The sequence below is a fragment of the Coptis chinensis genome, chromosome 5 (assembly GCF_015680905.1).
Source record: "Coptis chinensis isolate HL-2020 chromosome 5, ASM1568090v1, whole genome shotgun sequence".
Taxonomy (NCBI): Eukaryota; Viridiplantae; Streptophyta; class Magnoliopsida; order Ranunculales; family Ranunculaceae; genus Coptis; species Coptis chinensis.
This window is the reverse complement of record NC_141460.1, coordinates 40,744,397-40,816,485: the sequence shown is the minus strand read 5'-3', so window position 1 is coordinate 40,816,485 and position 72,089 is coordinate 40,744,397. Positions and strand designations below refer to the sequence as shown.

Here is a 72,089-nt window from a genome sequence, read left to right as displayed (position 1 = left end):
CATTCACGACCTGAGCGTACTTTGCCAGGTTTGCTCCATTTGTGACATATTCTTTGGTGATCTGCTTGACGATTAGCTGGGAGTCGCTATAAGCCTTAAGCTTTAGGACTTGTAGCTACTTTGACATGCGGAGTCCTGTGATCAATGCTTCGTATTCCGCTTTATTGTTGGATGTTGCGAAATCGATCTTGATTGATTTTTGTAGCTTGCTTCCTTCTGGTAAAGTTTACACAGCCTCTAGTCCACTGCCATTGTTGTTGCATGCTCCATTTACGTAGAGGTGCCATGTGTCTGGGGTGGCTTGTTGATGGAGTGAAATGACTGGCTCAAGCTCCTAGTTTGTATCTTCGACAGGGAAATCTGCGAAGAAATTAGCAATGACCTGACCTTTTCAAGAAGTTCTAGGAATGAACTTGATGTGATGTTCTCTGAGTTCTTCAGCCCATTTGGCTATGCGGGCTATTTTATTGTTAGAACTCAATACTTGTTTGATGGGTATATCTGTGATGACCTTGACGTTGTGAGATTGGAAGTAAGGTCAGAACTTCCGAGCTGAGTAGAGTAAAGAAATCATTGTTTTCTCTATCGGAGAGTAGTGCTTTTTTGAATCTGCCAATGTCTTGCTGGTGAAGTAGACCTGCTTTACGACTCCATCATGTTCGCGAAAGAGAACTGAGCTGATTGCGAAGTCGGTAGTTGCAAGGTACAACCCGAGTGTTTCTCCTTCTTCTGGCTTGGATAGGACGGGTGGAGTTGATAAATAAGCTTTTAGGTCATTGAAGGCTTTATGGAACTCGTCTATCCAAGTGAAAGTTGCTCCCTTTTTGAGTATCTGCAGGAATGGTCTGCACTTGTTAGATGCTCTTGAGATGAACCTATTGAAGGCTGAAACCATGCCAGATAACTTGTGGATTTGTTGCTTTGTAGTTGGTTCTGGCATTTCAAGGGGAGCTCGTATCTGTTCTGGGTTTGCTTCAATGCGTCTTTGTGAAACGAGGTAACCTAAGAATTTCCCTGATGCTACTCCGAATATGCATTTGGCTGGGTTGAGCTTCATCTTGTTTTGGCAAAGTCGTTCAAAGGCTTCTTGTAGGTGGGAGATATGATCGCCCACCTTTTCGCTTTTGACCACCATGTCGTCTATGTAGACTTCCATAGTGTCTCCTAGCAAGTCTTTGAATATTTTGGTGACCAGTCTTTGGTAGGTCGCACCTGCATTCTTCAAGCTGAATGGTAGGACGTTGTAAAGAACATACCTTGCTCGGTTATGAAGGACGTCTTTTCCTAATCTTCTTCTGCAAGCAGTATTTGGTTGTACCCACTGTATGCGTCCATAAATGACAAAAGCTCATGGCCGCAAGTTTGATCTACCAGCATGTCGATCCTTGGTAGGGGGAAGTTGTCCTTTGGGTAGTGCTTGTTGATGTTGGTGAAGTTTATGCAAAGTCGTACCTGACCGTTCTTCTTTGGAACGGCTAGTATGTTGGCTAGCCAGGTCGGGTACTCGACTTCTCTGATGAATGCAATATTTTTGAGCTTTGCTATCTCTTCGTTGATGGCCTTTTAAAACTTGATTGCTAATTTCATAGGTCATAGGCTTGACAGTTAGATTTACATTTAACATGTGGCAAGCGACCTGAGGGTCGATTCCTGGCATATCGATATACGACCAGACAAAAACATCTTTATTGAGAGATAGAAATTTGACAAGTTGCTCCTTGAGCTTGGGGTCTAAATCAGCCCCTACATAGACAATTTTTGGGTCATCAGTTGTGCCTAAATTGACTTTTTCTCCTGGTTTTGTTTGAGCTTGCTTTCCTTTGAACTTGTCTGATGTAGTTGCTGGAGGGCTGGATGTTTGAGGATCTAGCCTCTTTGGGATGTCTTTGGCTTTAACGACCTGAGGCTTGGGTGAGGTCGTTGTGCTAACCTGATTGTATCGGTGAGCTTCCAGTTGGTTGCTTCTGAGCTCCATGATGCCTCTGGGACCGGGAAATCGCAGGACCTGGTGTATGGTTGATGGAATAGCTTGGATCTTGTGAATCCAACGGCGTCCTAGAATGGCGGTGTAGGACGACCTGACATCGATCACACTGAAGCATGCTAAAGTTTTGACCATGTCTTCCTTCTCTCCAATGGAGACTGGCAGGATGACATCTCCAATGGCGTCTGTGCGATCTCCATTGAACCTGTAGTGTGGTGCGTTTAATTCTATCATCACCAAGTCTGGCAGGTGCATGTCCTTATAAGTTTGATAGAAAAGTATATCACACAAGCTGCCTGGATCGATGAGGACTCTTTTGACTGTCCACCCATTGATTTTTACGTGCACTACCAAGGCATCATTGTGGGGTAGGCACACCTTGTCTAGGTCTTCTTCAGTGAATGAAATTGATGTTGTTGTTTGTGAATTGGTGGGGTTGATCATCTCAGCTTTGTGTAAGAGGTGGTAGATCTCTTGAAGCGCTCCTACTCTTCTGCACGCTTCTCTCAACCTAAGGTTTTGTCGTTTGAGGTGTATGTAATCATGTTAATTACTTTGTCCTCATCGTGGTCGGAGGAGTGATGTCTCCTGTTGTGCCTCGACCGATCTGGAGATTTAGATCGTCGGGTTGATCTGCTACTGCTTTTGTTTCTGTTGCTCGCAGGTCGTTCATTGCTGCAGCTCCTGCTTCTGTGGCGTTTGGCATCCAGCTTGTGCCTCAAGTCCCTTTCTGGCAGGAACTCTTTTTATTTGCCTTCCTCCACTAAGTCTTGGAGGTAGTGCTTTAGGCTCCAACAATCATTTGTGTCGTGGTGGTGGAGTTTGTGGAAATGGCAGTATGGATGTTCTGGTATAGTGATTACCTTGTTGATGTTGGGTTTGAAGTATGTTAATGTATATATCTTCTTCAGGATCTGACTCGGCGTCCTGGAGAAGTTGGAGAATTCCCTCTTCGTGTAAGAAGTCTTGCTGGAGCTGGATCTCTTGTTATTGTTATTGTTGTTGTTGTTATTGTTGGCTGAATATTGCTTGCTCCCCTTAGGGTCTTCCTCGTTGCTAACTGTGAGGACCTATTTGCCTTTGTGCTGGGCCATCCATTTTTCGTACTTGATATATTTGTCGACTCTGTGATATAGGTCGGTTGAGGTTTCTGGTTTGTTGTGCAAGAGGGACCCTGCTAGGTCGGAGTCGTCTAATAGGGCGTTTGTGAACGCAGAAATTGCAAAGCCATCACTGAGTCCTGATTCCAGCGAGAGGAGGTTCTTCTTGAAACATCCTAGGAAGACGCAAATCATTTTGCCATGAGCTTGCTTGAGCTGGAACAAAGAGTCTAGGTCGGGTCGCTTCTTTCTATTGTGGACGAATTCTGCCTCGAACGTGTCAGCCAGCTTGTCTATTGCTCCGTCCTTCAAACTAGCTGGAAAAAGTTTGCACTTCAGGTAGTCGTAGTCTGGATGGCTGTAGAGTGCAAGGATTTGATTGAAGTGAGCTACATGCTCGCCTAGGTAGGAGATACCGTCGTATAACGAGAACTTTGGCTGGATGAACTCTGAAGGAGGCTACTTGTCTCTGATTTCTGTGGTGAATGGTGATGCCTTGTACGTTTCTAGCATCTTCTGAGCGATCTGGATCGTGCTGGCTCTTTCGTTTTACTTCTCTAATTTTTGGGAGAAGTCATTTAAGCGTTGATTGGTGGTGTTGGTGAAGGATGCAACGGCGTTGTGCTCCACTGCTTCTGTCGTGCCGTTGTTTGCGTTGGAGGTGGCCTGGTCACACATCGTCTAATTCTCTTGTTGTAAAGTGACGAAAGCGTCTTGTAGCGTCTTCATTTGTTCTGCCAACATCTGAAGAGAGGTATCCATGGTGGGTTTTTACCAGTTTCGTGGGCTTGAGAAAAGAGTAAGTGTGCTTTTCTTAAGGAAACGAACTGGCAAATGGCGCCAATGTAGATGTTGCATGTGTTTACTGGGCAACGACCTGATGATCTGGAGAATTGGGAATGGCTGCACTCTTCTTGGGATAAGAGTTGCCTACGTATCAAGTTTCTCGGTCTAAACATGAATCAAGCCTTATGATAAAAGTAAAAACAGTAAAATCCTAAATATTAATGCTACAAGAACACTAATACGTAATCCTACCGTTCTTACGTTTAAATCAATTCTTCTTACTCTCAAAACATAATCATGCAATACAACGAGTAAGGATTTCGTTCCACTCTTAAACCTTCAAGACTTAAATAGAATTCAATTGATCCAACACAAGGAACAATGGTGAGAGTGATGTGTTTGGTGTTTAAACTAAAACTAATTATAAATTTAAGACAACTAAATCTAAAGATTCTAACTTTATGAAATTTAACAAATAATAATTAAAATCTAACATCAATAACTACGAAATGACTAACAACCAAGAAATGAAATTAGATCTAAGCAATAGATAAATGACAAAATCAAATTTGATCAATAATAAACTACTTTATTTATCTAATGAAGCAATAACAATATTTTAATACTTTAAATTAAAACAAGGGAAATGAAAACTAATTAAAATGAAGATTTAATTCTAGATCTAAAAATTATTCTAACCCTAAACTCCATTAACATTAGCTTCCTAACCTAACTGCCATTAACAAAGAGTCAAGCTTTTGTTTTTATACTTCTAGATCCAAAAATCGTGCATGGGCTTGGAGCCATGTTTTGGGCCGGAAAATCGGGCCCAAAACCCAATTTCTTTAGTCCAAAATGGGCTCCTCAGCTGCAGTTGGCTTCGACAGATGTTTCGTCCACTTCTGCTCCTCTGATTGGGTCAAGGCTTGGTCCATTGGAAAGCTCTTTCCGAGCCGGTCGTTTTGACATAAGGTAGGCCCAATTCCAAGGTCTGAGTCCAAAGATATGGTCTTGGAAGTTCTGGCTGTCTTTGTGCTTGTTGTTTACTGCGTGGACTTTTGACTTTTCATCTTTTGACCGGGCTTTACAAAGGCTTTGTCTTCTTGAATCTTGGCCTTTAATCACCCGAACTCCTTAGTAACCAACCATTGCTCCTTTATCTCATCAAAGTGGCACATTCCTGCACATAATTGACTTTGAAGCCCGAAATACATAAAAACACGTGTCGGTATTAACTCTTACTTATTACTCACATAATTGGTCTAAAAGTATGATGATTATAAGGGGTTAAAACTACAGTTTTGGGCTCTTATCAACCACCCCAAAACAGTATTTTGCTTGTCCTCAAGCAAAGATGAAAAATAGAATAAGTGACCAAAAATGGAGTTCTATCTACTCTCGCGTTTCATTGAGTCGCGATTGCATTGACCATATCTGACAAGGCCTTAAACCACTAGGAATTCCCTAGTAGGCGAGTTATGACCTCGTGAGAGTTTTTTCGATGAAGGTACTCACAAACTTCTTCTATACTACAACGACTAAGAAATAAAACTATTGTTTTCTCATTCATGTCTCAACTATCTATACATCTCACTAGCAAATGAATAAGAATAACCAAGTCAAAACCTAAAGCTAATATATGCATAATAATCAATCATCTATAATACAAATATATATACTATGAGTAATACTATGAAATGCCTAGCAGGTTCGTTTAAAAAACTTCGGAATAAGCGTCCTTAAGTAGGTCCTCACATAAATGTCAAGACAAAACCACTCGATTTTTCCACTCAAGTTTAAGCTACTCCGATTAATGCGCGGTTGGCACACTTTACCTTACAATCTCAATGACAAACAGGGGAAGCGAGTCGATCAAACACATCTGCCACTTACTATCACACTAACCTATTCCTAATTGAGCTAGAGGTCTTTATTAGGTGTTGCGGGGATTAGGAGATGGTTTAAGAAGGAAGGAAATGGATATACAAAAGGACAAGTCTGAGATAATAGAGTCTTCATATTATATAACTTAGAAAACCTTGTTATTTTCTTTTGCTTCTATACTTTGTTTCCATCATTAGCCATATTTTTCTTTTTCTTTCTTTGGCTTTTGACTCCCTTTTATTCTATTTTTGGAGTTTTTATTTATTTCTATTTTTTTTTTTTTTTCTTTTCTTTTGGATGGAAACTTCTTTTCTTTTTCTGAAGCAACTAACTAATTTTTGTTTACACAGGTTTTTCTCTTCTTCTTTCTTCACTCATTCTATTCTCCGGACTTATTCTAGATTGGGTAAGTTGAATTTTTTATTTTGTTTTGTTTTTGTAACGAGGGTAAAGGAATTGTGGTTTATGGAAGGCTAAAGAAAGGCTCGAGAGAGGCGACTAGCGGAAAATAATTCATAGGTTTGAATTTTTGGCTATATCGATCCAAAGAGGGCCTAAATTCTCGCTTAGGATATGGTTTAGTGATCAGCAAGTGGGCGTGTGATATCTCTATCCGTTTTACTTCTCCCTTGTGTCATTTCTCAAATGTTTAGCTCATATAAGGCTTTAGGCTATATTCTCCGGGATTTGTAGAATAAGTACTCTAGCCTAGATTTGAAAACTTACTACTAACAATCATCGATACTCATGTAATATATTTATAGATAGATGCAAAGATTATTACCTACATATTAACCTAAGTTTCTAACAATTATTACGATGCAAAAGCTACATTGAGACTTCTAGATTGTTAAGAGCATAGAGAAAGAAAACAATACCAATATTCCTAAGTGTATAGCATAAACTTATTTATTTATATTTTTGAAATTTTTAACTTGAAAACAAATGCATATTATACATATCTATATCCTAACGGATGCCTTAATTACACGTGTTTCTATGCCCCCCACAAGAAAGCATGCTTTGTCCTCAAAGCATTTAAATAAAGAGGGTAGAAAAATACTATGAAAATCGTGAAATTGCGGAACATCTGCAAAACAAGGTTAGAACATACTAATATAGAAATAAAAAAAGCGACGAACTTTATAAGAGTTCCACCCATTATGGGGTTAGCAATTAAATTGCTTGGGACATAAGCGGACACTAACGAAACTAAAACTTACCTCCACTCCAGCGTTTACGTCATCCTCCTCTTCTATAAAGAAGTGAGGTTCCTTTGCATCTGCCATGCCATTATAATTTTCCAAGCTTGCCGCCATTTATCATCTACGGATCCCTAACCTTTGTTAAAGCCACTTGGTGGGATGGGGTGTAAGGTGCAACCTGATGAGGTTGTATCCTCCACCCTTGCCAAGTCATTACGCGGAAAAGATCGAATAATAGAATTGGTGGGTCTCACAATGTCGACCCCAACCTAGTCCGTGAAACGGGCACAAAAAGCGAGGGAAGAAACATAGTATAATCTGACAAACTAATATAGGCATAAGAAGATACTTATGCCTCATGCTATGGGCTCGTGCTAAACTAGACATTAAGGTCTTAGGAAGGTCATATAGTAGGCGTTCCTCAGCTAAAGCAAGGAAAACATCGCAAGTGGCATCATTCACGGAAGAAAAATGCCACTCCCTAATATGTTTAGCATGATAAAGAACATTACCGTATCACATTAAGGGACAAGCTACCAAGGGCTCGTTATATGTCCCTTGGTCCTCTACACGGAAAATGCGGGACCCATAAGCCTCATGCAAAAAGTCATAAGTGTAGACATGCATATTATCTACCCAATAGCATCATGGGTCTTGTATTTCAGCCGGCATGGCAAGTCCAAGAACAAATGCTTGCAAGAACCATAAAGCGGTTCCCAGCCTACGTGTGTGATCACCTCATGAAACCAAGCACCATAAGTAGTGCTTTGAAACAAATCTTTGAAAGATTGTTTTAGGTATCAATGTAGGAGATGTCATCTCAAAATTACGCTCTGGAATAGCTGTGAATGATCCGAAACTACCCGTAGAAAACTGGAATTTTTGGTCCACGGAAGTCGAGGCCTTGAACAAGCGCTCGATAGAGAAGCGCCTCTACTCAGTTTTTAAATTCCAATGTTTGGCCGGCGGTCGCTCATTCAGCTTGAGCCTGGGTCGATAGGTCGATAGATGAGAGGGGGGTCGCACTCGATTATGAGGGCGGTCATGCTCTGAATAAATTTTCCAAAATGTGAAGCGGCGAAGCGCTTCGATGAAGAATGGCGGCGCTCTGAAGAAATGAAACCGGAGTTTAGATGAAAAAAGAAAGTAAAACTTGGAGTGGATGGTGCGGGATGATGGTGGAATGTATTGTGGTTTGTTAGTGTAGAAAGAAGGGAGTTTTATAGGTTTTAATTGTTAAAACGAATCGGTAAGTTGCCAAAAGTTTTAAGGCAATTTCGGAAACAATAAAATTTCCAAACCCGCGGAAACAACTCATATTCTTGATTCTAAAACAACCCTAGTATCTTTTATCTTTGGATTTAGACTAGTAACTTCTAAACTCTCTTATATTTCATCCTACCACCACATCTAATTATAGGTATGCCAATTCGACAATATTCTCAACCTTCACTCCAAAACAAACTCTAAAATGGAGGATCTTCTACAAATCATGATAGAATAAATAATACCACCCCAAACAATTCGGGAAGGTGGGATTAACAATAAAATCTATGCACAATTTGAAAATAACCACATTATATTAAAATTGAAATTCAAACAACATTTAACTACCAAATTCAAAGTTAACTACTGAATTTAACAACGTAACATCCTATCTACTAAAAATAATAAAAAACAACATCAAAACGACAAACAAGAAGAAATCTAACTACTCTTCAAGGGAGTGAGGTGGGGGTAAGAATAGGAATTTGAGTGATCAAGAATGGAAAAACCAAACACCCCACCCCCAAACAAATTTTTGAAAACAGGTTTGTAAAATTTGTTTTAAAACGTCAGGTCTTTTAAAAGTCGATTCCCTAGACTTAAAGTGATATATATGTATTTACATGCAGTTTCCCATATATCAATAATCTAAAAAGTTGTGGGTCTTTCCACAAATAATTAACATGGAATGCACCATCAAACAGAATTAAGCACCAAGATTTCCTATGATGTAGCTTAGTGGAATGAGAGTAAAGCCTTATAGATCTAAAACCTAATCGAAAGCATCTGGTTTCTTCTTTGTCCTCCCTACGAAGGGAATGCCAAGTAAATGAACATGAGAAAATTGATGGTTGTGGAAGATCGTGGGATGTGGATAATTTTGAGAAGGGAAAATGGAAAAATGAAAAAAAAGTGTCGGTGGCTTATCCTTGGGTGTTACTTCTTCACTAGTTGGTTTTAGATAGTTATGAAGCATAGGAGAAACACCAAGGTCAAGTACAAACTCAATGGTTCTTTGAAAAGGTAGAGGGCGAGGAACATTCAGTGATGGAAGGTGAATGAGTGACATGAGGATGTGAGGTGGGTGAATGGTGTTCAACTAGTGTTCTTAGGTCTATATCATCAGAGGCTTTGAGATATGCAAGACATTCCTCAATAGGTGGGTAAGAAGAATCACTGGGATAGAGGGCGAAAAATTCTTCTTCCGTCATGGCGTCAAGAGATGAATGGATGTCAATAGGAGAGAACTCAAGGAGTCGAAGGAAATCTTCCTCGATGTTATCTACGTCTAGGGAGTAGAAATTGTGATCCTTGTCTTCTTCCATAAGAGGGGTATCTACTAGTGTGGGGACTAAAGTGTCAGCCGCACTAATGTGAGGTACAAAACTCTCAATGGACTTCACTTCTCCTTCTATAGGCAAACCTAGTTGTCCCTGTTTTTGTCTAAACATGTTAACTTCTACAGAAAGAGTCATTGAGCCATCCCGACAATTGATTTGGGCATTGGCAGTTGCCAAAAAGGGCATACCTAAGATGATGGGAATGGAATCATGAGCAACCACGTGTCGAGAATAACAAAGTCGGCAGGATAGTAAAAATCCTGAACTTTAACAAGAATATTTTCAACTACACCCTTGGGATACTTAATAGAACGATCGGCTAACTACAAAGTCATTTTGGTTGGTTGAAGTATTGTTAGACCCAGTTGTTTATATAAATAAAAGGGAGTAAGTTAACACTTTCGCCCCCCCGTGTCTAATAAAGCGGTTGTTATGAAGGTATCACCTAAGGTGCATTGTCTGATGCTGATAGGGCGACCATGGTCCTTGTACTTAACAATTCCGTTATGTTAGGATAAAGAGGGGATATTGTTGATTTAAGAATGCTTAAGTGGGGTATGTTGGTTTTCCTCTTCTTGGTGCACAACTCTTTTAGAAACTTAAGCGTGTCGGGTAGACTTTTTATAGCTTCTAGAAAAGGTAGGTTTATAGTCAAATTTTTTAAACACTTCCCTAATCTCATCAAAATTCTCGTCATTTTTAAACACAACTAGTCTTTGGGGATATGGTGCTTTATCGCTATTTTTAGCGAAGGGATAAAAGTATTATTAGGCTTTGCTTTATCTCTATCCGTTTTCCATCTAGGTATCTATATTGGAACCTCTACAAGTGTAGGGTCTTCACTTTCTATTATTGGATCTTGTAATGTTTTCCCTTTTGGTTGTGGTTTAAGCGGCTTCTTACGGTTGTAGGGTCTTGAGTTTCTATTATAGTATGTGGTATGGTATCATTTTTAGTTTGTGGGTAATCTTTAGGCATAGTCACTTGGTTATCAACTACTACATACCCTGAGCGAAGGGTAGTGACTACACATAGGTCCCCTTGGTTTATATTACCATTACACAATACTTTTTATTTGGGCGGTGTTTGTTGACTTAGGATTAGGCATTGCTTGACTTGGAAACACGCCCGGTTTGGTTATTATTTTGGTTAGAAGACATGTCATTAACCTTTTGGCACAAAGACTGCATCATTTGCATTGTTTGTTTCATCATATTAGAGTTTTGATCATCTTTGATCTTTCATCAAGTTGGAGTTTTGTTGCATAATTTGATTTTGTTTCTCCAACAAGGTCACTACTACTTTGTCGTAGATGGTTGTATTGGAATTAAAAAGCTTGTTGGCGTTCATGTCTTGATGTTGATAGTTAAGGTTATGGGTACTAAACCTCTATTCTGGTCACCTAAGTTCCCTTGTCCTTGATGTTGAGTTAACCTGGTTGAAGTGTGATGGTTGTGGTGGTGTTTGTGCATAGACAAGAGGACAATAGAAGTCGGAATGCTCAAGACTACAACAGAGACATTACAACGAGTAGAGTTAATGTTCATGGTAGAGTGGGTTGTTGTTGAGCAGAGATGGCATCTACCTTTTTAGTGAGGGCATCGATAAGAGTTTTAAGCTTCGGGATCATGTTTAACCTCAAGAGAAGAAGGAGAGGGCGGGAGGGAGGAATCGTTACCTCCCCAATTGTTGTTCCTCTTAGATTGATCTTCTAAGAATGTATAAGCCTCCAAGGCTCCTTTACTAAGAAAACTACCCCGGACATGATATCTAGAACCTCCTTATGATAATGTAAAAGCCCTTGAAGAAGGCACGAACAAAGCGTGTCTTTCGCAAGATTATGATGTGGGCATTCAATGAGAAGATCGATTGAAACGATTCCGTGCCTCTGAAAAGGATTCATGAGGATTACGGCGGAAGAAATGAATCTTTTGAAGCATTTCATCTGTCTTTAGTGGTGGGTAAAATTGTTCCATGAACAATTGAACAAGTTGAGCCCATGAGTCCACGAGTTTGGCGTTTGGGCAGTTAACCAAGACGCCTTGTGTCGGCTAGGGTGAAAGGAAACACCCTAAGTTTAACTTGATCTGGACTTACGCTAGGATGATGGAATGTAGTGAGAACTTGGTCTATCCCACGCGTCTGCTGGTAAGGCTTCGTGGTCTAAACCATGAAAAACCGGTAACAAGTTAAATATATTAGGGGGATTCGAAAATCCCCACTAGGTCTGCAAGAACGATGCGACTTAGGGCCATCGTTTAGGGCTTTATAAAAATCGAGAGAGGAGTCTCTTGTTCTTTAGCCATTGATGCAAGTGTGTAGTGTGTGAAATTCTAGATAGGCGTTTATATTTATTTCTACGAAAAACAAGCCTGATTATACTAGAATTAAAAACTCCTCGGCGAGAAGAGGCGAGGAGTGGAAGAAGAGTACTGAATGCCTCCTTTGCTTCACAGCGTTTGAATAAGCGTCTTGTATCACAGCGATTTCGGTGTATTTAACAAGTTAGAAACACTTTATAACTTTAAGGAATAAAATTTGCATTTTTCTGTGAAAATTGGGCTGTTCACACTGAATTTTCCCTTGAGGGGCGCGAGTGGGCGCGAGTTGGGCGCGAGTGCCCTCTGTTTTGTCGAATGTCTAGTGTTTTGGGCGGGTCGCGCTTCGGTTTGAAGCGCGGGTCGCTCTCCAGGGTTTTCAAGTTTTAGGCCTTTTATCGTACTCCAAAAAATCTGAAATTTTTACAGTAATTTTTTAAGACGTCTATCAAGTAGCCTGTAAAATTTCAGATCGATCGGAGTTGTGAAAGTCCCTCTACAGCCCTTCAAAGTTTGCGAAACGGTTTTCGGACACAATACAAACAACCGAATGGTTAACCCATCAAAAAAAATCCAAAAATTGCCAAATTTTTACTGGAGACTCCTGACAGATCCTACTTGTTCCTGTAAAAAATTTAGATCAATTGGAGTTCTACAACCTCTCCTTATTGGCTGGTGTTTCAGATATTAAGTGTTTGCAACACTGCAGAAACACACTGGAAACACTCTACTATTTAGGAGGTCAAAACAAATCAAAAACTCATCAAATTTTTACTACAAACTCCTTAGTTAGGATAGATACTCCTGTAAAAATTATAGAATTTTTAGAACTCCTAAGTAACCTTACTCGTCTGTTTTCAAGAACATCGGTGTTGTGAAAACTGAAATGCAGCACTGTAAGATCGTATTTTTTTTTTCAAAGGTAAAACAACTTTGAAAAATCTGAAAATATTCCAGTAAATCAACAACACATTAAATAATATGTATGAAAATTTTCAGAATTTTCGAAAATTTAGAAATACCTTCACCGCAGTGTTTTTCTCTGTGAATCCATGACCCATGCCCTGAAGCGATTGAAACAGGTTCGAAAATTCAAGAAATAAGAATGAAAAATTAAAGGGTGGGTGGGTAGAGAATGGGGGATTGCCCTTGGATTCAAGCAATTGAATTCTTGTCATGAATTAGATTAAGATGGCGCGCCATTTGATAAAAGTAAAAACAGTAAAATCCTAAATATTAATGCTACAAGAACACTAATACGTAATCCTACCGTTCTTACGTTTAAATCAATTCTTCTTACTCTCAAAACATAATCATGCAATACAACGAGTAAGGATTTAGTTCCACTCTTAAACCTTCAAGACTTAAATAGAATTCAATTGATCCAACACAAGGAACAATGGTGAGAGTGATGTGTTTGGTGTTTAAACTAAAACTAATTATAAATTTAAGACAACTAAATCTAAAGATTCTAACTTTATGAAATTTAACAAATAATAATTAAAATCTAACATCAATAACTTCTGAAATGACTAACAACCAAGAAATGAAATTAGATCTAAGCAATAGATAAATGACAAAATCGAATTTGATCAATAATAAACTACTTTATTTATCTAATAAAGCAATAACAATATTTTAATACTTTAAATTAAAACAAGGAAATGAAAACTAATTAAAATGAAGATTTAATTCTAGATCTAAAAATTATGCTAACCCTAAACTCCATTAACATTAGCTTCCTAACCTAACTGCCATTAACAAAGAGTCAAGCTTTTGTTTTATACTTCCAGATCCAAAATCGTGCATGGGCTTGGAGCCATTTTTTGGGCGGAAAATCGGGCCCAAAACCCAATTTCTTTAGTCCAAAATGGGCTCCTCAGCTGCAGTTGGCTTCGACAGATGTTTCGTCCACTTCTGCTCCTCTGATTGGGTCAAGGCTTGGTCCATTGGAAAGCTCTTTCCGAGCGGTCGTTTTGACATAAGGTAGGCCCAATTCAAGGTCTGAGTCCAAAGATATGGTCTTCGGAAGTTCTCATTTGTCTTTGTCTTGTTGTTTACTTTCGTTGCGTGGACTTTGACTTTTCATCTTTTGACCGGGCTTTACAAAGGCTTTGTCTTCTTGAATCTTGGCCTTTAATCACCCGAACTCCTTAGTAACCAACCATTGCTCCTTTATCTCATCAAAGTGGCACATTCACGCACATAATTGACTTTGAAGCCTGAAATACATAAAAACACGTAATCAGTATTAACTCTTACTTATTACTCACATAATTGGTCTAAAAGTATGACTGCTAAGGGGTTAAAACTACAGTTTTGGGCTCTTATCACCTTACGTAGTTCATCTCTCTCTATTTATAGATATGTGAGTTGACTTTCCATATTTTCTTTGGACCGTTATGAAGTGTAGATCCACCTTGTGTGCTATCTTGATGATTCACCATTAATGTCCTGTTACAAAGTTAATATTTCCTTGATTGTGGCGTTGATTGAGCTCCGAGATTGCACTAGTTGATATCCTTCCATAAATGGATGTAACTGATGCTTTGGACGACCTGGGTGTTAGGTCGTTGGGTACGGTCTGATGGTGTTGGACGACCTGAAGGAGGACGACTTGTTATATGGACACGTGTACTGTAGTGTGGAACGGAGGGTACTTACAGGAATTGAAGAAAGGAAGGTATGATCTTTAGTTTAGGACAAATGTTTGTTTATGAAGAACAATGAAAGAAAAGCTAAAGTGGTTTTAATGATTGAAGAACATAAACTTGAAAGCAATGAATGAAAATGATTGATTGAAGAAAGAACAAAAAAAAAAGATGATTGATTGAGTGAAATATAAAATCAAATAACAAAATTGAAATGAAGAACAATAAAGCAAATGACTTGAATGAAAAAAGACTAAAAATTTAGTTCTACATGACACTAGAATAAGTCTAAGTGCATTCTCTCTCCCTAACTTTTAGTTCTTATACTCCTACTTTATGCAAATGACTGATTTGCCCTTCTTCATTACATTTGAGACACCTCACCCTTTACTTTATGCTTTTACTTTTTTATTTCTTCTTGATCAAGATAGGTTTTAGAGAAATCCATCTTTTGTGTTAAGGGCATCTATCTCTGGTCTTCTAAGTTGAGGGCTTTGACTTTCAAATCTTTAGTTATGACTCTTTGACCTTTGACCATTGACTTTGACCTTTGACTTTGACTTTTTCAGCACTTTTTCATAGCAACTTCAAGTCTTCATAATAAGTGTGATTAAGACTCCTTTTGGTGCTAAGATGCAGTTTTTATGATAAGTGGTCTGATTTCTCTGTAACCTGAAAAAGGCAATAAAAGCTGATAAGTAAGATTTAATAATGTAAAAACAGGTGTTTAAAACAGTACTAAATCATGCATATCAATATATAATACTCTCTAAACATCATAGAATAAAGAGGAGTAATCGTGTTCTCCACTCTTGCTTGCACGTACTTATAATGAATCTAGACTAATCAAACTATTAACTAATGAGAGAGTAATAAGTGACACTACTAAAAAAAAGGGTTTTGTGTCGGTTTTTGGTGTGTCGGGTATGTGGGAAACTAACACATCAACTTTTTCTATCGGTTTGTGGTTTGTTTGTATTAAAATCAGGTTTGTTGTGTCGCTTCATCGAAAACCAACACTACAAGTTCTTCAATTGTGTCAGTTCTACTCAAACCGACACTATAACAAAAGCTGTTGTGTCACTTGGATGAAAACTTTGAGTTTAGTGTTTTTGATGGTTTATGAGACCGACACATCAAAATTTCGGTAGTGAAATGTTTAGGGTTTAGGGTTTAGGGTTTAGGGTTTTTTTAGGGTTGATGTATCCCGCTCCAAAAATATTTCTGTCTCTCTCCTCTTCGTCAGAAAAAAAAAACTCTAGCTTTTTCGCACTTTCAAAATTTGAACACTACAAAACACTAACCCTAGCACACATCAAACCCTTTTCGTCCCCCACTCTTCAACGTGCCGGTTAATTTCTAGGGTTCATTGTAAATATGCATGTGCGTGAAAGGTATCAAATTTCCTTTTATCCTATTGATCTTGACTAGATTATTGCTAGTTCATTGTATATATATCTCCCTCTCTCTCTTTCAATGTAATTAGGGTACAGTTTAAGATTTTGTCTTTGAATTGATGTTTTTATGTTGTCACGGTTTAAGACTTTGGGGTTTTCTACATAGAGAGAGAGAAGAGAAGAAAAATGGCTTTGACAAATTTCATAATTACAACCATTTTTCTAATAGAATCTGCTTCTGCTTCCAAGTAAATTAAATTTTCTTTATGTTTCAAGTTATTATGTAGCTGAATTTTCATTTTTTGTGATTAGAATCAAATCGTAGGTTAAATTAGTATTAAAGGTGTGAAATTATTTTATTGTTAGATCAGTTTGTTATTTTTTAATTGATTGATCTTTTACTAACAAAAACAGATTTGGGAAAATTCATAAGTGCTATATTTGTGTGGATCTTGGAAAGTCTGTATAAATTAACTTTACAAGCATGTGAGGATGATTAAGATATATGTGGCTACTGCTAGTGTAAAAAAGATAGAATAATAACTAATCCATGTGTACTTTGTTGAATTGTTTATGATTGATTTTTTTCATGGTAAGTTCAATTCAAACTTGCCTCCTAAATATATTGGAAGGATAGAAATTTGTTTGGGGTGTTGTTAATATTTTACAACTTAATTTTCTTGTTGGGATTTGCAAAGTGTTTGTTTGTTCGCTATATATGTAGGAAATGAAGATTTGAGTCTTAATTATCCAAGCAATATCAATCTAAGGTAGAGTTTTTTATTTTTTAAATTGGTGTTTAGTTAATTCGTGCTTTTCTTGTTTCTGTGCATGTTAGAATTTCTGCATATGGACTGTTTGCTTTTATTTTGTTGTGAAATGAGACTGGAGTTCTTAAATTTCCTCATCATCTTGTTGGTTTTGGAGTGGATTAGTTGTTATTTGTTGTATAGCTCATTAGTTGCTCAATGTTGAGGTAGGTGTTTCCTATTCTTTACTTCCACCGTGTTACGAGCATGCTAGGGATTTAACTCAATACTTAATCATGCTTTCTTTGTGTTATATTACATTTGATTTTGTTTGACTTTAGTTCATGCATAGTGTTGATTTTTATAACCATGTATATAATAAACAGTCTCGCTAATAGAGTTTATGATGCATTTAGAATTGTGTAGAACTATTTTTGTGGCTTGTGGTAGATTATTTATGCTTTGCTATGGTTATTTCAACAACAGTATTAGGACTGCAACTATGTTGGAAGATCTGAATACGTATGCGAAACAAATCATAGAGGCGAGTCGGTACGGTATAATTTCGGTGTCATATGGACTAAATCTTGTTTTAGCCATATCTTTGTCGTTTCAAATCCGTTTTACAAACCGTTTTCACCGCTGTCTTTGTGATTTTAGTAAGCATCCTCTAGAACTATTGAAATGTTCAGAATTAGTTCTTTAGTACGACAAAGTGAAGCGTGATAATTCAAATTCACTTGTAGGAATTGGTTTTGCTTCTCAATTTAAGGTGAGCAGTCTATAAATTTTAATGGATTAACAATTGATTTTTTTTTCTATTTGTTAATTGTTTGACTTAGTTTATTTGGATCTATGAGATGAAAATATATTAAGTTGCTCGAAGTCACGCTTGTTATACTGCTGTCAAGTTTTTTTTAGATATGGGTTCATGGGTAAGCTTAGATTTTCGATGGTAATCTTGTGTGAAAGTCAATGTACTGCTTGAAGTGTTTATATGCCTGATTTTTATTTGTTTTGAAGTATCTTGAATAATACATATATGAGAACATGTTATTGATGTTAAGATACTTTGGTTTTCCTGGGTGTTTCTATGGTCTAGCATCGGTAAGGCTTTATTTGCTTGAAGTGTTTCATGTTAGAACCTTTGGATTTTGGGAAAAGTTGTTTATAGCTATAGGTTAAAAAGCTTGCAGATTACAATTTTAACTACATGATATTGTTTGGATTGTTAAGCATGGGATAACTACTGGTGCCAAGGTTCACTTTTTATGTGTATTAACCTAGTTTAGAAAATATTCCTAATTGTATGTTTACGTGTTAATCCCTACTCCGCCATGACTCCTTTGATATGAAAGTCATGTAATGACTGATTCTATTGTATGAAAATTCCTCCGGTGAATCTTCTGGGGTGTAGTGAGTACTAAAATTTTTTACTTGATCACTAAGGTGTGTAGGGTTAGGAAATTCCTTGGCTAGGGATATTTGTGTATAATAGTATAATGAATTCGGATATGTTAACTAGTTTCACTTGCTTAAAATATGTTTTGCAGGATGGTAAGTATGTGAACCTTCTTATAGGGGTGGATTACCATATAAAGATTTTTGGACAAGGTAAATCTATTTTATTTGTTGGATTACTTTGATAAAAGGACGCCTCACACTGTATAGAGGAACTAACAGACATGATGTAAATTATACAATGTTTTTAGTACATTTTAGACATGCTAGAGAAACTAATGCCTTGTAAGGGAAGGAACTAAATTGTCTTGAGGCGTAAGGGTTATTTAATTGTTCTGGCATTCGTCGAGACGGTTAAGTAACTGGGTTAAACAATGATATATCTATATTGTTATGATTTTCAGGTTATGATAGGATTTAAGTTTATGAAATGTTGAAAATACAGAGGAGACTCTGCCAAAAAATTTGTAAGATTTTTTTGTCTTTGTTTAGTTTTGGTTTTGGTTAGTTGGTCCGATCATGTCCCGAGTTTCATAATGACTGTAGATGCCACGTGTCTTTGGTAATCAGTCATTATGAAATTTGGGGTGTGACAATTACTTACTAGTTTCTAAACATGCAAAAGCTACATGGTTTATTTTGGATGCATGACATTCAACTAAGTCCATTGGTTTTGCTTCTTGTCTCGCAATGTGCACCTTTAAATGCTATCAGTGCTTGGGGCATATACCATATTCTATTTGTTATTGTCTGGTCTAGTGTATGAAGCTTCGTTCTTCTATCGTCCTAAGTTATCAATTTCAATGTTCAAGAATTGCGTGTGTTTGAAACTTATTTGCATTTGTTGTGTTTTAATTGTAGTTTAAGTTTGTTGATTCATTATCATGAGTTGATTCTAGGTCTAATAATTCTACCTTTCTTGGTTTTTTTCTAAAGTGTTTTCGATTGTTTTGCTTCCTAAGCATTATATCTAGCATAAAAGCTTTTTTTAAAAATCGTGGGTAAGTATTTATTGTCTACATCATTTTTACAAGTTTCTAGTTCTTGAATTTAATTTTGTTATCATGAATATATATATTAGCAACTTAATAGGCCTTATTAATTTAGTTCACGAACATTTTTTTATGAGTTCATTGACTCTAGTATTTTACGTCTAAGGATTTTTCTACTAGTGCATCACGACATAGAAGCTTTTTGTATCCTTATTTTTGTAGGCACGAAGAGAAAAGTTCTTATAGTCTAGTTCAACCTTGATAATATTCTCATAGATGAATTGTTATTATGAGGAGTCTTCTAATCTTTATTGGTTTGTCATAAACTCGGGTTTCTAAGAATTTATATGCCTAATCTTGAGGAGTCTTCTAATCGTTATTGGTTTCATAGTTTTATTGTTACCAATTAACTAGTTCTTCTTGATGTACTATATTGGATTTTGTTACTTTACGATATATTGAATCTAACTAGTTCTTTTGTTTATTTTTTTCCTTTTTGTAGATTGAACTTAATAGAACGGGGCTATGATGGCTGAATGGATGCATGGATATGCTAGACGTGAAGTCATTTTCTTGCATGGTGTTAGGCTAGGTTGAATAGATTTTATTTTGCAAGTTTTGTAAACATTTGAATTTGTATTTTGGTCGGTTGGTTGTTTGTAAACTTACGTTGGATAATGAAATTATTTTTTAATGAAATGAAATTGTTAGTTGTGTTATATTGATGTGGATGGCAATGATTTTCTACAGGTCAATTATTGTTCTCCATTTTTTTTTCGAAACAGGTGATCCATTAAAACTAACACAAGAAGGGATCCAATTTTGTGCGGTTTAAAGAAGAACCGACATAACAACTCCATTTCTTGTGTCGGTTTGTGCTTTCCCCATAGCAAATTTACAGTTGTGCAAGGCTAAAACTGACACAAGTAGTATACCTGTGTCAGTTTATACTTTAAAACTGACACAAGTACTATATCTATTGTGTCGGTTTGATATAAACTTGTTGTGTCACCACTACTTGTGTCACTTTGTAAATCAGAAAAAATTGACATCAGACTTATTGTGTCACTTAAAAACCGACACAACAAACCTTTTTTTTAGTAGTGTGATGTGAAAACAGTAAATAAGATGTCAAAACAGTAGATATAATGATGATAAAAGGGTATAAAGAAGATTCAATCCACTACGCAATTCGATTGACTATTAGGTTGATTACAGAATTGCCTATTGATCCCTAGTGAACACCAAGTCCTCTTGGATCAAGGCTTCACTAACATGAGAGTTTAGCTCCACCACAAATCTCTTTGATGGTGGCATAAAACTCTAGTTCAACTTTTATGATCTTTACCTCTAAACAATCATAAGAACCAAACTTAAAACGCTAAAACAAATCAACAACCATACTAATTACCAATCATCCTCACATGGCTTCATAAACCTCCTCTAATGGAGGTTTAGCCTTGTATCATAGGAATCATATTAACTACAGATTGAATAGAAGACATAATTTAAATAACAATAATTGAAAGTAAACTAAAGATTTTATTGATGGGGAATAAGGGACGCTATAATTAAACTAAATTATTCTAATCCTAAAACTAAACTAAACTACTATACACTAAAGAAAAGGGTGCTGGAAGAGGAATATTAAGTTTAGCTTTAACCCTCTTTATATAGGAGAGGGTTAAGGCTATATTTTTGTGCATGGGCCAAAAAGGGGGACTTTGAGCTTCTAATATGAGCCCAAAGTCCATTATGTTAAGTCTAAATAAGCCACAACCCTTTTCATCCACTTTTACAGCTTTGATTGGGGCAAGGCCATGTCTATTGGAAAGCTTATTTCGACCTGTCGTTTAGATAAAAAGTAGGCCTAATTCCGGCCCGAGTCCAAAGATACTCCCATTTGAAGTTCTATTGACTTTTATGTTCTTTTTCAACCCAAATTGACTTTGTCTTTCCAGCTTTAACTCGGTTTGAAAAAGGCGTTTCTTCATGATTCTTGGGCTTTAAACTTAGAACTTCCTCTGCAATCATCTTGACTCGTTTTCCATGCAAAATGACATATTTAAGCGCATAAACAGCTTCAAGACCTGCAATACACAAAAACACGTAAACAATACTAACTTTTATTTATTATAAACATAATTGGCTTAAATAGAATATTATTAAGGAGTTTAAACTACACTTTTGAGTGCTTATCAACCACCCCTAAATAGTAATTTGCTTGTCTTCAAGCATAGATGAGAAATAAAAACATATAAGTGACCAAAAATGTGGTCATAACTAATCTCGTTTCGCAGAGTGCGATTGCATTAACCATATGTAATAAGGCCTTAAACCACTAGAAATTCCCTAGTGGACGAGTTATAGCCTCGTGAGAGTTGTCCAGAGAAAATACTCACAAACTTCATTTATACTACAACGACTAAGAAATAAAAGTAATTGTCCCTTAATTTTATCTCAGATATCTATACATCTCACTAGGAGTTAAACATGGATCATCAATGTAATTCCTAAATTAATACATGCATAATAATCAAATTATCTTAAGATAAACAACTATACAATGAACTATTCTATGAAATGCAATGTCAGGTCCGTTTTTGAAACTTTTGGGTAGCGTGCCTAAGTAGGTTTTCACAAGGAATATGTCAAGACACATAACACTCTAATTTTTCCACTCAAGTTTGCTAACTCCAGTGTGCAGTGGGCACACGTTTTCGCATAATCTCAATGGCAATCCAAGGAAGCTGAGGTCAATCAAACACATCTACCACTTACTATCACACCAAATTAATCCTAATTGAGCTAGAGGTTTTTATTAGGTGATACGGAGCTGAGGTGATGGTTTAAGAAGAAACAAAATGGATATTCAAATAAACAAGTCTGAGATAATATGGTCTTCAATTACATGTAACTAGAGAAAACTTTGTTCTTACTTTGTTTCTATACTTAGTTTCCATCCTTAGCCTTTTTGTTTTGGCTTTTTGACTCATTTTATTATATTTTTTTGGAGTTTTTATTTTATTTTTCTTTTTCTTTTTCTTTCCTTTTCTTTTCTTTTCTTTGGATGGAAACTTCTTTTCTTTTTCTTTTGTGAAGCAACTAACTAAATTTGGTTTTCCACAAGTCTTTCTCTTTATTTTCCTTACTTATCCTATTTCTCAGACTCATTCAAGATGGGTAGGTTTATTTTTATTTGGGGTTTTTAGACATTGATCCTACTATTATTATGGAATTAGACTTTAGTCTAGAAATGCTGAAATATTAGGTTTTGGTCGTACTTCTGTTACTTGACCATCAATCAACATAGTTGATTGTGGTCATGTTGTTTGCTCTTTTGAGCGTGCGTCACACATGCTTACAAGTAGGACTAAACTCTAATATCTAACTTACAGGTAGAACTAAACTATAATATCTAACTTACAAGTATGACTAAGCTTTAATATCTAACTTATAGTAAGACTATTTTTTACTTGAGAGTTCGAATTGACCATTCAAATGTAATTTGATTCCCATATTGAGGAAAGTTTTTTTCACGTTCTACAATAAATTGCCTCAAAATTGGCTGATATGTTGCATAAACCAATTCTTTTAATGGAGAATAAATTCAAAGCACCGCCTTCAGTGGCATTTTTTGTGCTAGAAATAGTAATATGTATGATAGATAAGAAACTGAACAACATATAACCAGCATCGGATACTATAATTATTTTAAGATCTATAGGATTTTCTGCTAGAGTAAAGATTTTTCTTGTTTATTTATTTTTAATCGTGCTAAGGTTCATATTTTCAAGACATAGTTTTTGATCGATGGATGTTTTACAAGTGTATGTATTGAATCTCTGTGGGTATCAAGAATGTGTATCTGAGAAAAATATTGTGGGTATAATTCCAGAAAGTAGAATTGTCATTCAATGTTCTAGTAAAAACTTAATATGTTCTATCGTTCCACCTCATATATAATGGACCGAATATGTAAAGATTATATGAACCTTTATGTCCTTGATTTGGATAACATGTTCCAAGATCCTACTAGAAAGATGCATATTTCTTTCTTTTGTGACTACTTACTTTGTAGTGAGATACTCACGACACCATAGTGCTTCTTCTATGTTTGTGTTTTCAAAACAATTTTTCTAGTTTCCTTCTTCTATGCATGTGTTTTCTAAACAATTCTTCTGGTTTCCTTTTGTTTTTTGATTCTTTGTGAGGCATATACTATGGAACTGGAAGAAAAACTTGCAAAACTAAGAGAGCATAAGGAAGAATTACAGTAGATCAAAACAGGAGTATTGGAAGATACACATTGTCTAAACCACATTGTCTAAACTATCATCCTTTCTTACTCTTAAAGATAATTTAGGACATGGTCCTTATTATAAGTTAGATATTAGAGTTTTGCCCTACTTGTAAGCACGTGTGACGCACGCTCAAAAGAGCAAACGGCATGACCACCGTCAACTAAGTTGACTGACGGTCAAGTAACAGAAATAGGACCAAAACCTAATATTTCAGCATTTATGGACCAAAGTCTAAGGTCTGGAAATGTGCTACACACCGTACCTTGCTTTATTACAATAGTAATATGATTCAAGCAGTCAACAACAAAATGAAGGTGAACTACATGCACCATCCTCCAAATGCCTAATTCTACTACTCAACTAAATCTTCATTTCATATGGGGTGAAACAGCAATACAGACATTGGCAACCATTTTGCTTATACATTTTTTTTTTCTAGTAGGACAATTTAATATAAACTTCCTAACCCCGTATAGAATTTATTCTACAAACAAACGGCCTAGCATGCCCACAAAAAGTACTGCAAAGAAGAAGGATAGTATTCCTTGGTAGGATATAGAGAAAGGGTAAAGGTGCTCCATAGTCATATTCTGTGCTATATCCTACCGTGTATTCCAAACGAATGGCCTATTCATTTATGATGCTTTTTTAAAAAGTACGCAAAGATTTAATATAGTAGATAGTTTGTCAAAAAAAAAAAGTGTAGCATATTGCTATATCAGTTGGTTGCCTATTTTTTTCTTTTGCAAGCAACTAAGAAAAACTATTTCTTTTTTTTTTGCAAACAAAGAAGAAGTACAATTCTCAATATCTTATCAATTAAAAGGAAAGGAACTGGACATGTGCATACAAGTAGATTTAAGGTTATTTTACTCAGTACATCAAGGTATACCATGTTGATAAGATTGTAAGATGCGAAATAAAAATATAAAACCAATTTTGACACCACAAAAAAAAAAGGTAAGAAAATAATAAACAATTAATGGAACATACCTCCAGTCGTAGTACACTTGACTATAAAAACTTGTGAGTTGATCCAACGGAGGGTGCACCAAGATCCTGGAATCCTTGTTTGACAGCTTGCATTGAGTATGGAATAAATTTTAACACAGAGATTGGCAGGTAGAGTTTCTCCATGAAACGTATGCAACACTTCAACAGTCTCTAGGGAAAGCAAGTGAACTGCTCACTAATCCAAGTTGGAATCTTACATGCATTGCAAATCATGTGTTTCAAGAAACTCAAGAGTTCCTACTCTTAAGTCATTGTATATAAGAGCAAAACAGGGCCTCCTTGTTCACGCTTTGCTTCAGTTGGAGTAATTTGTTTATGACTGGGTTTTTATAGCTGGCTACTTAAATAATGTTCAGAGTTCAGACTGAAAAGTTCAAATAACAATTTACCAAGCCTATTGAACAGAATTCTGAGAATGTAGGATCATACCCGTCTTTCACCAGAATACCAGATAAACCGCACTGGTGAGGTTTCAAACCAACACTACTAATTCACATCATTAGAGTATTTCTTGGCTAACAAAACCGGAAATAAAAATGTCAAGCACATTTCACTAATTTGGAAATTATTTTGAGCAAGTAGGAATCATCACAATGGAAGTTTTGATGTATCAGGTTTATGTAGTGGTAATTGCTATCCATTCAACCACATAAGTGTAGAGCAAAAGGTACACCAGTAAAATTGATATGATGCATCGCCCAAAACATATCCTTAGCATATAGAATTAAATTGCCAAAATGATCACATACCTAGCTTTCATCAACTCCAGGTGCCTCATTGCTACTAGCTAAGAAGCTTCCCATCATTACGATAGATGCACCTAGTACTAAAGCTTTAACAATGTGACTTGATTTTATGTGACCTGAGTTTGCAATACCCCCATCAGCAATCACGGGGACGCCTTTTGTTGAAGAAATGGATGAAACCTTGTACACTGCAGTTGCCTAAAGATTTTACATTCAGCATATTAACATATTGAATGTAGCCCGGTGAAAGAAAATTTTGTCTGTTTCATATCCACAGCCAAATCCCATGATATTTCTTTGATTAAAATTTTCTGTTTTAGTAATAATGATTTTTTCTCCATGCACTTAGATAGTTAGATACATATGTCGAAATAATTAGAAGATTAGCATAATAGGTGAAACGGCTTGTGATAGAAAAGATTGGAAAAAAACAAAAAAACTAACATTACTAACCTCATATATATGTGATGAAAGCAAGGACAATCATGAGATTATAACAATGACAACTTGGAGACAACTGTTGCTGGATAAAGTATTAGTATCACTACTGCATTTGGATTCATATATTGGTTATAGAAACAACCAATTTAACACGTCAAAATACACAAACCATATTCCGATTAGAAACTCTTAATTCTCAGAGATAAACCTCTTTGCATGAAGCATGTCATTTACATAGAAAGTGTAACACATGGCATAGGGCGTACAAACCAGAACTCACGCTTTTTGTATGTAGTATTTATATGTTGCTAAAGTTCAGATCTGTCATTCTCATTTTTGAGCAACAAAATCTTGTCTAACCCGAAAAGGTCAAGTAAAAAAGTCTGTGAGATGTTCTATACAGAAGTAATATGAGGATTATAGTGGGCTTCTAGTAAAGTCTGATATGAAATCATGAAACGATCAACATAATATTTTATCAAATGCTCTGATGGTTGGCAATTCAGATGGAACTTGCCTCCGTCTGACAGAACATCCCCACTCTTTGCATACAAATTAAATCAAACAAAGGGTTACTGAATATTAGATCATATTCCAAACCACATTGTATAATCTTATCAACACCATCACAACATATTCAATTTTAATTATTATTCAATCAAATTCGTGCCACTAACATGCCCTAAGAATAGTATGGAATGAAAGTAGCAATATTAAGACATGTACCTCTGTCTGCTAAAACTCTAAAAAACAAGCCAACACTTGACAATACAATTTCTTTGTGAGAAACGAAAACAGTACGTATACAATTCAAAGAATAAACATCAAATACAAAAATGAATGAAAGATTGACTACATACCTTCGTATTTACCGTTACGTAAATAAGCCTCCATAAGCTGAGCACACAAACGACAAACTCCATCTAACCCATAAATAAAAAAAATTCCTTGATCATCATATCCAGTTTTCAGACGGAGCTATAGAAGACGTGTACTATAAAAGTTTGATTAGTAGCAAATTTATTGGCTATAAAATAGCTAAAGATAAACTAATTATTTGGCACTAAGCTTAAACCTTTGATTAGACCTCCAGTTGCCTTCCAACTGAAGAGTCTGACTCAAATTAAAAACAAAATTAAACATTGCAATCTATTCAAACAAAAATGGAGAAAAAAAGGGAAAAATATGGAATCAAGCAGATAGTTTGAGGGCTCGACGATGGGTATAAAACCCCAGCAGATAGTTTGATGGCACAACACTTATCAATCTAAAACATTTTTTCTATATATACTCTAAAATCCAAATAAAAATACATTAACAATAGAATGCTACAACTTAATTATTGAAATTTAACAAACCCCAGATAATGAGTGGGTTAGTATCAAACCTGAATAGAAGAAAGAAAAGATTATCGATTTAGTATAGTCGAGACTGAATAGAAAAAGGAATCTGAAGTTGTTGTTGTTGGTGTTGTTGGAGTTGGATTTGTGTGTGTTAGATAAACTGATTGAGGAATCTGAAGTTGAGAAATTTTATGGTATTCAGAGACGTAGAGGTGATGACGATGATTTGTTGCAGGTGAGAAGATGAGCATAAAACCCTAGCGAAAATTTGAAGAGCAATGAGAGAGAGAGAATGGAGAAAAGAGAAGTACAATTCGAAACGGAGCTAGAAGATTGAGAAGAAATGATGCAAAACTGGGGGTTGGGAAGAGAAAAAGATTTCCTAATTAAAGTCGGTATTAATGGGTAATTAAAATTTGTATTTATAGTGGCGTACAATTCAAATGATACGTGGAGTTTGTATTTTTATTAACTAACACATGAAATGACCAATTACTCTTCTTTAAAGTGTCTAAAGCAATATTTTAATTTAATGACACTATTGGTATCAGAAATTCACTTAAGCAAAAAAAAACAAAGTAATCATTCTAATTATTATTTGGTAGTTTTGATTTAATTATTAATCCAGGAGTATTATCCGTAAGAAAAATACCCGGATGAATTTAAGAGGCCACGATCATTATAGGATATGCTACTAGTATATATATATATATATATATATATATATATATATATATATATATATATTTTTTTTTTTTTTTTTTTTTTTTTTTTTTTTTCAATTAATCCCAAACGAAGTGAGTTTTGCACGACAAACCCCCCAAGGGAAAAAAAAAAAAAAAAAAAAAAATCACCTCAACACCCCCTCCATCCTTCTTCTTTTATACTTTGTTCACTCGTGAGCTACCGGTATACTATTATGAACAAAAAAACAAAGAAAGAAAAAAACCAACAACCTTCATCTCAAGCTCACTATACGCCACTTGGTCAAAGTCATCCCCACACGGCCTCATTTAATAAATGTTTAAGAAAAATAAAATCATTGCCAGTCCTAATCAAAGCTTACTAATTAATATCTTAAAACACACGAATCCCCTCCCCGGCTCCCCAAAGAAAAATGATACATAATTTTGTCGGGGCAAAAAAAATAATAAATAAAAGTGTAGAAAATATCGAAACTCAAATACTCACAGCTGTCTAATTCTCGTCCTTATCAATAACGACAAATAAAAAAAAAAAACACAAAACCATTTTACCCTCGTCGTCACGTTAAAACCAAACACGCAATCAAACCCAAAACACATTTTTTTCCTCTCCCTCATTTCTAATATATAGATAGATATATATATATATATATATATTTGGGATGAGAGAGGAAAAGATAGATGATGGGAGCATATGAAGGAAACCCTAGTTGGAATAATAATATGGAAAGAGGACGAGGAGGAATTGGGAATTTAGAAAATAAGTTTACGGGATTAACTGTTGTTAATGATAGAGATGAGTCGTCATCATCGTCTATAAATGACGATAGATTAATTCAGGTTATGAAAGCTGTTGAAGCTGCTGAAACTGCTATCAAACAACAGGTTAGTTCGTTTTAATAATAATAATTTATTCAATTATAAGTTTTATTTGTTGGATGATGTTGATGTGTACTTTTTAGGTCGAAGAGAATAATCAACTTAGAACTGAACTGCAAAAAAGAACACTGGAACTCGAAAGACGTGTAAGTGCCCTTTTCTCATTTTATTATCAACCGACTCGCTTGTAAGTTAATGGTTCTTAGGAGTTGATTATAAATAGATATTCTCACTGACTAATTGGCTGAAATGAAATTATTAACGAAAAAAGTGGGTTATAAGGTTACTAATCATTATTATATAGGGAAAAAAAGGAAAAGAAATATACTAGTTAATAATGATGAAGCGAAATTGTTCCTAATGATAATTGGAAGCAAGTGTGTTAGCTTTATATGGACTCTTATATGGGTACATCAAGCAGTTATATGTAGCTTGTACTTAAAAACAAAGTAGGGCTCAAGCACTGAAGAAGTTATGCTTGGTTAAGGTATATATTTTATTAGTATGGATAAATCAGTTGGAAGCAAAAATCTGGAGTGAAAGAGATTTGAATATGATGATAATTTATTGTGGATGATCATTGGAGAACATAAAAAATAACTGTTTCTGGACTTTGTTCGTAGTTGGGAGTTTGGAAGGTTTTTGTTTTCTTAAAACATGCATGAGAAGCTCTTAGAGTAATGTTTCTTGGTTCCGCATTGTTAAGTTTGGTAGTTGATGCTATTTTGTTGGCAGAAATCAAATGATCCAGCAGATCGATTATCTCATTTAGATGCGTTGAGGGATGGGCATATTCATGGACCTTTTGGGGCGCGTCAGCCCTTTTCTATGGTAGAAGGTCAAGAAGATAGATTCAGATGGAAGGATGAAACACCCTTAGTTGACAGAAAAGGCACACTAGTTGTTCACGAAAATGTAATGCAAAAAAATGAGGACCCTTCTTTACATACTCGTGCAGAAAGGCCGCACTACTCTGAAAACAGCAATGTCAATGGACTTCTGAAGGTACTTCCAAGTGGGCATGCAGGTGTTGATAACGGTGGTGTTTCCCAGTTCTCATCACCATCTTCAAGATCCATTTCTCCTAACAGGTATAACATATCAGCTATTATACTTGCAGTTGAAGTCAGGCTGTCGGGGTTGTATAAGTGATATGAGGCCAAGTAAAATAAAGAACTATAGGAAGTGATATTCTTAAAATCTTTTGTAAATATGGAAAATTGCAATCAATTGTTTGGAAATATGCGTGATTAGATACCAAAGAGAAGGAGAATATGATAACAAGAACAATGCATCTAACCATGGCTTGATACCGATTTCTGAAGTAGATGAGCGGAATAGCCTATGGAAGCAGGTACTATTTAGTTATGTGGAGTGTGGACAATATGATGTTATAAACCATTTTAAATAAATGCTATATTTTTCAGGACCTTGTGCTTAAGGTTAGGGAGCATGAAGAAGAGATTTTGCAGTTGCGGAAACATCTTGCTGACTATTCCATTAAGGCAAGAAAGCTTGCCTTGTTCTGATCTGTGCTTGCCTGTGTTGATGGTGTTTCTTGCGTAATTACTCTACTAATTAGAAGTTGTCCATTTTTCTAATTAATAGGAGGCACAAATACGCAATGAGAAATATGTTTTGGAGAAACGCATAGCTTACATGCGTATGGTAGGAAAGACTAACATTTCTTTTGTTTTTCTTTGTTCCCTGTTTCTTTTTTTCTTCTTTACTATGCTTATTTGGAACGGAATGCATCTTACCAGGCATTTGATCAGCAGCAGCAAGACCTAGTTGACGCGGCATCAAAATCACTCTCATACAGACAAGACATAATTGAAGAGAATATACGTCTTACATATGCGTTGCAGGTTCCTACTCCCTCCCTTTTATTTGTCAAACAAATCTTCATTGTGATTTGTATGTATAAATTTTTATTTTCTCCAGCTTTATCTTTTCAGTGTAGTCCATGAAATCCAGTTTGTATTCGGATTATTTAAGTTTCATCCAAATTTTCCATGAAAAACTTTGTACAGCATAACTGTCCCTTATTAAAGTTTGATCTACTTGTGATTACTGTATTAGGAAACAAGATTCTAAGTTCTTAGATATACAAGTAAAACAATATTATTGTTAATGAAGAAGAAAGTTTGGGAGAAAAGAGAGTACACCTTAATTGATACCAAAGTAAAATTATATTATTTTTAATAAAGAAGAAAGTTTGGAGAGAAAAGAGAGTACGGCATAATTGATTTCGGCTTTTCCTCACACTTCTTATATAGGAAAATAGTTGGTTTACAATATGGAAAACATAAAAAAATTCCGAGTTGTGGGGGCCTTCCAGGGGTGAATTGTCCCACCCAATGTCTCGGCTTAGAACTCTATCAATACATATAGCCCAACTCATTAACAGAATGAGTGCTTAATCATTTTACTTTCATTTTGTTTGGACCTTGTGAGCTGTGCAGTTAAATCGCTACTCAGTCGAGGAGCGAGTAGCGAGTAGGTCTAGTCGGTCGGGGAGTAATCAGGATTACTCGGGCAATTTTTCATAACACTATTCTTTTATAAATACCTGTTAAATGTAATTAACATTGAAATACTAACATAATATAGCAAATTAATAACTATTACCCTTATCAGCTAATTAATTGCACATTATTAATCACTTGTTTTTTCTTATTTGCACAGCACTTGAAGAGTTGTGGACACATTGTGGACATAGGCACATAGAGTTATTGAAATAATGTGTTGCCAAAACTAGTGTTGTAAACTCGTAATGCTATTGAATCGAAAAGATTATATATCATTGTAATTTCTTCAAAGATCTATTCATTTATTTCATTCAAATTCTCAAAATTTCAGAATGCTGTTGTGATATTGGTCAAAATTTCATAAAAATGCTGAAATTAGTTGAAATTTCAATGAAAGTGGTCTAATTTTTGGAAATATGGATGTGACCCAGGTCTGGCTATGTTGGGCTGGGCTGGTTGGGGTTGGTCCATATAACCCTCGTAAGAAAGAAAAAAAAAAAATGGAGTCTGAATTCCAAACCGAACCAGAAAGGAGGAGGAGGAGGTGTTTAACTCTAAATTCTAGACCGAACCAGAAAAGAGAAGGGAATGGAGACTGAAGGGGAATCTGAAGAAATAGAAATTGAAGGGGAATTAGAAGTAGAATAAGAAAGAGAAGAAGAAGTAGAAGTAGATCGAAGAAGAAAGAGAATTTTCAGACTTACCTGGCAAGTTTTTATGATCTTCAGAGTTTTTCTCTTCTTTCTTCTGTCTGCTTCTTTCTTCTTTACTCAAGTTTCACGACCTGTTGCTATTTTTTCTCTTTGTTTTTTTCACTACCTATTAGTGAAATCCACTAGCCCAATTTCCACACGACTAATCGCGCGATCCCGATCCCTTCGACCGATTACTCAGCGATTTTTGGACCCCAATCAGTCATGGGGAGTAATATGCTGGTCGGATCGGCTAGGTACCGAGTAGAGAGTACTCATCGATTACTCGGCGAGTACTTGCCGATTTTATAGCACAGCTTGGGAGCTGTATATTTAGGCTGAGCTCATTTTTGTAGTTATAGATTAAGCTTTTATTTTCAGAAATTTGTTTTATTTCCAGATTTTCTGAAATGCACTTTGGTTATATCAGGCTGCACAACAAGAAAGATCAACATTTGTTTCTTCTTTATTGCCTCTTCTGGAAGAGTATTCTCTCCAGCCACCAGTGCAAGATGCCCAATCAATTGTTAGTAATCTGAAGGTATGTGAAAACAACTTATTGAACTTATTATGTTACTTAGGTGGGTTCCTTTTGAATTTATGCCTTACTTTGAATCTCATATGTTTGTTACTTGTATTTGAACTTAGGTGATTTGAAACTGTAGCAGTATGTTTGAGGAGTACTCCTTAAGATAGTCATGGAGCCTAGATGTACTCCACGAGATAGATTTATTATACGAAACTTAAAAATCCAATAGAATAATTAATTTTGTATTCTGGGTGTACTTGTTGTAGTCTTCAAGAGTGAAATTGAGAACTGCCAAAAATACCGTGATTTGATGATAATGTCTGGTTCTTATTCAAGAATTGTTCCATGTGTTTATTTCCCTTTTCAAAATGTTTTAATTCATGGCATTGTCTCAAAGGCCTATTCCCCAGGTTCATATGTACTGTTCTAAACTAGCTACAAATGGGTCTGACGTTTCCTGAACTGGGCTAATAAACACAGTATGAAGGGGGCTTGTTTACTGCATGCTAGCAAAAGTTAGCACTTTATTTTTTGAAGTATACTGTGTTGGCCATATAAGATGTTCCCTTATTAATCTGCTAGCAGTAAATTCTTCTTAGTATGTGCTTTTTGAGGAATTACTGCCTCTGCTACTCTGAAATCCTTTAAAACATGTGACTCGTGAATCGTGATCGGCCACAGTTGTTATTTTGGTTATTGCGGAGGTAATTAGTATCCTTAAATGACTAGCTTGGATCAACTTATCAAAAAAAAAAAAAAAAAAAAAGTGCAGTTAGGCTCAATATAGGTTTAGAGCAGGGTTGTGTGTGATTGATGAAAAATTGGGTTTGAAAATTCGAGTGCAGGTAGGCTCAATATAGGTTTAGAGCAGTTATTTATGCAAAGGGCAATGGTTAAAAGATCATGCATTGCCAATTAGTTGCTGATGCAACAGGAAGGCGGAAGCAACTTTTAAATGAATTACACTATTAAATTAATTGAGATAAAGACCCAAACCTGGGGTTTCAAGAAAAAAACGAATTTCACTATTCAATTGGATAAAACTAAATCAACCATTCTGACATGGAATGCCTTTATATAATAAAACTTGTTCCTAATTCTAATTAGAAACCAAAATAGGAACTACTATAAGCCTACTTCTAAAATTTGCGACTATTATAATAGGAACTATGTTACTAATAATCAAACTAGTAACTAAATAAGACATTGGAGACATCCACCATGATTTCAGGATGACATCAGCATGATATCCATGGTTGAAGATGTTGCTGCCTAGTGGTGGTTACATCCTCCCATCGAATTGCAAGGAAGAGGGCAGCAAAGTTAATGGATGCTGGTAATCGGGAATTTTGACGGGAAGGTGGGTGAGGATGGGGGGGATACTTCGGAACCGGAAATATGTAAACTGTGGTGGAATTAGGGTTCTTTTTCCTCCTTTGTCAACACCACAGGAGCTTCAAGTTGATTGGGTCAATGGTTACTTACGAGCTTTGACAACATCTCCTTGATCTCGCACATATCCATCCTTTTGACGCATCTGTTCTACTACTCGATTCAATCTTGTTGATACTTCTGGGGTTGTCGAGTCGATGATGACCTCTTTGCTGAATTTCCATAGCAAAATCACCCAGAAAACAACTGAAATCTGATACCAATTTGATGTAACAAGAAGGCGGAAGCAACCTTTAAATGAATTATGCCTATCAAAATAATTGAGATGAAGACCCAAAACAAGGGCAACTTGTTCCTAATTCTAATTAGAAACCAAAATAGTAAGTGCTATATAGCCTACTTTCTAAAACTAATTTGCTACTATTAAAATAGAAACTAGTTACTAATAATTAAACTAGTAACTAAATAAGACATAGGAGGCATCCATAATGATTTTAGGATGTCATCATGCTCCTGCATCAGTTGCACAATGCTGACACCTTTATCTGAAAGGTGATCAAGTGCTGGAAAAAGGAGGATCCATGCCTTTTCGGTCGAGTCATTGTTCACCCACTTTGAAGCTGATCAGGTAACTGTCTTAGGCAACCTCTTTAAGGATTCTGCTGGACTCCAGGATTCATGTTAAACCATGTCCCACTTAATCTTGAAAGGTGATCTTATATCCCTCAGACATGGATAAGTGTGTATCTTCTGATATATGGTCAGCTAGCAACTACTTCCAGACGTGCTGCAATAGTGCTATCTCTAAACTCCTAGAGAAACCTCGATATAAAAACCAATGCACATTTATACATAATTCACTTTTCTACTTTAGTTACTAAACTTCTGATTATCGCTTAGGCCAAGATGTTTTTTCGTGTACTTTCCAGTTGTCCAAAGTGTTATTATGTTTTTTTTTTCCATGAGTAAATATGAGGGTCCTGGAAATGTTTGGGGGAATATATATGGGGAGAGATAGGGGACTAATAGTTACAAAGCAATAGATGACTTTGGGAAAACAGAACTGCTTTTAGATGTCAGATTTACTGCCTCAATGGTTAGACTTGGTGAAAGGCATGTGAAGCTCGTCATATAAAACATTTGGTGACCATATGAATTTTATGCTTTTTCTGTACCAGGTTTTATTGAAGCATCTGCAGGAGAAGCTCCTCGTTACTGAGGTACTTTACCTACTTTTCGAGCAATTCACAAAAAGAGTTTTGCTTTAATATGAAACATCTGTAGTAATTCAACTAATGTTAGTAACACTTATCATGACATAACAGGCGAAACTTAAGGAGTCTCAGTATCAAGTAGGCCCATGGCGTTCTGAATTGTCAAACCTCCCGAACTTTACTTCACAATCACCTTCTCCTTCCATTGGTGCAACTCTGACTACTTCTGTATGGTCATATGGTCTATCTACATATATCACTCTATTCTTGTATGGCTTTGTTAATTTTATTTGATTTTTTACATATATTTTTGTACTTGTATGCCAGAACATCATGGGGCTTGAACTGGTGCCTCAGCCAGCGTACTCCCATCGACAGACACCGTTATCTCCTTCTTCAGATGGTCAGAAGACCACCGATTGGGATCAATTGGTCCAGCATAACCCTCGTACTGGTTTTGTTGGTGTTCCTGGAAAAAGTGTGGATCCTGATAACTTTGGAAGACCTGTTCCTTCTGCAGGCAGGTAAGCCTGATTTTAAGGATATTAATCTGGAACAAAAATTAAGTACATATTACTTGTCTTTTTCAAATCCAGCAATTAATTCCTTGTAGGTACAGTTTTGGTTGGGGTGTCCATTCAGGGCATTTCTCTGGAATTGGGATGGCTATGTATATATAGATTATGCCTATGTTACATGGAAACACCATATTTTAAAAATAATTAGTGTCGGATATGTATCCATGTGTCCGTGTTGGACACACTGACACAAATATTGTATGTGATATACCTCAATTTTTGATATTTCTCCTCTGACACCTCGTTTCCGTGTTGGATTCGGACAAACGTATACATGTCAATATAACTTAGAATCTTAGATTATACCAGACTTTATCCAGCACCCCCTACAAGATTTTTTTTTTTTTTTTTAGCGGTAAAAAGTATTAATATATTCCAAATCATAATCAAAGTTACAAAAGGTTAAATCTCCATTTAGCAAGATGCTAAGTTACAAGATTGCCCACACCCTAAACATAAGATACCTTCAAGTACAAAATACAATGTTATCCCAATCACAAACAAAGTCTTGAAATCTAAAGGTCTTCAAATCGGCCACTCCCCTAGACCAATTGTAGAGTACTTCTTTGATCTCCAACAAGACTTTAAATGCTTCCTTGGTCTTTTGCTCAAATATTCTCCGATTTCTTTCATTCCATAGAATCCAAATAATTGCTCTAGGAAGGTGTTTTGCAATCCACCTTGACTTCGGCGATAGAGCATGTTTTATAATATCCCCACCAAGTGCATCCTCAATTCTAGTCAGCAGTGTCCTAGGCTTGTTGAAAGACACAAAAGGTACCTCCCACATCCTCATAGCAAAAGAACACCGGATGAAGATATGATCCACATCCTCTCCAGTCCCTCCACAAAAAGGGCATTTATTATCAATAGTCATTCCTTTAGAAATTAGCTTGTCTACGGTTTGAACCCTCCTTAGAAACGCCATCCAAGTGAAGAATGCCACCTTAAAAGGAATAGAAGGCATCCAAATCCTCCTATATGGAAAATCCACTAAAATCTCTTGAGGTTTCAACACTCTTCTCACATGATTCTTGGCGAGAACCCCATACATGGATTTCACCTTGAAAACTTTGCTTTTATCCCACCTCCAAAGGCACCCATCTTCCTCCCCAAACTTATCCCCCTCTTGATAAATAATGCCCAACAAGCTAACGAAAGCAGGTGCCTCCCAATCATTTAACCTCCTTCTCAAGGTAATTTCCCATTCCATCCCATTCACTCTTTTTAGCATAATCTACTATCTTGGCATTTTTGTTCACTACAATACCGTAGATAGCAACATATTGTTCACATAGTGGTCTCTCTCTAAGCCATGTGTCATGCCAAAAAGATATAGAACTATTCTCACTAGGTAAAAGAATTACCCCTTCAGAAAAATTCTCCCACCTTTTCATGATGTTTTTCCATAGTGTGATACCATAAGGCCCCCGAGGTTGCTTTGGCTTCCATTCACTTTCCCGTTCCCCCTACAAGATTAATGAAAGACTGATATTTTGTTATCAGTCATGGAGATCATCAATTGCATTCCTTATTTAAAAAACCTTTACTAGTATATGTGCGTCTAAGTTTTCATTGGGCTAATCTTTGGAATCCTTTTTGGAGTGGCTGCGTGCTTCATGTAAGTTTTCAGTTTTCATTAAGCTACTCTTTGGAATCCATTTTGGAGTGTCTGCATGCTTTAATATTCCATGTCGTCCTTTTTAAGGAGAGCCTTTACTTAAAATACATGGTTACAGCTAGCAACCTACCGTCTTAGAAAGTCTTTGAGCAACTCTGAATCCCTAGTGTGACTCCTTGATTGGATGATGTTGATTTGCATTGAAAGTCACGCAATTTCGTATGTTACATATACATTAAATAATAATCAATTCGGGAGTCGGTTTTTATGAGTCAGCTTATAATAATGGGACCTTTCTTATTTTTTTATATTATATTATTTTCTATTATATCCTTTTTTCTTTTATTCTTATTCTTTATGTTTTTGTTATTTGTTTGTGTGTTTTCTTTTTGCAAAGCATCCATCCTTGGCAACCCGCTCTTCCTTTCTCTCTTAAGTTAAAATGCATATAGTTTGTTTGCAAAGTCTGGGAGTTGTTAACCATTGTATCTGCTGCATGAGTTTCATGCTGGTTTTCTGTAGACCACAGAGAGAGTGGTTTTCTGTGCATGCCCACAAAATTGAACGTTTATCTAATGGTCCAAATTTTTTTTCCGATTTCATAGTAATATTTGATTAGGTTAGATATATTTGAATGAGCCGAAATTTGGTGGGCATCTTATTCATGGTGGGGATATCATATCTACAAAATATCAACCCGTAATTCAACTGTTAGGATGAGATATGACTTTGTACGTTTTGGGAGTGACTTTAATGGGAGTGGCTCTATCACTCCTCTATATATATAAGGGATAGAGCTACTCTATTGTATCGAGCAGGTTCCGTTTACCATAATTTATACCACACCCCTTACAAGATGAATTAAGTGCTAATAATTTGTGGATATGATCTACTAACCATAGATAACATCTCCACATAAATTCATCTCATTTGGAAATCTCTAACCTAGTTAAAAGTTGTTGTAAACTTTGAATTTTTTTTAACGGTTCAAATTTTTCGATTTTGCAATCATCTGTTGACATAGTACATTATCAAATGAGGTGAAATTTTATAGAGGTGATTTTCATGGTTAGTTGAACACATCTACAAAAAACTATGTTATAATTCATGTTGTAGGTAAAGTTGTGGGGCATGGTATAAACTATGGTATAAAAAGTGTGGTAAATGGAACCTGCTCGTATATATATATTTTTTTTCTTTTTGTTTTTCCTTTTGTTATTCTTTTATGTAATTCTGTACTAAAGGGTTAAAGGGTAGAGTTGAATTGAGATTATGTGGCACTTGTTTTGGCTTATACTTAAACAACATTGACAAGTTGTAGGAGGTAAATATCTATACTTAGAGTACTGTCAGCCTCAAATGCTTCTGTGATAACTCCAGGAATTCTGCAGCTCAAGATGTACCTGCTCAACTTGCCTCTCAGGGTGAGTCTCATGCGAAACGTTTCAGTGAAGAGATAACTAGGAAACAACCTTCTTTTGGCGATCTGCTTAGTGGCAGTGAGGCAGATGATACAGACGCAGCTGGGAGGGAACCTTCTGGCCCTTGGAGCTCAGGAAACTCTCCTTATATGACACCAACACACGATGATCCAAATTCTTCTTTTTCTCCTTTTTTACCACCAGTACTTGAGGAACCTTCTTCCTCATTTTCTGAAGGTAGCTCATATATATATCAACAGTTTTGGGCTTGTTTACCTTTCTGTTATGTATTTTCTGTTTGCTTCTTTTCACTGCTCAGTGCTCACCAATGTATATTGCTATTGTAGCGGGAGAGGATGATCCTTTGCCAGCTATAGATGGTCTCCAAATTTCCGGTGAAGCCTTTCCGGGGCAAGAACTTCAAGCCTGTGGATACTCCATTAATGGAACAACGAGTTGCAATTTTGAGGTTCTCAGATTCTTTCCATTTACTTTTTAAAATGCTTGAGGCACACCTTTTTATGGACTACATGCTTTCACTTAAACGTTAGATAATTTGAAGTCTTATCTTATTTCTACATTGCCAGTGGGTACGTTATTTGGAAGATGGGTCTGTAAACTACATTGATGGTAATGCATCTAATTGTTCCGGATTCTTTAACATCTATTTGTTTCGGTTTATGTCAGTCTTGACTCTTGACCTTGATTATATTAGTCTTAGTCTTTTTTTTATTTTTTATTTTTTTATTCTATTTTTTATTTTTTTATTTATTGGCTATAGGTGCGAAACAACCTAATTATCTGGTTACTGCTGATGACGTTGATACCTACCTTGCAATTGAAGTCCAACCTCTGGATAACAGGAAGCGCAAGGTATTTACTAGCTTCTAGTTGTGAATCCAATATGAATCGTTGTCACCAGTAAGTAAGCTTCCCATCTTCCAGTTCAGTGTAAGGCTAAGGTGATCAGAAGTTTGAGCATCATGTTAGTGCAGAGAGTTTACACACCCAGTCAGAGTCCATTGTTTTCCCACCTTTCTTAATATTAATACATGCAGTCCCAATAGAAGTTGTTTCTTCATGATGTCAGACCTAGGTTGTGTGATTATAATTTCTTACTTATATGTGCAATGGTTTCTGTCTATTTGACTTGTGGTTGCATTTCCGTAATCGAGATTTTTTTTCTTCTTCCATACAAATCCAGGGTGAACTTGTAAAAGTCTTCGCAAATGAGCAAAGAAAGATTAGTTGTGGTAAGCCAATCCATTTTTATCTGTTGAAACTTTCCACTGAAGATGGACTTATTGAAATTTATGAAGTCTTCCTAAATTTCCATTATTGAATTGACATTTATGTATTTTTATTTCTTGTTGAATGAATTCATTGTAGCTTGTAGGTTATTTTTTGAAAAAGTTGAAAGAAAAATTAGGGGTCAAGTGTGTTTGCGCTCACACTTTGTAGAAATTGTACCTGGGTTGATGATTACATATTTGATCTTGATGAGGGGAGAAACTGAAGGGATGCAACATGCAAGTAGTCCTTATTGCAGGTGCCGACTAGCAAAGTCGGTAAAACCTTTGGGTGATGATACCAGAGGTTTGGGGGTCGGTAAAACCTTTGGGTGATGATACCAGAGGTTTGGGGGTTGAACCCCGCCAGCATCAAAGAGTTACTGATCTCATTTAAAACAGGCTTGCCAATCAAAAAAAAAGAAAAAGAAGTAGTCCTTGTTCTTAGTATCGAGAAGGAGATCCATATGTTTTGTAAAAGAAAACAGGATGTAATGGATAGGAAACAAAATCTTTGGCGAAAGATAATTGATTCAGTAGTAAGTAGTTAACAAGATGGGGTTAGGATAACATCAAATTTATTTGACTTCTGAGTATAGATTTGATACCTGGATTAAAGAATGTTGTGAGTGAGCAGATAAGTTATGCACCTTTTATCCTTTGAAAATTTCAAGATGTTATACGAAAATGAATGCTGATAGCTGATAATGGCTGGGTTATTTTGGGTTGGTCCCGGTAGGGTGGTGGATCTCCTTACTCAGTGGCATACTATAGGGTTATTCTCCTCCAAAGGCCAGAGGATGGTACCTTTTACGATATTGTGGGGTATTTGAGTGGAATGTAACTGTTAGAATTCTAAGAGGACATCTCCCGAGGGTGGCGAGGGGATTTAAAGACATAATAGAGAACACTTAGAAACAACATCTTTCCTTTCTGTATGTTAGATTCCCCTGCCCCCCTCCCAATTTTTTAGGAAGTCTCTATTATGTAAAACTCTGTTATTTCTTTTATATATTGAGTGATACAAGGCTGAAGCTAACTCTTTTCTCTGCAAATTTTCTTCTTTATTAGCAATAATAAATTTTTACTGTAACAAATGTCATTTTGAGGGTATAGTTATGGAGATCCAGAAGCTCTTGCTAGCCATAGAAGGGCTTATTTGTTTTGAGTAAAGTATTTGTGGACTTGAGAAACATTCCCTTTGAATACTTTGTATCTAGAAGGTGGATTAGTATGTATAGTGACTATTGATTAGTGGTGTATGCGGGGATTGTTTGTTGTGGTACCTATCCTTGTACTTGTAGGCCCCCCCCCCCTATATATATAGAAATTTTATTGATAACGAGTATTACAAATAATTAGGACAAGCATGCAACAAGTTGCGCCACAAGTTCTTTCAAACCTAATATCCGGATGCGCCGCAAGTTCTTTCAAACCTAATATCCGGAGAGTGTTAGGCCTGACCGCAGCTAAGCCTAGGGCCCACATATGGTGCCCTCATGAATCTCTCACCCAAGCCCGATACTGTTCCCAACTTTAGCCACCACTGAGCCCAATCCACAGTTAGGCCTCATCTATGGTGTGGGGTATTTTTTTTCCATTATCTAATAAAATATAATTATGAGACTTTACTGGCTTGGTCAAATTTTTAGTTAATTACTTAATTTCAACTTTCGATAGATTTCTTGGACTTAATTGAAACAGTCTGAACAGATCATTGTTTTTCCTTCCTTTGTCGTATGCTTCAACTTTTTGATGGCATGAGCCCATTCTATGGGCAAATTCAATTTGCTGTTGCTGTAAACTTCTATAAAATGATTTAATAATTCAAACATCCCCAAGACCTTATGCATGTGGTAATGATAAAAAGATACAGAAATGAGAAAGGAAAAAAATGTAACTAATACCTAAATTGACCATTAGATTAAATTTTTAACAAACTTGCTTATCAGGCCATAATACCGGCTGTTGTTTCTAGATAAGCTTTGATAGGACCGTAAGATGTGGAAATCTGTGCAAGTAATATATGTTGGACTTTGATTTGATGCTACTGAACTAAGAGAAATGATCTTCACATATCTACACAATGGCAGCCTGGACCCCTTATACCATGTCGTAAGTAGGGGTGGCTGTCTTAAGTCAAAGAGGATTTTGTGGATAGTTTCATTGTTACTCAAGACCACTATCTATGAAAAAAATAAAATAAACTCACCTGTGTCCCCAAATTACTGTGGGCCTAGTGCACTAGTCATTGATGTGTTTTGGTAGATATGTATAGCATTTGGATCTGATGCTACTGAACTAAAGAAAAAGTATTTGTTATCTTAACAAAATTATAAACGAAATGACCAGAGCAGGGCAGAGAGATAGGAAGGAAAAGAAAAGGAAGAAGGAAAAGGGAGAAGGAAGAACAAGAAAGGGATGGGAACCAGCAGCTAAGAGAAATTGATTGAGGAGGAAGAGAAAAGGAAGAAAAGAGGATATTTTCAGCCAAACAGATGACACTTTTACAGATTGAGGGAGGAAGAAGAGACAGGAAGAACGAAAAAGGGGGACAGATGGATAGAGATTTAACTTTCTCTCTCCCTAAAGGAAGAATTGGCTGTGCTCGTGGAATATAGTAGTGTTCATCAGCTTAAGGGTGGCTTCTGAGACTCCACGTAACTGTACTGGTTGAGGGTCCTGCATCTTCTTTCCCTTTACATAGATCTCACAGTAAAACATTGTGATCGTACTCCTGAGCTCTTATCTAAATAAACAGTCAATTAATAGTGTTTTCTGTCTACCATTTTTTAACATTAGGTCATATGAAAACATGTTTACAGTAGCTACCCTTAATTCCATTATCACATCTTTTCCCCCTTTGTACCGTAGTTTATTATTTTAAGACATAAAGATTGAGAAAGATCCTGCAATGTTTGTATTTCATTTTTGTGAACACAGATCCTGAAATGCAAGAACAGATTGAGAAAAGCCTATACAGTGGGCATGCTTCGTATGATGTTTCCTTAGCGGTAAGACCGTAAGACTACCTCATAGACATCCTGTATCATAGAAGAATTTTTTTGGTTGTCCTCGAATGTTTCAGATATCAGCATTTTTCATTTCTGATTTCATCACCATTATTGTCACTAGCTTTTGTGCACACTCGATGAGCGTCAAATAACGTAAATAAATAGAAATTTCATCAAGGAGCTCAAAATATCGAGATTTTCTTAGGTTTTTTTAGTGTACGTAAAACATTCAAAAAAACATTGTTGGTAAGTGTCCAAAAATATCAAATAGTGTTGGATTTAGCGAAAATATGGACTTTCATTCTATCAAAATCTTCCAAAATGTTGCTATGTGTGTGTGCTCCTTTAATAGACTCATACTTCTATTATCAACTGTATTATGAAACTCAAATGTAAAATGGTTAGATTTTAGCAAAAGTTATTGCAATTTTAAATTTATGTTGGACCATTGATTATTTTTTCTTTGATTGTGGTGGAACCATGTAATATAAGCCATGGGGAGGTTTGTTTCTTTGGTGATAATTGGGCTTGCTTGTAAAATAAGACCATGAGCATTTGCACAACAGAGTGGACTGAGTGGCACTGATAGGTTATAGGTTTTGTTGTGGTCTGGTTGAGGATTGAAGGGGAGCAAAGTTATTAATGCTTATTAGTTATTACAGAATATAAGGCTGACATGTGTAGAACATGACACAATTTAATCTTGAAATTCCGCTGTTCACGTAAATGTTTTATTACAGTAGTAAGATAAGTATTTTTGATGCACAGACTTCTACTAATTCAGAATTACAATGTCATTTACTGGAGAATATATATTTCACTGTTCTTTCTTCCTTTCCTTTATTTTTCTCGTTTTTAAATAATGGGCAGGCTAGATACCTTGATATCTGGGAACCAGCTATCTTGGCCATTAAGAGAGAGGGTTATAGTATCAAGTGTATTGGAACTCGCGATGTTGTTGTTACAGAAAAATTTCTTCAAAGAACAGCTGTACAGTTTCTTCTCCTTTTCTCCTTTTCTTGATAAACATTTATGGATCAAATTTTTACTCATTTACATTAGACTGTGGGTCCTCATCAGTGGTAATCTTATTCGTTTAAAAAATTACCACCAGTGGTCATTTTCATATTGGGCATGGTTTCCTGCATTTATCTATTTTTCCTTTTAATGACTAATTGGCTTCTTGGTTTATATTCTTCAGGTAACTATACCATATGGACATCCAACAGCATTTTCAATAATTGGATCTGCGGAACATCTTCTACGAACAGAAAGCAGTTCGTAAGTCTCAGTTGTGGTCATGTGTCAATCATGAATATTTGAACCAATGTTAGCCAAACCTATAAAAGACTTGAGACGTGAAGCGTCTTAGAGGTTGAAGACAAGCCTCAGTCTCCTAAATAAAGCACTGAAAAAAAAAGAAAAAGAAAAGAAAGATAGAACATGCAAGATACTGCACATTTAACTCTTGAATTTCCAATTTTAAGTGATGTTTTCTGTTGTATGATATATCCAACCTACCTCGTTACACATAAAAACCTATCACTATCAAGTACAGAAAACTTCCGAAGAGCACCTTTATCGGTTTTGGTTTTTTTTGGTTTTGGTCTGGGTGGTATTGTTTTGTTTGATTTTTTGTTATTATTATAAATCTATATTTTTATTTTCATTCAGTTATTTGTTTTTTGAAGTTAACCAACCTATCTTACTCAAAGTACTTAAACCATGCACACTGAATAACTGGTAGTTAATTCATTCTGAGAGATATTCCTTGTGAGTTGTATACCATTTGCAAGTTGCAACTGTAATTCAAGTGTGATATCTAGGACAAATTGCTACGGGTACTTGCATCGGTGTCCAATACAGGTATGCTTCGCCCTACATGGCTTCTTGAATGCACCTGGTATCGTCTGCTTGATCAAATGAGCTACTAGACGCTGATAATCAAAAGAATCTTGGAGGAGATTTTTATTTAAATATTCTTTTTGTAGGGGAACTATTATTTATCTTGTTTATTTAATACATGTGTGTTTAGAAAGTGTAAAATGGAAAAGAAAAAAAAAACAGAGATGAAAATAAGGTTGCCATAGGTTTTTTACTTTTATTTACTTTTATTTATTTTACTACTTTACTATTTTATTTAATTTTTTGATAAAAAACGAAAACGTAAAACACCAGCGAAAACATTATTTTTGATTGTTTGACTGCTTCTGTTTGCTTTGTACTGCAGGTTAAGAGATACCATTGTGCTTACTATGAGATTGTTTATCATGAGGGTATTACTTTTCTTCAACTTTTTGTTTTCCATTTTCATTTACTGTATCAGTTCAGAGATTCTCTTTTATGCATTGAAAGTGGTACTTATCTAATGAAGAAACTATTTTTTTAAATGGGTATAAATGTAGTTCGTATACTTATTTGTCATATGCCACACATGCATCACAGTTTTTGTGGAGGAAGTCATACTTTCCTCCTTTGCGTATCTTGGCACTTGTCAACCTTCTATTGAATATTAACGTATTACAGAAGGTACCTTGTGATTTATGCAAATGTTATTTTGGTGGTTGTTTGGCATCTTAGGTGTCAGGTTTACCAAGACTATTTTATAGAAAGGAAAATGAGCTTTTGGTTTGGTACTTATGCATAGTTTGGAAAAGATAACGTGCAATCAGAAAAATATGAAAAGCATTGTTATTATAGACTCTGGGACATACTGACAGCATCTTTGTTTCCAAGTACACTTTGTTTTTGTTTTCCTATGTGATTTATTAATGAAAACTGTCGTTCAAAGGTATCACCTTTTGCTATCGTCTCTGATCCCTTGGAAGGATGTTGTACCACGTAATTGATCAGAATACATATGGAAGCGAAGAAAATAGAAGTGGGAAAATCTAATACTTGTCCAATAAATTAGCTCTTTCAATTTAATTGTGATCTCCATCTATCAATAAGATGCTTGGCTTATCAGTCAAGTCAAGTGTGCCATCTATTCTATGAAGGGCGAGAAGTGATCGGGTTCTGATGGATTCCCTTTGCTGGTATGCAAAAGGTGTTGGTACTTTATGGCGGATGACATAAGGAAGGTTGTGAAGGAATTCCAAGAAAATACTTTTCTTAACTAGGGACTTGACACTACCTTCATAACTTTGATTCCGAAAGTTGATGGTGCATTATCATTGTGATTATCGTCCTATTAGTCTTCTTGGTGGTATCTACGAACTTATTGCTAATACCCCCACTCTGTCATAAAAGAGTGGTTCTTGGTGGTGTCTTCGAACTTACCCACTGTCTTAAAAGAGTGGTGGATGCTATTGTGTCGTCCTACCACGGTGCACTTATTAACATGAGATGGTGTTCTTGTTGCAAATGAGATCATTGATTCTCGACAGAGACAAAAGGAACCGGGGTTGGTGTGTGAGATGGATTCTGCAGTGTCTGATCATGTTAATTGGGCATTCTATGATCATATTTTGGGCAGGTTTGGATTTGGGAGAAAGTGGATGATGACATGTATCTCAACGGTGCATTTTTCAATCATGGTGAATGGCTCGCCGGCTCTGGTTTCTTCAAAATTACAAAGGGTGTGAGGAAAGGTGATCCAATTTCCCCACTTCTATTTATCGTCGATACTGAAGTCTAAACTAAGATGGTAATTAGAGCGGAAGAAAATGGGTTCTTAACTGGTTTCAAGGTCCGAAATGACTGCAAATCCATCCCTATTTGGTCATTTGCAGATGACACGTTCATTGATGCGAAGGAAGAACAAAGTGCAAAATGTTAAGGCTTTGTTTATGTGGTTTGAGGCTTTGTTTATTTATCCTCGATGCTGAAGTCTTAACTAAGATGGTAATTAGAGCGGAAGAAAATGGGTTCTTGACTGGTTTCAAGGTCTGAAATGACTGCAAATCCATCCCTATTTACAATTTGCGGATGACACATTGTTCGTTTATGCGAAGGAAGAACAAAGTGCAAAATTTTAAGGCTTTGTTTATGTGGTTTGAGGCAGTGTATGATTATCAAATAGAAAAAAGGCGGTGTTGGGTATCCACATTAACTTTAGCAAAAGCATGGTATTGGGGATGAATGAGATTCCTAATATTGAAGCTCTCAGACGTGTTGGGCTGCAAAGTCGGAAAGTTTCCAGCGACATACCTTGGGTCTACAATTCGGTGCTATATATAAGTCCACTCCATACAAGCCAAGAAGGTATGAGATCTGGTTATTGAAAGAGTTAGTGAAAGGCTAGCTATGTGGAAACGGAAGTACCTTTCAAAGTGTGGCAGAATTGTTCTCATTAAAAACACACTTTCAAGTCTCCCAGTATATTAACTCTCTTTACTAACTGGTATCACAAACATTTTGGAGAGATACATGCATGGTTTCCTATGAGGTATCATCTAATTTCTTGGGAAAGGACGTGTATGCCTAGAAATGTAGGTGGTCTGGGGATTTGGCTTATAAAACCTAACTTAGCAAATGGATTTGGAGATTTGGTACTGATGGCACTAGCTTGTGGAAAGAAGTTATCAGAGACAAGTATTGCATTGAGGGTGCGGGGTGGTATACTAAACAAGTGTCTAATCCCCGTATGTTTCACTATGGAGGGGGTATTATGGGTTGTTGAGAACTAGTGACGAATGAAATCAGTTTTAAAGTTGGAAATGGATGTGGACAAATGGTGTCCAGGAAAGGCCTCCTAAAATGGACTTTGAGAACCTTTAAAAAAATCTATACTAAGAAGTTTGGGTCTGTTAGAGATCATGTTTATTTTGGTGAAGATGGTCAATCCTGGGATTTTAACTTTATGAGAGGTTATTTTGACTGCGAGATGCCTCCTATTGAAGTTTCAGCGTAAATGAAGATGAGGACCGGGAGAGTATGAGATGGTAAATCTGCTCCTTTTACTCCTAAATATTTGTACGATCTCTTGGAGACTTGAAAAGTTGCTGAACATCTCATAGGTATCCCATAAAATAGTGTGGAACTGTAAGCTGCCATCTAATGTTAATTTCTCTTCCTGGTCTTCGATATGGGGCAGAATTTTGAAGACCGATAACCTTGGGAAAAGGGGCAAAATTATAACAAATCAATGTATTATGTGCAGTAGAGATGAAGAAACACTTCAGCATCTATTCCTTGACCGTGGTTTTGCTATGGCATGATAGAATTTTTACTTCTTCGTTTAGGTGCCAAACGGTATTTATTGAGGGGGTGGGGGTGGGGTGGGGTTGTCAAAGAGGTCTTAAGCCGTTCGGTTTGCTCTATCTGTTGCTGCTGGGTAACGTGTTGTGGAAAGTTCTTTTTCACACCTTTTGTTTATGGATGGAGAGGAACAATTGCATTTTTGAAGACAAAGTGTTTACTGTTGAGCGTGAAATTTGTGATGTGAAGGCGTTAATGTGGGTGTGGTAGTTTGAGGGATTACTGCTTTGACAATCTCATGGTGAGATGAGACAGAATTGCTTTTGTTTGATTGTGTTTTTTGTGTATAATTGTTATGTGCATTGTACTGTGTCTGACTATCTCTGTCACTCTACATTTCATTAATGAAAAATTTTGTTTTATCGACAAAAAAGAAAAAAAAATGTTTGGTAACACTTGTGAAGGAAGAGGCACATAGGTCATTCGTGTTAAAACAAATTATTACCCACAAAGAAGGGGAAATCTCTGAGTTTTCTCGTGCTTTGAGAAAAAGTCGGATGGATGGTAGAAGTTTCTCTTAAAAATTTTCAAACAAGGCTTATGTCCAAGACATAAAATGATTGTGCTTACTGTTTTTTAATATCATTTGTCCTAAAAACTTGCACAATTTTTTTTTAAGCTAGTCTTGTACAAAGTATGAAAAAATAATCGTGTGTTAATTTCTTATAGTAGAAGATCGGTGCACCCAGTAAACTGATCTCCAATATAGCGCCTTCCTTTGCCCACCTTCTTTAGTCTTTCTTTTGATCTGTGGTAGCATGGTAGCAACATAGTATCCAAATCATGATGATTAGCAAAGACGCAGGAGCCCTCTCTTGATCTCTTCCTATACACAACCAAAGAAAAGCAGGTGATCAAACTATAGGCATATAGGCATATAGGTGATCAAACTGGGGCCCTTGTACCTGTTCTAGCTAACAAGTGTCCCCAAAGGTCATCATCCCAGCCCGACAGCCGAAGGTTAGTGTAGAACAGCTATCGGACTGGATTTCTCATAAAATTGAGATTACATCAATAACCTCTTTTCCTGATGTATTTGTCTGCTTTCTTGAAACTCACTTTTCATACTTGTTGGGAACAGTTTGTTGGAAATGTTCTAGGCAAATTTTTTCTCAGATGCCTATTTTCCCCCTAAGGGATGGTCGTCAGGAATTTTTGTATTAACAAGATCTCTTTCTTCGATGCAATCCAACCACTGGTGAGGTCTGTATAGCTCAAAACTTGGCCGGTTGTCTGAATCTCGACCTGTCTTGCGGGGATGTATTGAACTTTTGGTCTGATTACGAAAGGACTGGTCAGAACTTAAACTTTTGTTAGAAGTAATCATCCAGCCATTCACCTAATGAACCATTGATTCATTGGACTTGTTTCTTAAATCTTGAGCATATCCAGATTTATTTAAACTGACGTTTTATCTATACATGCTTATTTGTAATAAATAGGCACTTTAATAGTGACAGATTCAGTTATATGGAAAGTTAGTTCAATGTCCGCATTTGAAAATAGTTTTTAGTCATGGAATTCTTTCAATTAACTCCATTTGAATGTTGGTTTATGTAGCAGCAATGAAAGCCTGTAGATTGGACATTTGCAATAGTTAACGTGTGTGCCTGTGTGTGTTTCCCCCTTAGTATTAGTTGCATTAGCTTTGTACGTATTGACAATGTTTGACTCTTTTGGCAGGCTGTCGAGAAAAGAAAAGCGAGGAAGAAGGGTCTGTTTTTTTGAAAAATAGAGCGCATTTTTAAGCTCAGTGCGGAATATGTTGTAAATGGCCTTCAGTTTTAGAATTGAGTGTGTTAAGTAAATCCAGGTTTGTAGAAATTTTTCTTGCAGAGAATTTGTATTATTTTTGTAAGAATCAGAGCCAAAGTTTTCATGAAAAGTAAGAGCCAGTGTGTTTGGGTTCTTCTCTGTAATAGCCACTCTTACAAATCATTCTCAAGTTTTCCTTAAGATGTTAGTATGTTGTGTTTCTTCTGCGTTCAATTGTACTAACTTTAATCTTCTTGTTCTGTGTCAACCAATTTGATGAAGGGTTAATTTCAATATAAATGCAAGTACGGAAAATGAAAGAACGTAGTGCTGTGGCTGCTGCTTAGAGAAATCCCTGATACTTTGATTTATGGATCATTTAGTACTCGTGAGAATATATGTAAGCGTTGGAAAAAAAATCTTCTTTTCACCTAAAGCGAGCAGAAATAAAAGGTTCAAAAAAAAAAAAAAAATGAAAAGGGGGAAAAAAGATGGCTGTAGCTTGCGACGAATTAGATCAAAATGGATGCGACATGTGCGTTGCACAACATTCGTTGAACCCTGGTAAGAAATTTTAAAACTCTAAAAAGGACTCGAGCCAAATAGCACTCTTTTACCTGAAAGAAGCGAAAGTGCGCATACGTAACAGTATTGTAGTAAAAGTTGTGCAATTCACTTTAGCCTTGCCTAATTTCGGAGTTCTTGTCGTCTGTAGGAACATACTTTTAGAGTTGCTCATCGGGACAGCAATACGTAACTACAGAGGACTACTGGACTAGCAAAGTAGCAATACATTTCTTCCGCTAACAGCTCCTATACAAGGAGCGCATGAGAATGGGATTCTTCAACCCAAATTATGTGCAAATTAAATCTAAAGACACAACGAAGTTATGATTTCGGACTACCCAACGCAGGTTATTGATCTGGAACCCTCTTATGTGTATAGGGCAGTATAGACTATAATACTATATGGAGAAACACTGGGAAGTCGGAAACTGATGTTTTTTTTTCTGCTAGTAGTTGATAACAATTTTTTTTAAAACCGAAGTACTAGATGCATTCATCTTTCATGAAGTTACAAGGTGTTCATACTTCATACAGACTACTCTTGACAAGATCAAACAAACGACCTACAGACACAGGCACAACAATACCATTACAACCCAAGTCTTTCACTTTTTCCAGCCTCGCCCAAGACATGAGCATGCTGAATGCTGAGTTACACTCCTAGGACAAAACACAATTCTACAATAAATGATTTTATGATGTTCTGGATCGCCAGCTTAAGATCTTCTAACTTCCAAGAGGAACATTCGGACAGGACCATTAACAGATGGACCAAACTTTAGCAATCTGAGATGACCATCACCTTCTCAGCAGCAAGTTGCAAAGCTCTTGCTAAACCCCACAAACTGATATTTTTTTGGGGTAAAACTTTGTTAACCGAAAGTCTGATAGTGTTTGACGCATACGTTTAGAACTTCAATAACATAGTATACGTTTAGAACTTCAATCACTCCAAAACTATGTGAATGGTTACTTCATCTCATATTGCCAGATAATTAACATAATACGATTTCTATATCACTATTTGGATCTATATAAGTGGTAGCACCGGTTACATAGTGATCATTATGACTGACAAACAGTATGGGAACATCTTGTTGTAAACCCAAAGCAACATCATAGGTAATTCCTTGACAGCATACATTACGTGGTAGATTACTCTGCGACAGTTCTTAGGACAGGGGATCAATGTTAACTTTTGTCTTGGAGTTTTGTACAGTATTGGTTGCCCAATTCGCTGCTCCATAGATAACAACATTACCATCAGTTTGAACGACCAATCGGAAGCTATTCGGTCCTCGAGTTGAGCCACTAGACCAAACTACCTCAAAGCCGGAATAGAGAACCAGATTGCCATTATTCTGCATGCGCAAGTTGATAAATTAGGGTATTTGTTACTGACGGACCCTAATTTGTGTTGGGCAAACTAAAAAAAAAAACGATTATTACAAGTGTGCTATTAGTCTCAAAAAATCTAAAAAAAAGACAATTATTACAAGTATGCTATTGGTCACAAAAAATTGGATTGGAAAACCCCAAACTTAAACTACCCGGCTAGGTCGTTTGGACTAAGTCCCAAACGACTTGGCCACACCATTTGGGACTTAGTCCAAACGATGTGCCCACACCGGTCAAGAGCACAAAAAACAGAACTTTATATTTTTCAAAATCCAAATCCCAAACGACATGGCCACACCGTTTGGACTGAGTCCAAAACGATGTGGCCATGTCGTTGGGGATTTTTCTAAACGACATGGCCACACCGTTTGGACTAAGTTCAAATCCCAAACGACATGGCCATACCGTTTGGACTGGCCACACCGTTTGGACTGACGGTATGGCCATGTCGTTTGGGATTTGGACTTTGAAAAATATAAAATTCTATTTTTTGGGCTCTTGACCGGTGTGGGCACATCGTTTGGTGTGGCCAAGTCGTTTGGGACTTAGTCCAAACGACCTAGCCAGGTCGTTTAAGTTTGGGGTTTTCGAATCCAACTTTTTTTGGAGCAATAGCATATTTGTAATAATTGTTTTTTTTTTATAGATTTTTTGAAACCAATAGCACACTTGTAATAATTTTTTTTTTTGGAAGTCTGCCCAAAACAAATTGGGGTTCGGCAGTAATAGGACCCTAAATTAGAGAGAGAGAGATTTGAGAATATTTACTTGATTAATTTCTAAGGAGATTACAATGTTTATATAGAGATTACAAGTTCTAAATAGATATTACAAGTTTAAAATAGAAACAAAACAGTCCGTGTGTATTTGATTAACACGAGGTACGGGGCGCGCTCTGTTTGTATTGGAGCAGAGCGCGGAGCGTGCTATATCTACTGGACAATTGTTATGCACGAGGCGTGGGGCGCGCTCTATTTGTGTTATGTACAAGCGCGGGGCGCGCTCTGCGCTATGACGTGAAGAACAACTTCTAATACTCCCCCTCAAGTGGGAGAGTGAATGTCAAGAACTCCCAACTTGCAAATTAATCTCAGAAAGGTGTCCTTGCCGAGAGGTTTAGTGAAGGTGTCAGCCACCTGATTTGAGGATGGAACGAATGTAGGAGATAGTAACTTGGCCTGTATCTTGTTGCGTAAGAAATGACAGTCCAATTCTATGTGCTTTGTTTGTTCATGAAAAACTGGATTTTGAGAGAGATGAAGGGCAGCTTGATTGTCACAGAACATGTTCATCAGAGAAGAATGAGAAATGCCTAAGTCAGAGAAAAGATACTTCAACCATTGAAGTTCACACACCAGGGTAGCCATGGAACGAAATTCGGCTTCAGCAGAAGAATGGGATACAGTGCTCTGTTTCTTTGTCTTCCAGGATATAGGACTAGAACCAAGAAAAGTGCAATAACCACTAGTAGAACGATGAGTGGCAGGGCAGCCAGCCCAATCAGAGTCACATAAACCAGAGATGTGTAAAGAATTATTAGTGGATAAGAGAATCCCTTTGTTGATCGAACCTTTAAGGTATTGGAGTATACGATGAGCAGCATCTAGATGTGGAGTCCGTGGGGACTGCATGAAATGGCTGAGATAATTTACAGAATAAGTGATATCTAGACGTGTAACGGTGAGATATAAGAGACACCCAATCAAGCGACGATAGACAATAGGATCCTGAAGTAATGTGCCATCATCGGTATGGAGGTTGATGTTTTGTTCCATAGGGAACTCAGAAATATGACCACCAGTGGTACTACAATCAGACAGAATGTCCAAAAGATATTTGCACTGTGTAAGAAATAATCCTTCTTTGGAACGAGCAACCTCGATACCCAAGAAATATTTTAGACGTCCCAAGTCCTTGATATAGAACTTTGCTTCTAAAAATTTCTTCAAGTTTTGAATGAGAGATGGATTGTTGCCTGTGATCAGAATGTCATCCACATATACAAGGACAAATGTAGAATCATAACCACAAATATTAGTGAATAGAGAATAATCAGACTTAGACTGAGTGAAGCCAGCAGTGATAAGAGTGGTAGATAGTTTGGCAAACCATTGCTGAGAAGCCTGCTTGAGTCCATATAAGGACTTATTGAGGTGACATATCATGTGCTCCCCCTGTTTGGCGAATCCAAAATGTAAGGTCATATAAACAGTTTCATCCAAATCGCCTTGGAGAAAGGCATTGTGGACGTCCAACTGATGAAGAGTCCAATGTTTGATAGCAGTAATGGAGAGAAGTAATCGAACAGTGACTAATTTAACAACAGGTGCAAAAGTGTCATGATAATCTTGGCCTTCAATCTGATTGTAACCCTTGGCAACAAGAGGAGCTTTATAACATTCAATAGAACCATCTGAATAATATTTAATCTTGAAAATCCATTTACAACCAATAGGCTTATGATGAGAGGATGACGGAACAAGAGTCCATGTGTTATTTTGTTCCAAAGCTACAATTTCAGCAGCCATAGCAGCTCTCCATTCTGGAATTTTGACAGCCTGAGAAAAAGATGTAGAAACAACTGAAGAAGACACTTTAGATAAAAAAGCTTTATGACAAGTAGAAAAGTTAGTGTCAGAAACATAGAAAGCCATAAGATATGGAGTGGAAGACCGTGTTACCTTAGATTCCGAGTGGATGAGGTTGGCCGAACGAGGGACTGTAGGTGCCTTGGTGAGAGTAGGACAGTGATAATCTTTGATGAGAAGTGGTGGGGGGTTTCGTACTCTAGTAGATCGAGGTGAGGTAGGATGGTTGGGTTGTGGTGGCTGAGAGAGTTCCAAAATTGCAGGGGCCAGAGCTGTCTGAGTTGGAAGAGTGTCAGTAGGGAGGGCGCGGGCGCGCTCCATCTACTGGAGTGATATGAGATGATTGAAGGTCGAATGTCTCATTGTCGGGAATGGGTAAGGGATAAACTGGCAGATGAGATGGTGGGGAAGATAAATTTTGATAGGGGAAGACATTCTCATGAAAAATCACGTCACGGGAAGTATAAATTTTCTTGGAAGATAAATCATAAATGCAATAGCCCTTCTGAGCATAAGGATAACCAATGAAGATGCCAAGTTTCCCGTAGTGATCAAACTTATTTTTAATGGAAGTGTTGTGAGCAAAACATAAACAACCAAAAACACGAAGGTGGACAAGAGTGGGAGGTGTTGTAAATAAAAGCTCATGAGGTGATTTGTCATTTAACAAGGTGCTAGAAATTTTGTTAATGAGATAGCTTGCGGTGAATATGCATTCACCCCAGAAGGATAATGGGAGATAAGCTTAAAAACGTAACGCTCATGCAAGGTTGAGTAAGTGATGATGTTTTCTTTCAACAACAGCGTTTTGTTGGGGAGTAGCAACACAACTACGTTGGTGGATAACCCCATGTTTTGAAAAAATTTGTTGCATGTTATGCGATATAAATTCGGATCCATTATCGGATCGAAGGACTTGGATTTCATGAAAATGGTCATCAATATTGCTATGACCAAATATGAGTGAATGTATTGTAGAGTGAAATGGAGTATGAACCATGGCAAAAAAGGATTGTAAATGTATGGCAGTTTCGGATTTGATAGTCATAAGATAAATCCATGTAGCAAGACTAAAATCATCGACAATAGTTAAGAAAAAATGAGCATTGGAATAAGATGGTAAATGAAAAGGACCCCAAATATCACAATGAATAATTTGGAAAGGTCTAATAGTTTTTATTGAACTATGAGAAAAAGATAAACCTATTTGCTTAGCTTGCAGACATATATTGCAAGTAACATTATTGGAACTAGAAATGAAAGGAAACTGCTTAGCTAAAATCTGTAAAGGCGTGGAAGAGAGATGTCCTAAGTGATAATGCCATAAATTATTGGTGGTGGAGTTGTGGGATGAGCAAACGGAAGCTAGTGGGAGATGGTAGAGTCCCCCATTAAGTCGTCCTAATCCAATCTTCTTCTCCGATAACTGGTCCTGGAAAAGGCAAGAATCATTAGTGAACGTGACAGAGATAGGGTGAGATTTGACTAGTTCACTAATGGAAAACAAGTTAAAATGAAAGGTGGGAGCAAACAGAACATTGTCAAGACGCAATAAAGGAGAGAGAATAATACTACCAACATGAGTAATTAAATGATCTGTGCCATCCGGAAGTTTAAGAGTAGAATGTGTTAAACAAGCATGATAATGGGAAAATAGATGTAATGATGAACATACATAATTGGTAGCACCAGAGTCAATGATCCATATGGATTTAGAAAAACATGAGAGAGATATACCTGTCAGATTTGCTTGTGAAGTGGTACTACCTGAATCAAGCAAACTGAGAAGTTGGTTGTATTGTTTTATGGAGAAAAGAGGAGAAGTGGAGCCTGTAGCAACCAAATTGGCTTGAGCAGGCTTGGGTGGATAACCATGCAGTTTGTAACATGTACCAATATGATGTCCAACTCGGTTACAATGGTTGCAGAATGGACGAGCGCATACGCGCTCTGGTTGCCCTGTATCGGAGGGCACATGTGCTCTTGGCTGAGGCGAACCATTGTTGTGCTGCGGAGGTTTAGACGGGCCTAATTTCGAAGAAGAAGCCCAGTTGGTCCTCTAAAAGTGAGTACTTAGGGCAGCAGAGTATGGAGCAGAAGGAAGAGAGAGTGCATGAATCTATTGTTGCTTATCCTCCTGTCGGATTAAAGAATAAATCTTGGACATACGCGGAAAAGGATCCATTAAGAGAATTTGATTGCGGATGGATTGAAAACGAGCATCTAGGCCTTGCATGAATTTCATAGAATGACTGTCTTCAACCTCTTTGGCAAAAATAGATGCATGACCACAAGTACAAGCAGGCATAGTAGATAAAGAACTTAATTCATCCCAGAAAGATTTAAGCAAAGTGAAATAAACAGATACCGGACGATTGTCTTGCTTGAGAAGAGTGACGGAATCCTTCAGTTGAAAAACCTTGGGTGCATTAGTTTGTGAAAAACGATAACCTAGATCTTTCCAGATTTCGAATGCAAAGTCGGCATAGAGGATGCTTCCACGTATATCTGGAGAAACAGAATTCAGAATCCACGAAGCAACGAGGTCATCACATCGCGACCACTTGGATTTTTCTTTAGGAGTGCTAGGAGGTGTGGCAGAGCCATCGACAAAACCAAACTTATTCCTTGCTCGAAGGGCTCTAGAGATAGACCGTAACCAAGTCGGATAATTGTCACCGGATAACAGAGGAGATACGAGAATAGCCGTGGGGCTATCTGAGTGGTAGACAAAGAAAGGATCATCAGAACCTGGAGGAGAGTCATTATTGGTGTTTGAGGCGTCGACCATTGAGAATTGAGAGGAGGCGGAAGCTTAGAGTGGTTAGGGTTAGGGTTTGGATCGAAATTAGCTGATACCATGATAAATTAGAGAGAGAGAGATTTGAGAATATTTACTTGATTAATTTCTAAGGAGATTACAAGTTCTAAATAGAGATTACAAGTTTAAAATAGAAACAAAATAGTCTGTGTGTATTTGATTAACACGAGGCGCGAGGCGCGCTATATCTACTGGACAATTGTTATGCATGAGGCATGGGGCGCGCTCTGTACTATGACGTGAATAACAACTTCTAATACAAGTTGTAGGAATTCCCATGCCCTGCAGTATTAGAAGCCCATAAAACCTTATCTTTGTTAACTTGCCTTACATACAAGACTATATTGCAGTCTTCTTATACTATAAACTTGTAAGGTCCATTTCTATATATTGATTGTCTAAGAGTTTCTCTCCATTGAATATGGTGTCCTCAACTCCTGCAAACATGAAGGGCAATGCTAGTGCTATAGCCAACAAAAACATGCATGTTAAGGTCATCTTCGAATCCCTATTGTATAAAAAGGTTTTAATCGAGTGAACTTAGTAATGTAAGGTGGTGATGTACTGATGTAGGTTCCTCTGGTGAGAATTTATAGGAATAGTTTGGTTGATGTTGGCTCAGAATTGCACTACAAAGTGATAGAGATAAAATGTTTGGATTTCCCACTTATGTACTTTGCTCATAGGTGTTTACAATTTACATGACAAATTCCCAAGTTGTAAATTAAATGCATGTACACTTGCTCTTTGCCAATCTTGTAGGTATTATTATTTACTAACCACTAAGGCACTAAACATATTTGTTTATATACTAGTTTCTGAACCCGTCCGTATATAAATTATTTTGAAAAATATTTGCTCTATGTAGAGCTATGAGATACGAATATTATTGATTGATCATTCAAATTTTATGTAATGTGAAAAGTCCACTCTCCATAAAAAGAAAAAACTCATCCGTGAAAAAACCATTCAACTTCTTTTTGTTGTTGGAAAATAGAAGTTTTATTGAAGTCTTGTGCAAATGCCTAATGATACATTGATCATTTTGAAGCTAATTGAATTGGAAACATTCCCAATCATATGAAAATACATATGATAAACAACATTTTCAATGTACAACTATATTTGTCGACTACATATAATACAATTATGATTCGTGGTTAGTTCAATGCATTTATATCCAATTTCTGATTTCCTATTAATTATTCTTTGAGGTTAGTTCAATGCAGTTTCCTCCAGTTTTCGATTATTTGCTAATTTTGTTTGAGGTGTTAGTTCAATGCATTTGCTTCAAGTTTCTGATTTCCCGTTAATTATTCTTTGAGATTAGTTCAATGTACTTGCACCGAGTTTCTGATTTCTCGTTCGTTATTCTTTGATGATAGTTCAATGCATTTGCATTCAATTTTTTTATTTTTTTATTAATTATTCTATGAGGTTAGTTCGATGCATTTGTATCTACTTTCCGATTTCGATTACTCATTAATTATTCCTTGAGGTAGTTCTTAGCATTTGAATCCAATTTTTTGATTTATCGTTGATTATTCTTTGAGGTTAGTTTGATGGAGTTGTACCCAGTTTTCGATTTCCCATTAATTATTCATTGAGGTTAGTTTGATGCATTTGCATCCAGTTTTCGATTTCCCGTTAATTCGTTGAGATTAGTTCGATGTATTTGCATCCATTTTCTGATTTCATATTAATTAGGTTAGTGATAAGAGTGAAATGAATAGTTTACCTACGAAATGAACGATGAATTCACAACGTAAGTAAACTAAACTATCTTTTGTTGCTTGTTTATCAAAGTTTTCTTCTTCTACTCTCAATCCTATGAGATATAGTGGAGTAGAGTGATTCGTTCCACTCTTAGTCCTTCTGTATGCTTGTTTTCTAGTCTCAATACTCTACTTAAAAGTCAATGAGAGCTTTACGAAAAGGGACTAGACTACGATGCAACTACCCACCTAAATGCAACTAGTCGGTTATCGAATATTAAGGGAATGCTACGTTGATTTGATGTTAAGGAGTTAGGGGGATTGATTCCACCTTAACTCAACTTAATCCACTAGCGACGAAGTCGTCAGAAATCGAATTGAACTGCTACGCAGAACAATCGGTTCTTCCTAATCCCTAATTACATATGGCATTTCTACCAATTTATAACTAGCATGTGAACAATTAAACCCATTCTCATGGTGAACTAATTATTTCCGGGAATGGAATAGAAATTACGACGACTCTACGATAAACGGAATCAAGCTTTCATCAAGGCTTCTCAACCCCTCTAATGGAGGTTTAGCCTTGAATCATTCCGCAATCATTTCCATTTAGATTAAAACTAAACATAATATAAAGCATTAAAATTTACTTAATTAAACAATAATGAAATCTAAATTAATGACTAAAATGAAATAAGAACAAGAATTGAAATTAGATCTAGAAATGGAAATGACAAAAATCTAAATTGATAAAGAATACTACTTTTATTGATCTAATCAAATTGAAGAGCAAGCAAGATTCCAAGGTTTAATCTAATACAGATTTTAAACTAATTAAATAAAACAATTAAATCTAGATCTAGAAGCGATTCTAATGGCTACTTTCTATTCTAAGCTATCTACCTAACCTAACTGCCATTAACAATGAGTTAAGCTTTTGTTCTTATACATTCAGATCCAAAAATCGTGCATGGGCTTGGAGCCATATTTTGGGCCAGAGAATCAGGCCCAAAACCCAATTCTTTCAGTCCAAAAAGGCATCTTCAGCTGCAGTTGGCTTCCACAGACTTTTCGTCCACTTCTGCTCCTCTGATTGGGTCAAGGCTTGGACCATTGCAAAGCTCTTTCCGAGCCGGTCGTTTTGACATGAGGTAGGCCTCAATCCGAGGTCTGAGTCCAAAGATATGGCATTCGGAAGTTCTGCTGATTTTTGCTCCTTTATCTCGCTAAAGTGACACATTTCTGCACATAATGGACTTTGAAGCCTGAAATGCATAAAAACACGTAATCAGTATTAACTCTTACTTATTATTCACATAATTGGTCTAACAAGATGATTATTAAGGGGTTAAAACTACAGTTTTGGGCTCTTATCAAACCACCCCAAACAAAGATTTTGCTTGTCCTCAAGCAAAGATGAGAAATTAGAATAAGTGACCAAAAATGGAGTTCTACCTAATCTCGTTTCACTGAGTGCGATTGCATTGACCATATATGCAACAAGGCCTTAAACCACTAGGCATTCCCTAGTGGGACGAAGTTATAGCCTCGTGAGAGTTTTCCGATGAAGGTACTCACAAACTTCATCTATACTACAAACGACTAAGAAAATAAAACTATTGTTTCCTTATTCATGCTCCAAATTATCTATACGTCTCACTAGCTATGAACAAGAATAACCCAGTCAAAACCTAAGCTAATATATGCATAATAATCTATCATCTACAATAAACATATACACAATGAGTAGTACTATAAAATGTTTAGCGGTGTTTGTTTCTCGAACTCCTCGAATAGCGGCCCTTAAGTAGGTTCTCACAATAATAGTCAAGAAACAACACTCTGATTTTTCCACTCAAGTTTAGCTACTCCAAAGGTAATACAGTGGGCACACTTTACCTTACAATCTCAATGACACAGGAAGTTCGGAGTCGATCAAACACATCCGCCACTTACTATCACATTAACCTATTCCTAATTGAGCTAGAGGTCTTTATTAGGTGTTACGGGATTAGGAGATGGTTTAAGAAGGAAGGAAATGGATATTCTAAAGGACAAGTCCGAGATAATAGAGTCTTCATATTATGTAACTAGAGAAAACCTTGTTATTTACTTTTGCTTCTACACTTTGTTTCCATCCTTAGCCATATTTTTTCTTTTTATTTTCTTTGGCTTTTGACTCCCTTTTATTCTATTTTTGGAGTTTTTATTTTATTTTTTTTTTTTTCTTTTCCTTGATGGAAACTTATTTTCTTTATTTTCCCAAGCACTAACTAATTTTTGTTTACACGTGTTTTTCTCTTCTTCTTTCTTCATTCATTCTATTCTCGGGTTGACTTATTCTAAATTGGGTAGGTTGATTTTATATATATATATATATATTTTTTTTATTTTGTTTTTGTTTTGTTTTAAATGGGTAAAGGAATTGTGGGTTTATGGAAGGGGCTAATGAAAGGCTCGATTAGGGCTTAATTAGCGGAAAATAATTCATAGGTTTGAATTTCTGGCTATATCGATCCAAAAGGGCCTAAATTCTCGCTTTTTAGGATATGGTTTAGTGATCAAGCAAGTGGACGGTGATTTCTCTATCCGGATTTTACTTCTCCCTTGTGTCATTTCTCAATTGTTTCACTCATATAAGGCTTTAGGCTATATTCTCACAGGATTTGTAGAATAAGTACTCTAGCCTAGATTTCAAAACTTATCGCCAAACAATCATAGATACTCATGTAATATATTTATAGATAGATGCAAAGATTATTACCTACATATTAACCTAAGTTTCTAACAATTATTCTCGATGCAAAAGCTATGTGAGACTTTTAGATTGTTAAGAGCATAGAGAAAGAAACAATACCAATATTCCTAAGTGTATAGCATAACTTATTTATTTATATTTTTAAATTTTTGAAATTTTAACTAGAAAACAAATGCATATTATACATATTTATATCCTAGCAGATGTCTTAATTACACGTGTTTCTATGCCCCCAAAACAAGAAGCATGCTTTGTCCTCAAAGCATTTAAATAAAATGGGTAGGAAAAATACCATTGAAGCGTGAAATTCGAACATCCGTAAAAGAAGGTTAGAACGCATCTAATATAGGAAATAAAACTGACTCAACTCTATACGAAGTTCTACCCATTATGGGGTTAAAAGAATGAAATTGCTTGGGACATAAGCGGACACTAACGTAAAATAAAACTTACCTCCACTCCCGTTATTCGTCATCTTCGCCATCCTCCACTTCTATAAAGAAGTGAGGCTCCTTCGCCATTCCCGCCATGCTATGATAATTTGCCGTGGCTTCACGCCATTTATCATCTATGGTTGCTAACCTATTAAGTGCCACTTGGTCCGATGGGGTGTAGGTGCAACCTCGGTGAGGTTGTATCCGCCACCCTTGCCAAGTCATTGCACGGAAAGATCGAATAAGACTATTGGTGGGTCGCACCGTGTCTACCCTAATCTAATCCGTGAAACGTGTACAAAAATAGGAAAGAAACATAGCATAATACGGAAATTAGAACAGGCATAAGAAGGTACTTATGCCGCATGGTATAGGCTCGTGCTAAACTAGACATCAAAGTTCTGGGAAGGTCATAGAACCGGCGTCCCGTGGCTAAAGCAAGGAAAACGCTGCAAGTGGCGTCATTCACAGAAGAAAAATGCCATTCCCTAAAAATGTTTAGCATAATCCAAAACATAACAGTTCCTATGTTCATGGACAGGCTACCAAGGGCAACGTTATAGTCCCCTTGGTCCTCAATACGGAAAATGCCTGCCCCATAAGCCTCGTGCAAAACTCATAAGTGTAGACATGCATATTATCGAATCAATAGCACCATGGGTCTTGTATCTCAAATGGGCATAGCAAGTCCAAGAACAAATGCTAGCAAGAACCTCGGTAATTTCCATTGGTTCTTCGTCAATGTTGATGGAGAACACTTGTTCTCCATCCGGTCTCTCAAAGAAAATGCAGTTATTATAAAAATAAGATCCAAGTGCCGGAGAATAAAGTTCAGCCGGTCTTACCATAAGAGGTTCCCACCAACGATGTGATCACCTCACAAAACCAAGCACCGTAAGTAGTGCTTTGGAACAAATCTTCGAAGACTGTTCGGTATCAATGTTGGAGATGTCATCTCAAAATTACGCTTTGGAATAGCTGCGAAAGATCCGGATACTACGCTGTAAAAAACTGGAAAATTTCTGGTCCACGAAAAGTCGGCATGCGCTGAAGCGCTGCCAACAACTAGGCGCGAAGAAGTCGCGCTTTGTATTTTGGAATTCCAAGAACTAGGGCGGTCGCGCTTTGACTTGGCGCTGGCCGCTCTTAGTATTTTGAATTCCAGTGTTTTAGCGAAGTCGCTTCTATATGCGCGGCGGCCCTGAGTAAAATTTTCTGTCGAAGTGTAGAAGCGCTACTCTAGGCACGCGCCCGAAGTTGCAGATTTGCAAAAATGAAGTCGAAACGTGGGAATCGCGGGTGTGAAGGGTGAGTGATGGAGTTTAGGTGTAGTGTGAGTTGTGAGAATAGTTTGTATCAAGTTTATATAGGTTTAAAGTTGCTAAAAAGGATCGGAAAGTTGCCAAAACTAATTACGGCAGTTTCCGAAAATCCTAAAATTTCCAAACTCGAAAACGGAAACAACTCATAACCTGGATTCTAATTCAAACCCAGTATCTTTTAGGTTGATTTTATGATAGAATGTACCTATTTAATCTAGATTTCATCCTACAATGATACTTGATCATATTTCTGCCTAAACAACCATATTTTCACCTTGACTCCGCAATTAATTCTAATACGAGGGTTATACAAAAATCATGCTTGAATTGATAAAACCACCCCCAAACAAGTTGGGAAGGTGGGGTCAATATGAAACGACCATGCATAATGAAAATAAGCCCTTATATTAAAATTTCATTCGGAGTACCACTACAAAATTCAAATTACGGAAATAAAAGTTACATTACAATAAAAACAACAAAAATAAATAAAACAACAACCACTATCAATCCTCGACTCTCTAAATACCTCGCCACCGGTGGCGGGGGCACACTCTCTAGTGGTGGCTCCGGGCTCCGAAAGGTCCAAAGAAGCAGCCGTCCTTCGTCGACGACGCCATGCCTCGTAGGCTGTGTCCTCGTAAGCGAGTCTCAGATGAGGTGGGAAGCGTGCAAGCATATCCACTCTAAACCGGGCGCTGGGCTTCCATCTCAGCCCTCGCCCTCCCATCTCATCCTCTCTCTCGGTGCGGATCTCGGTTGTGATGAATAGTCACCACGAGTCCGGAGGTCTGTGGCAGATAGTGTTTAGTGAACGATGCCCCTATGAAGCATAGCCATGCGTTCGCATCGACCAACACCTCCGAAGGCATCCGCATCAAAGCAGTCACGCCCCTCATCATCCCTGAGGCATCCCCGATATGCCCCACCCTCCTCTTCATTCCCAGCTCCACCATCCTCTTCTTCTTCTTCTCTATCCTCAGCCCTCCTCCAAACTTGTTGGACACACTCCCTATAGATACGCTGCGTGTTACGGTGCGGGGTAATGTAAATCCTCCTCGCACACCGGAGTTGCTTTCATCTTCTTCAAAGATGATCTTGGTGATTAACACGGAAGAGGTGCCAAAGACCTTCCGACCCCCTAAATCATGCTTCAAGAAAACTCCGTGATACAGAAATCGCATTTCGCCTCCCCCGAGTACCCATAGGACGGGAGGCAGGTCGACCGATGTCGCCGACCTTGTCCTTCCCCTAGGACATTCCGACCAATCCACCGGGTCAGCCACCGGTTGGTCCCGAAAGTGATGCCCCGGGCGAACACAATGGGAGTTTGTATTGTAGCTCCCATTGATGACATAACGCCCATCAATGGCTCTACCCCGTCCAAACCGGGGCTCCCCAGAGTGGCAACCAGATGGATTCTAGGCGGAATGCCTAGAATCTCAGCCAACAGTCCCGTAGTCAACTCCCTCCTCTTCTTCCTTACCATCACAAAAATCCTACTCCCCTCCAACTCCCTGGTGTTGTAGAACCGTCGGACCAAGTCTTCGTGGTAGAAGGCTTCGGTCGAGTACCAGAGACTATTCCAGTCTCTACTAGCCATTTCATCACCGTAAAACGGCGCGAAATGGTCGGCAATGAAAACTTGCTCCGGTATAAGTCGGCGTTGTTGAGCCATCTAGTGTTTGAATACGGTTTGGGGTTTGTAGAGGGTGTAGGAATAATGAGGAAAGACCTTAGTGATAAAAAAACGATGGTGGTGGTGATGTGGTGGCGTGGCAGCACCAATTTTTGATTTTTTCGGTGGTTTTTGTTGGGTTAAATTGGTGGAGGTGGTTTGGTTTTAGTTTTAGAGGAGATTTGAATTGGAAATTTGATGGTTGGCGTGAGTTATTTTGGTTTTCTTTTTAATTTTTATTTTTGTTAGGGTTTTGAGCTTTGTTAATGGCGGTGGAAGATGAAAAACGATGAACTGTTGCTAAAGAAGTTAAGGCGCGCCGCCGGTCGTATGGCTGGTTGGGTTGGGCCCCAAGCCCAAAATCGAAATTTTGATTTTTTGATTTTTTCGCTAACTTCAAATCAAAATTCCCGCTTCGCTATCGGGTCCGATTTTTTGCGAATAAGATATGGAAATGATCAGGAGAGAATTTCCTATCCAATGATCCATAAAACACTCTATTTCGACTTCAGATGACATACGAGATAGTGGAAAACGCCTCGAAGTGCGTGCATGACGTAAGTTATGCGAACGAATGAACTCTAAATTAATAGATTATGTCAATCCGAGTCGTAATACAATAAAACGGCCTAAGCAACTGTAATGGGACATAAACATTTAGTACAGAAACACGAACACCCCACCCCCAAACAAATTTTTACAACGAAGCTTAGAAAATTTGTTTTTAGTAGTGGGTCTTTTAAAGTCAGATTCCCGAGACTTCCTAGATTACTATGTTTATTTTTATTTTTTATTTATTTATTAATTTTTAGAAGGAAAAACGATAAGCAATAAAGACATAATTCACACCATAGAAAAACATGACTCAAAAATCCGAGAAAAACATGCAAGATTGGAAAACGTGAACTATGTGAACCGTGGACTTAGGATCCGGTACTTACAGCCACACACTCCATAGGGAGGGCCCGGTTACCTTAATGGTGCACTCACCAATATATTAAAGTGAAAGGAAGTGCACCAAACACAGAAATTGAGTCGCTTATAGTCGATACTTTCGAGACTTTATCTAAAACATATGTATGAACATGAAGTTGATCATATATCAACAACCGAAATAGTTGTGGATCATTCCATAAATAAATATCACATAAAACATATCCAAACACAATGAAACACCAATTTTCCCTATGACTCAACTTAGTGAAATGAAAGCGAAGTCGGATTACCCTATTGTGTAACCTATCATGCACCTTATTTTTCATTTTTGAATGAGTGGGTGTTCTAGTAAATAAGTGTGGAAAAGTGAATGGTTGTGGAGAATATGGTAGATATGGATAAGTTCTAGAAAGACAGCTTGTACACAATGAGGATGTGGTTTTAGCACCAAACTCATTCATTGTGTGTGTAGGGACTGTCTCAATTCTGAAAATGAAGGTGTCAAATAGTTTGTCCTTCTGAAGTATCTCGCTTTGCTAGGAGGATTTAAAAATTATGAAGCACGGGAGAAACAAAAGGATCGAAAGTGCAAACTCGAGATTCCTTTGAAAGGGTGGAAGGAGGGGAATCGAGGTGGATGTTGTGCAAGTTAGTTCTTGATAGGGTGAATTGTCACCTACTCGAAAAAACTCATCGAATTCCTCATCTAGATTGGTCATATCCACATTACTATGGTAGTCCTCTACATCTTTGAGAAAATCCTCTATCCCTTCCTCATCAATAATACGTGTATCGACTAGTGTAGGAATGAAAATGTTGGAGTCTGACTTTCCAAAGGAAAGGATTTTGGGCATATGACTATCAGGGAACGTGTTGTTGAAATAATCTCGAGCAAAGCTCTCGATCATGCTAACCTCTCCATCCATAGACGAATCGGGTAACTGTGTCCTTGTTTTAAAAACATTGACTTCAACAGCAAGATGGCCAAAAGACATGGACATTGAACCATCACGGCAATTAATGAGCGCATTGGCAGTTGCCAGGAAAGGACGCCCTAGAATGATCGGGACAGAGTCGTTAGCGACTTACGATCGAGGACTACAAAATCAGCCGGATAGTAGAAATCCCTAACTTTTACCAAACATTTTTTCGACTACACCCTTAGGATACTTAATAGACCGATCAGCTAATTGCAACGCCATTTTAGTGGGTTGCATCTTGTCTAGACCTATTTGTCTATACAAATAAAATGGGAGTAAGTTAACACTAGCCCCCGTGTCTAATAACGCCGGTCGTCAGATAGGAATCTCCTAAGGTGCATTTTACGATAGGGATCTAACCGGGTCCTTGTACTTAACAATTCCATTATGTTCGATAAGGTTGGGAATTGTTGTTCGTTAAAAAGCGCCTTTTGGTATATTTGTCTTAACGCCTAGTAGTACACAATTCCTTAAGAAACTTAGCATGATGTGGTAGCTTTTAATAGCTTCGAGGAAGGGAAGGTTTATAGTTAGATTCTTGAAAACGCCCCTAATCTCCCTCGTAATTTGTATCCCTAGTTAACATGGCTAATTTTTGTGGAAACGGTGGTTTCGCTTCATATTTAGCTATGGTATCAGTTGGATGTTTAACCGTGGCTTTTCGTTTCTTAGGTTGTGTTGTAACCGGTACCTCTACAAAGTGGTAGGCTCTTCAGTTTCTATTTCGGTATCTAGTAAAATAGTAGGTGTAGGTTATCGGTGGGTAACTATAGGCATAGTTACCTTGTTATCAACCACCGCTCTGCCGGAGAGTGGTGATGGCATTTATCTCCCTACATTTTCAAATTCATTACTAGTATTATCCGCTTACCTCAAAGGTCGTGTTTGTTATTTTAGGATTAGGTATTATGCGTGACTGGCAACACACCTTTGGTTTGGGCTTTATCTTGAGCCAATTGTTGGGTTAAATTATTAACGGATTGTAGAAGCTGTTGGTTAGATTGAGCCATAGTTTGGAAAAGTTTTTGGCTCACTTATATGAAAGTGTCAAGGCGATCCGGGTTGTGTGGGTGTAGTAGTCACACGGTGGTGTGGACCGAACTATTTCACGTGAATTATTTATAGGTGGATTCTGATAATTATTATTTACCGGAACGATACCTCTATTAGCATTATAATTATTATAATTACCTTGACCTTGTGCTTGACCTTGTCGAGGTTGCACTTGGTTGTTATAATTATTAAAATTACCCTCGACCACGTCCTTGTCGTAGTGGAGCTTGGTTAAAGCCGTTGCTGCCTAACATATTGATTATTATACCCTTGAGGTGTGACTTGTTGGTTATTTCTCAAACCGGTTGGGATTTTGTCTCCAAGGGCTTAGGTTCACTATTAATGGAAGAAGCCTGTTCATAGGCTATAGGGCCGATGGGAGTCGGGATGTTCGGGACTCCAACGAAACTACATGGGTTTGAATTTACATTCATGACGGGATAGGCTTTTGTTGTACGTAAATGGCCTCTACCTTTTTAGTGAGTGATTCGATTAGAGTTTTAAGCTCGAATCGTGTTTAATTTCAAACATACCGCGGCCTTAATCAGTATTAGTAGAACTAGCGGAGCCGGGGATATCATCACTACCCCCAATTATTATTTTGCTTAGTTTGGTCCTCTAAAAATTTATAAGCCTCCGAGGCTCCTTTTACTTAAGAAACTACCCCATTCATTATGTCAAGGACTTCTTTATGGTGATGTTGAAGTCCTTTGAAAAAGGCACGAACTAACGTGTCTTTTGCTAGGTTATGGTGTGGACACTCTATAAGCAGATCGGTGAAACGATTCCAAGCCTCAAAATGATTCATGAGGATTTTGTCGAAAAGAAATGAATCTTGGAAAGCATCTCATCCGTCTTTTAGGGGTGGGTAAAAATGTTCCATAAACAAATGAACAAGTTTAGCCCACGAGTCCACGCAATTAGGCGCTTTGGGCGCTTAACCAAGACGCCGCTTTATCGCTAAGGTGAAAGGGAATACCCTTAATTTAATTTGTTCCGCACCAACCGTAGGATGGTGGAATGTTGTTAAGACTTTTCAATCCTACGCGTATGTGCCGATAAGGTTTTTCATGGTCTAAACCATGAAAAAAAAACGGTAACAAATTAAAAATATTTGGAGGGATTCAAAAACCCCCACTGGTCCGCTAGAAAGATGCAAGATTTGGGGCTATCGCCAAGGCTTTGTAGAAGTCCGAGAGAGGAGTCTCTCTTTCTTCCCCATTATATCGTGGTGTGTGTAAAATAGTAGCTAGAGGTGTAGTGTGTGGTATACTAGATAGATTTGTTTGTTGTTGTTGTTGTGTATTTACGTTAGGTGTTTTGTTCTACCGAGACCTTAATCTCATGCAAGACTAAGTCGAGCTTAACTAAACATGCAACACTCCAAACAATTCGATATACTAGTATAAAACCTCTAACAGAGATCACGAGGTTTGGAAGAAAGGAATACCTGATTAAGGCCCTTGCTTCGCTTTATGAATAGCGTCTTGTTTACGCTTTGTTCGGTGTATATAGCGAGTTAGAACACCGAAAAATATGAAAGATCAAAGTTTGAATCAAAACCGGCCGAATCCGAAAAATTTAACACGAGTGGCTCATCCCGGTGGTATTTTCAAATTACAGTGTTTTTAGGGCGGGTCGCGCTCCATATGGGGGCGGGTCGCGCTCGATCCAAGAACATAGGGCGGTCGCTACTCAAGGAGCTACAAGCAAGGTAAATTTTGCTCGGAATTTTTCAACTCTAAAATGGACAGCCACAGTATGATTCAAACAAGGGTGGGTGGGTGAAATGGGACTTTAAAAACAGTACTAACACTATGAAAACAATACGAAAGTGAAACTAAGATGGCAGCGGCGCCATTTGCTAAGAGTGAAATGATTAGTTTACCTACGAAATGAACGATGAATTCACAACGTAAGTAAACTAAACTATCTTTTGTTGCTTGTTTATCAAAGTTTTCTTCTTCTACTCTCAATCCTATGAGATATAGTGGAGTAGAGTGATTCGTTCCACTCTTAGTCCTTCCGTATGCTTGTTTTCTAGTCTCAATACTCTATTTAAAGTCAATGAGAGCTTTACGAAAAGGGGACTAGACTACGATGCAACTACCCACCTAAATGCAACTAGTCGGTTATCGTAATATTAAGGGAATGCTACGTTGATTTGATGTTAAGGAGTTAGAGGGGATTGATTCCACCTTAACTCAACTTAATCCACTAGCGGCATTTAGTCGTCAGAATCCGAATTGAATCTGCTACGCGAAACAATCGGTTCTTCCTAATCCCTAATTACACATGGCATTTCTACCAATTTATAACTAGCATGTGAACAATTAAACCCATTCTCATGGTGAACTAATTATTTCTCGGGAATAGAAATTACGACGACTCTCTACGATAAACGAATCAAGCTTTCATCAAGGCTTCTCAACCCCCTCTAATGGAGGTTTAGCCTTGAATCATTCATAATCATTTCCATTTAGATTAAAACTAAACATAATATAAAGCATTAAAATTTACTTAATTAAACAATAATGAAATCTAAATTAATGACTAAAATGAAATAAGAACAAGAATTGAAATTAGATCTAGAAATGGAAATGACAAAAATCGAAATTGATAAAGAATACTACTTTATTGATCTAATCAAATTGAAGAGCAAGATTCCAAGGTTTAATCTAATACGATTTGAAACTAATTAAATAAAACAATTAAATCTAGATCTAGAAGCGATTCTAATGGCTACTTTCTATTCTAAGCTATCTACCTAACCTAACTGCCATTAACAATGAGTTAAGCTTTTGTTCTTATACATTCAGATCCAAAAATCGTGCATGGGCTTGGAGCCATGTTTTGGGCCAGAGAATCAGGCCCAAAACCCAATTCTTTTTCAAATCAAAAAGGCCTCTTCAGCTGCAGTTGGCTTCCACAGACTTTTCGTCCACTTCTGCTCCTCTGATTAGGTCAAGGCTTAGACCATTGCAAAGCTCTTTCCGAGCCGGTCGTTTTGACATGAGGTAGGCCTCAATCCGAGGTCTGAGTCCAAAGATATGTCATTCGGAAGTTCTGCTGACTTTTGCTCCTTTATCTCGCTAAAGTGGCACATTTCTGCACATAATGGACTTTGAAGCCTGAAATGCATAAAAACACGTAATCAGTATTAACTCTTACTTATTATTCACATAATTGGTCTAACAGTATGATTATTAAGGGGTTAAAACTACAGTTTTGGGCTCTTATCAGTTAGTTCCATGCTGTTGTATCCAGTTTCCGATTCTCGTTAATTATTTCTTTGAGGTTAGTTAACTCTGAAAAACTTATAGTGGTCAATTTGTTCCATTAACTAGAGATGCAAAACTTAACACAAATAAACATACTGAGAATCCATTACATTAGTTGGTTGCTTGGTGACGTGAAGTATTTTGGTGAGGGATGTCGAACACGCTCAAAACAAGCGGGTAGAGAAATCAAGTTAGATTCAAATGGTTGGGGAAAAGAAAATAATTTTTTGTGGTTTGTTTTATACTACTTTAAACTACAAAGATAAATCTACAACTAAAACGCTAGTAAAATAAGATGGTTTGAGATGTATGAAAGGTGGTAGAGATTGGAGAAACTAAACTCTACCGTACCCCAAGATTATTTCAATGGAAGAAATATAAATAATTTGATTTCTATAATTAATCATAGACAACTAATTATAATTTTGATCCCTTGTATTAAATTATTATCTCTAATAACCAATTCCAAACATGTGGAACTCCATTAACACCATATCTTTATGTATGCAATAAAATCCCTAACATTTCTATGAGTGAAAAAAAATCTCTTTTGTTTCCAAACATAAAAGTACCACAAATCATAATGAAATCAAACTAACTAAATTTCTTACATTAAATTTCCTCTTGAGATTTTATTTAACTCTCCAATCGAGAGTGTTACCTCATTCTCATTGGAAGTTATACAATATCAAAGAAGCTAGTAGTCATGAAAATGGAAAAAGAAAGAAGTGATTTTTATTACTAAAAGTTGAG

At 37.0% G+C, this 72,089-nt stretch overlaps 1 protein-coding gene and 2 long non-coding RNA genes across 7 annotated transcripts; all 3 read left to right on the top strand.

Annotated features, from left to right (window-relative positions):
• The first annotated feature begins 28,254 nt into the window (after positions 1-28,254).
• Positions 28,255-50,023, top strand: LOC147497515 (uncharacterized). Of its 5 annotated transcripts, none has more exons than XM_086559982.1 (21): positions 28,256-28,570; positions 28,648-28,710; positions 29,300-29,655; positions 29,819-29,918; positions 29,992-30,069; positions 30,173-30,232; positions 30,328-30,432; positions 32,218-32,328; positions 34,887-34,928; positions 35,034-35,150; positions 35,250-35,442; positions 38,513-38,779; positions 38,890-39,011; positions 39,130-39,172; positions 39,324-39,415; positions 39,747-39,795; positions 42,775-42,845; positions 43,716-43,835; positions 44,047-44,126; positions 45,076-45,121; positions 49,731-50,023. In XM_086559982.1, exons 1-21 carry the CDS (start codon positions 28,367-28,369, stop codon positions 49,773-49,775), a joined length of 2,364 nt encoding a protein of 787 aa, XP_086416108.1. In that variant the 5' UTR covers positions 28,256-28,366; the 3' UTR covers positions 49,776-50,023. The 5 variants fall into 5 exon arrangements, with proteins under 5 accessions (XP_086416111.1, XP_086416110.1, XP_086416108.1 ...); XM_086559981.1 differs by having other exon boundaries at positions 28,257-28,570; positions 35,250-35,446; positions 38,502-38,779; XM_086559983.1 differs by lacking the exon at positions 43,716-43,835 and having other exon boundaries at positions 35,250-35,446; positions 38,502-38,779.
• Positions 40,012-40,259, top strand: LOC147497517 (uncharacterized). Its single transcript, XR_015195135.1, has 2 exons — positions 40,012-40,138; positions 40,179-40,259. It is a non-coding gene; the product is annotated as an uncharacterized LOC147497517 (long non-coding RNA).
• On the top strand, positions 47,392-49,405 carry LOC147497516 (uncharacterized). The gene is made up of 2 exons (XR_015195136.1): positions 47,392-49,007; positions 49,129-49,405. It is a non-coding gene; the product is annotated as an uncharacterized LOC147497516 (long non-coding RNA).
• Positions 50,024-72,089: the final 22,066 nt, after the last annotated feature.

Bases quoted from the DNA above. Each gene is read 5' to 3' on its own strand.
- LOC147497515 (XM_086559981.1), top strand. From the start codon at position 28,367: ATGATGGGAGCATATGAAGGAAACCCTAGTTGGAATAATAATATGGAA. The intron at 28,571-28,647 runs GTTAGTTCGTTT...TGTACTTTTTAG, and splicing joins AAACTGCTATCAAACAACAG to GTCGAAGAGAATAATCAACT. The intron at 30,070-30,172 runs GCAAGAAAGCTT...TCTAATTAATAG, and splicing joins TTGCTGACTATTCCATTAAG to GAGGCACAAATACGCAATGA.